Below are 72,089 nucleotides of genomic sequence, written 5' to 3' on the forward strand. Positions count from 1 at the left end.
AGACTTGTGCATCTTTACTTACTTATACGTCAGTACACTGCAAGACAAATATACATTCTACAGGTTGGCCATAAAATAACTTTCCCTCTTTGGAGCATCTGTAGCTAATAATTAAAACCAATAAATGGAATGAGACCAAATTTTACATTGAGACTTTTGAAGGCATGTGGAGATGATTTCCGAGAAAAAAAGATTTAGTAATAAAAGTCGCCGACAGGGGAAATTTTGGCTCTGGTGGAGCCGAAAAATAAGCGGATAATTAAATTAAAGGCAGATAAAATGGAATTTTATCTGCCTTCAATTTCATTTCAACGGTGTAAGCGACAGCAGAGTCACTCTTTCCAGCTGGATATGTGGCGCGTTAGAATGATAATAATAATAATAATAATAATTAAACTAAAACAACAACTTGCGAGAGACGCAGGAATTATTGTAGTGATTAAACTCACAGGAAACAATGTTTTATTCATCAGAAACAGGGTCCCCTGGACCACATACACGATTTTCAATGTGTTAACCTTTCTTGTGTACAACAAATTGCATCCGGTGTGCGACATGCTCTACATCTGAGCGTAAGGAGTTGGATTGAATGTTCATAACAGCCCGTTTTGTGTTCTCTTTCAAGACATGCAAGTTGGGAATGCCGCCAACATACACAACGATTTCCAATACTCCCATAGCCAAAAGTCACATGGAGTGATGATTGGAGATCGAGGCGGCCATGCTTTCGGAAAGAACTTACTGATAACCGTCTCATTACTGAAATTCCACTTTTTAAGTGGAGTTGGTAGCGCTTCTGTCACGCACGCACAGTAAAATTTGCATAATCCTTTTTACCAGCGTTTACTGCAAATATCTGACTGGTTTCGGCTCCGCCAGCGCAAAAATTTCCCCTATCGGCGACTTTTGTTACTAAATCTTTTTTTTCGCGGAAATCATCAAAAAGTCACAATATAAATTTGGTCTCATTCCGTTTATTGGTTTTAGCTACAGATGCCTCCAAAGAAGGAAAGATGTTTTATGGCCACACTGTATTTTTAGCTGTGGACTTTTGTCATCATATGTGAGACTCCCTGCCTATCGGAAGGTTTCCAGTAGCCCAGGAGAAATTACGATATAATTGTATCGCTACAAGCATAGTTAGAGGATTATCCAACCACAGAAGTTTGTAACTAAATGTTGTAAACTTTGTTCTACGTTTACGCACTTAATTTGCTGCTGAAAGATTAACATAAATATTATTAAATGATATACTAAAACCATTTAGGTCAAAATTAGAAAAATTATCCGAATCCTCAGATGAATTCCAAAACAGTTTGCACAGAAAGAAAGTGAAAATTCATTGCATTTTCCACTCGAAACATTATTCTGTAATTTTAATAAGGAAACTTAGCATGTGAGTTGAATATTGTTGTTGTTTTTTTTAGTTTAATTACAAAATTGGGGAGCAATTAAAATAAATGTGTTTTCAGTGCACAAGTAACTTTGTAAATCCTGATGAAGAGAAAATTTCCTGGTGATATAACAAGGACAATGGAATCATACATTTATCAGAGATTTAATTAAAACTACTAAATGTTAAACAAAGGCTTCTTAAAGAAGGAAAAGCAGTGTTATATATCTAGTGCTACTTACTTGAAAAGTCGGAAGAACAAAGAAAAAAATTATTTTCTCAGTTGAGCTTTACGCTTAGAGATGCACATCAAATATGCACTAGCTGTTGCGCGAAGATTAAAGTATTTTATTATTTGATTTCCTTACAGAATAATTTCATCAAAGTAATTTCTTCATAACAGATCTTTTAAAAGAAAACAAGAATAATTTTTTTAAGGTATTGATTCAGTAGCAGATTTATCTTTATAGTTTATATTTTGAGATAGGTTAGCAATATAGAATTAGCTGCAAATGACTGGAAATAATAAATAAATCGAGAGAGATAGACTTAGTTATTGTTATTATATTGTATGATTGCTAAAATATCATTATGGCTCTTTAAGCATTGAGATAATTCATAATTTCCACTCCATCAATGCCGAGAAATATTTACTTCATAGACTTAGATTTTGAAAAGCTTTTCAAGAACATGTAAATATTCTCACGTTACTATAAACATATTCTTGAGACATACTTTCTCTTTTCTGGCGTACGTTCATTGTAAGACAGAGAAAGCGTTTTAATACTCTGTAACATTTATAGTCGAATTATCAAGTTACTATCACGTTAAAATCAATTTAAATGAAGTAAGGTGGTGATTGGTGAGAACGAAAGAGAGAGAGTGAGAGAGACAGAGAGAGAAAGAGAGATCATCAGTCAATCTGATACTTTAATTCAGCATTTGATTAATAGCAGTCACACCGGTACATTTGCATGCAAAATCCATTCACCTGACAGAATTCTTTTCATTTGCTCCCGGTTAAAATTTATGCACACATTCCCTACCATGAATAATCTGGTAGAGCTAATCAACCTCACAATCTTCAGAACGTTGACAATTTGACCCTCCAACATGAGTGCGAAGGCAAAACTTCCAACTGCCTTCCTTACAAACAAGAATATGTTTATGATTGTCAGTTTTTTCATTCATATAGATTTGGAAATCTATTATGGACCAAATCTAAATCTATTTTCTCGTTAAATTGTACTTCATTTTTGTTCACTGGAGAAACAGTATAATCATTTAATGCCTATATTATACATCAGCTGCATAATCACTTTGGATATGCATTCGAATAAAATTCTTTCATCTTGAACTAGTTTATATTCCAGCAGCTGACCTACCGTTTAATCGAAATTATAATATGAACTGCATTCCAAATACGATGCACGATCTATTAGGCGGAGGAATGCAGGAGAGTTGGCATGACTGGAAAGTAACGTGCAATCACGAGTATCTAAATTTGTGGAAGATGGATGGAATGGTGTTGCAATTTACCATGGTGAGATTTATGAATAGAGTTTCAGCAGTTTAAATTAAACTTTGCATTATTATGATTAAGATACACAAAGTAGTTTGAGTAAGAGGGCTAAAATTTAAATTGCCATTCATTTTCCAAATTATTGGTTTGCTATTTATTATCTGGTTTATTTGTGCTTAAACTGAAATCTTCTTTAAATTTTACTTATGTTTTCCGAATTCCATCTTTATAACTACCTAACTTGCCTGCTATTGTATCTTCAGTACAGTACCACGAATGTATCGCTACGAATGTATCACTGTCATCAATAGTGAAAGCCGTTTTCCATCTGCTGTTTCCTTTATCTTTGTATGACCTACTGTACATTATTACAGTCTGTACCTATTAAAGATCTAAAGTCTCTTAGGATAATGAAATGTAATCAAAGATATCCCAATTCGAATATAATTGAAAATAACTGGTCGTGTATTTAAATTCTTTATATTTCTTCCACGAAAGAAAATCGACATTTTATTCGAATTATTCTGTGTTTGTCGATAAGGTATTACGACACTAGTTTCTAATGTAGAAACATAAAAATTCTTAATATTGTTCTTGTTGAAGAAATTCGTTTTTAATTAACAATCACGATGATTCTTTCGAACTGGAAAATTTATTTTTTGTTTTTGACTCTAAATGTTATAACATTTGCTAAACATTTTGTAAAAAAATAAATAACAAATGAAAAGAAATAGGATACACATACAAAGCAATGACAGTTCTTTTTCATTTTAACTTTGCTTTGATTGGATTCGCAGATGTAATCTTTTTCGATTATCTGTGATAGATGTGCTTAGAATTGAAGTGAAGCAATCATTCGAAGCTCGTCTTTTAACTGTAAGCTGATTTGTACTCAAAGCTCTGCTACTCGAAGAGAATAGGAAATCCAAAACAAATACTCATCAGCAGAAATATTTTTTCCATCATATAGAAATAGATATCGAATCCGGAATTTGTGGCCTGCCTAATTCTAAACATAATCTTGGGTGATCATGAATATAAGTTTCAAGCTACAGCAGACAAACTGATAATCGAAATTTATTTGATTCATTTAAAGTATTTCTATCGTAAAAGATGAAAATTTTAAGGAAAATTAAAATTCATGAGAACATAATTTCAGGTGAGGTAACATTCTGTTAGTTTAATAGAACTGAATATTCCTTCAGCTTTTATTATTTAAAAATGAAAATTCTGTTATAGAAAATGTGCATTTCGAGCATAATATTTTCCATGTAATTCTGGTATGTATGTATTTTCTCTTCAGCCTTCTGTCTGGTGGGGCAGTGCATGCTACAAACCAGGGAGGTGATTTTGTGCAAGGTGGTTTCCCATTGCCTTCCTTGTCGTTAGTTTATTTATGACTGTAGCCGTGTGTGTGTTCACGGGAACAGTTTGCCTGTTTTGAGGGATGAAAATCCCTCAAAACAGACAAAGGAAGTGATGGAGGATTTTTTCTCCCAGAAAAAATCCTCCATCACCTCCTCGTATGAGAACAGTTAATCGAACAGTTTCGACTACCTTTAGTCGAAAGAGACTAGATAAAAGTCCATCAAGTTGTGGACGGGAATTGAACCCAGATCTTTCTGACAAAAGTACTTCGTCTATACCGACTGAGCTAAGGAGGCTCCATAATTCTGGTACTAATGGCATATCCTTTTTTTTAAATATTTATTTGGCCAATTCGTTGTTAACTTAGCTAACTTTATGCTGTAACATCGCTGACCTTTGGATGCTCGGATCCGCTTTACGGTAGACCTAAGTTTGCCAAGCATATCAGGTTTATTTTCCATCTATATGCTTTCAAGGCACCTGACATGGAGGAGAACTTACGGAATATCAGTGGACCGTAAACAGGTCGATATTATGATTAGATGGCATATTTAGAAGCGACTACCCCTTCGTTACGCTATCTACACTCTGGCTTCATGACGTAAACGAATGTCTACATCACCCAAAAAATTACTTTTAGAAGACAGTATCAGCTCATGGAAACATAAAAAGCTTTTACGAAATCCATTCGAAGGAGAGAGAGAGAGAGAGAGAGAGAGAGAGAGAGAGAGAGAGAGAGAGAGAGAACTCCCAAACAAATGAGCAAAGAATGCTCAAAACAAATTGTATAGAAACCTCTGAAGTTCAACTTGGGGCTTTCATTCGGCTATCCAAATACAATGCAGACCACGCCGTTAAGAATATCATAATGAATGGTATAACTGGAAGTCCGATATAAAGCAACGAAGAAATCTATGAACTGTTGCTAATGGGCGAGTGTAGGCTTAGGGAATTCACGGGAGAGGACACCTTATGGCTGAGTGTGTATCATCAGCTCAACTGGAAACAGGAACGACAGCTCCACTGGAATGATGAAGACCGACGTTTATATAGCACTACAGGAGAATGAAAAGCAGCTTATACTGAGGAAGTTTAATAGCAGATGATACTGCGACTTTTTGACGAAGATGGTAGAAAATTAGAATGGCACACAACGAGACCTCATCTCATTGTGTGATAAGATATCTCCTAATGAAAAGATATGATTAGTTCCTAATGTGTGATAAGCGCAGGTCCTTATCACACATTTTTATTCAGAATGAAAACATGTGACAAAGCGTGAGCTGATAATGGAAGGGTGTAATAAGATAATCTTCTCCTTAAATTCGTAACTTTTATGAACAATTTTGAGAACTGAGACTATTGGAAATAATTTAGGTAGTTTTATTTACTTACAAATTTAAGAAAATTTATTTTGTGAGTTAAGAAGAATCAAACGCTTTGTAGGTGGAAGAAAACTAACAACTAAGTTTGGTGCCCATTTTTATTTGAGCATTGCATAAATTCAAATGTCTTTAGAGGATAAACTCAACTCGTCCATCATTAAATCACATAACGTCACTCTAGGGATCGAAGTTGTATTGAGTAAGCAAGAAAGACGCTACTTCGATTAATCATTACATTCATCTTTCTTTTGACATAGTTTGGCAGATAATAAATCATAATATTAAGTCCACGCCCCTGTCATACAGCTGTTACTGAAAAGTCAATCCGATATCCTATCACCGAAAAAAATTATCGAGCCTGAAGTTTGAAAACCAACATGTTGTAATTAAACACAGCGAGGGATTAAAGATATTTAAAGCAGAAAGTATCTTGTGCATGCCGTCACTTATTCCACATGTCCTAGAGTTCCTGTCATTGCCGAAAGAAGTTTAGATAAAGATTGCAGTATCTTTAAAAGCACCTAATTGTCGTATAGTGAAAGGAAAGACAAATAAAAAAATATCAAGTTACGTCAAATAAGTAATCTGACACCCGTGTGATGCTGTGTTATTCGGAACATTTAAGCAGAAATTGATTTTTCTGGTGTCATGTGCCATTAGAATTGTGTACTACTATATATGCAATTTATTTACATAATTAGTATTTATATATAAATACTAAAAGCGCATCGACATTGAAATTTTTAGTAATTTTCTTGTGTTATCTTCATATCATCTTATTAAGAATTCACGATGTTTATAACCTTTACATAGTCAAGCATATAAACATCGTGAATTCTTAATAAGAATTCACGTATTTATATGATCTCAGGCGATATAACTTTTAATATAAAAAGGCGATTTATGAAAAAATTAATTAACATTCTTTAGAATATGACATCCATACTAGCAATTATTTTCATATAGGAAGTGTATCTCTAGTTAAGTATTTTGTCTCTTTAGTAAGACATGTATTCAATAAAATGCTGTTAATTAATAACGAAATCTATAATCTATATTTTAAATAAAATTTACTCAAGTGGTATCTCCCCAATAGAATGGAAAAAAGCAAATGTGATTCCTATCTTTAAGAAAGGTAATAGAGATGACCCTAAAATCTATAGAGGTATCAGTATACTAAATTCCTGTTACAAAATATATAGCAGAATCCTAAATAACAAACTAATGAAATATTCCGAAAATTTATTCTAGAGGTACAGAATGGATTTAGAAAAGGACGATCATGTATAGACCCAACCTTTTGCCTCAAATTAATAATAGAGAAAAGAAGAGAATAGAATTTAGAAACACATATTGCATTTATTAACTTTGAAAAGCATTTGACAAAGTTAATAAATGCAATTAACTTTGTCAAATAATTAACATATTAATAATTAATAATTAAATAATTAATATATTATTTAACATATTAAAAGAAAGACAAATACCAAATAATATCCTAAAAGCTATCACAAGTATATATGAAAATAATCATCAAATACAAATAAGATTAAATCACGAGCTATCATATAGGAGAGAGATAAACCAAGGAGTCTGACAGGGATGTCCCCTCTCAGCAACTCTTTTTAATATCTACTTAAATGAAATAATAATAAAATGGAGTAAAAATTTACATCAAGGAATTAAACTTTCACCTACAGTTAACTTAAACACTCTCCTCTTTGCAGACGACCAAATAATAATTACAAATTCTGAAGATAACTTACAAACAGCTATTTTAGATCTAAATGAGATATCCAAAGATTATGGTATGATAATATCAACGGTAAAATCAAAAACTATGGCCTTTAAAGGACAAGATCCAGCAGGAACTAAAATAGTAATAGATAAGATCTTAGAACAGGTGAATTCATTTATCTACCTAGGATGTATGATCACATATGAAAATGAAAAAGATATAAACGTAAACATTGCAAAATATTTAAAAATAACAGGTGTAATTAACTCTATATTTAAACCAAACCTAGTTCAAAAACAAACCGGGCTAAAAGTATACAATACATTAGCCCTACCGGTCTTAATGTATGGAAGCGAAATCTGGACAATAAAACAAAAAGATAAACAAAGAAAAAGATAAACAAAGATTAACAACAGCAGAAATTAAGTTTATGAGAAAAACTGCAAAGTATACCCTATTTGATCACAAAAGAAACGAATTTATTATGAAAGAATTAAACCAAGAACCAGTAATAGAAAAAATTAAAAAATATAAGCATAAATGGATAGATCACGTTCAACGAATGAAAACAGAAAGATTACCAAAACAAGCCTTAAAGTACAAGCCATTAGGAAAAAGAAAACCAGGACATCCTCTTAAACGATTCAACGATGACTTCTAAGGCCGGAACAGGCCATGCTAGACCTAAATCCTTGATACGTATGATGATGATCTATATTCTTGAAAGGTATTTTACATTTGATTTTGTCGAAATCAATGTAAGACTTGATGTGTGTCTGGGTTTTATCATTCGATTATAATCAGCACTTACTGTGTTTATCTTTGATCCATTCTTTGATCCAGGAACGTGATTCCTGTTGGCATTCGAGATTCGAAAAACACAACTTTTCTTGTTGAAGAACTTTTAATGATCCGCGGCCAACGTAAAAATAAAATACACGGAAAAAAGGAAGATTATATCGCCTCCCTCGTTGCACTTCGCTGGTCTTTGAAACTAACGCATAAATCCAATATTGATAGACGGTGTGTTACAGCTTGTTAGGTTCATACGCGGAGAGAGAAGGATTTCGCTTTCATTTTTGCCCTTTCTTTCTGTTAGTACTTTGGATGTTTTCTTCTGTCAATAATAGTTTTGGCAGTTTTCTAAACAAATATCACTGTTACGAAGAATCTTCAATGTTTTGGAAAGATTTGAGGATTTCTATAAGAGGCAAGTAGTGAAACAAACCATTAAAATGATTTCTCGCGAACTGCAATACCAAATGTCAGATATTTATCTATACTGCTAATTAGTTCGGTACGTTTCCTATCCAGATCACGACAAATTAAACTTTCGTGTAAATTTACGGATGTTAATACAAATAAAGTTTTGTAAGATCGTATGAATGCAGGAAAATTCACGTTATTGCTGGTTATCCAAATCGAATAGGAAAATGTTTCAAATCGTAAACTTTGATTTCTTTGTTTATAATAATATTTTTTAAAGAAAATAAAGACATAGACTACATCGTCCACCATCAAAGTTGTGTGGAACAAATGAGCAAATCAAATAAATGCTGTGTAATAATTTATATTAAATAGTTGCCTGTATTTTCTGAATTATTATTTCTCGGAAATACTATAAGTATTCGATAAAACATTTCTTTTACTTATTCTCTTCCTTCATCAAGTTTGGTTGAGTCCCACATAGATAAGAGCCTTGCATCGTTCTCTGTCCAGAGCAATTTCTTTCATATTTCAACAACTTTGAAAGTCTAATACAGATCTAAGAGCTTTATGCCATGTTAATCTTGGTCTTCTTCCTGGTTTTTTTACCCTCCCTAGGGCCCCCTCAAGTACCAGCTGAGGAAGTCTGTCCAGTTCCATTCGCACAATGTGACCAAACAAGGGTAGTTGATACTTTTTAACTCCGTTAAGAATCGTTGATTTAGGGATATTCAAATTTTGAAGCATTGTGCATTATTATTATGTTCTGTCCAATGAGTTCTGTTTATTCTCCTAAAGCATTTCATTTCAAAAGTTAACAGTTTCCTTTCTGCTTCCTTCTGTAAAGTCTAAGTCTCTGCTCCGTAACGAGCTGTTGGTAGCACACTTGTGTCCAAAAACTAAGAACGAACTCCATTTATTGCCTTGCATACTATTACATTATATTACACACAAATATGTTATAAATTTGCAAGATATTATATTGCAATACGTTTTGGCAAAAATTACAAATTTCCTAAAGTCCCAATTAAGGAATTATTGTACAGGAAACATATGCAGAGAGTAGTTTAGTATGGAATATGTCCACCCCGAACTGGGATGTATCCCGCACAAAGTCGTACCATACTTAGTACCAAGTCATTTGGGACTGCTTGAGGCAAACTGGCCCACTCCTCCTCCAAAGCAACGATAAGGATTTGTTTGTTTTCTGGAGGGGAATTTTGAGTAGCAATGCGTCTCCCTATTGCATCCCAAATGTGTTTTATGGGGTTGAGATCTGAGGATGGCGATTCGATTCTTTTAATATCCTTGATCTGCCAAAAGTATCTCCACTGTTTGTGTGTGATGTCGTGTGGCAATGTCATCCATAAAAATGCATTTTCCCCTACAGTACTACGGAACCATCGAACATGACGTTGAAGAACTTCGTTGCAATATCATCCGTCATAATTCCTTTTTCCACCATACGCATCTCAGTGCGTCCAATAAGTATATGCCTGCCCACACCATGACCCCAGCACCGCCGTATCAATCCCTTTCAAGAACATTCTTATGCTGGTAACCATTTTCATATCAGATCAAATGTCGTCTACACTTATAGGAAAGACTAAAACGACTCTCATCTGTAAAGAGCACATTAGACTACTGTAGTCTTGTCAAACTTTTATGTATAAGAGCGCTCCTGAAGCGTGCTCTACGATGTGTTAATAAAGGAAGGCAGACTACAGGAATTTCGGCGTATAGACCTACTTATCGCAAATGTCTTGTCACAGTTTGTCGAGATATCCGCGTATATGTGCGTGAATGAAGCCGAATTGCTGACTGACCTGCCATGCATGTCGATTACATTTTGCAGTTATAACCGAAAATGTGAATTAATGCTCCGCAGAAAAGCGAGGGGTGAACTCTTAGCAAACGTCTTGAACGCATTCCATTGGTTTGAAAAGCTGCCCAGCGCTTGGATACAACGGTGGTCTTCTTCAACTTTCCGAGAATTCTTCACCCACGTGAAACCATCTAGATGATGTCTTTGAGATATTTCAAGACATACAAATTTGCCACTGTATTCCTTCACGAAAAGAGCTCCCTTCGAACACAATTCGCTTAGCGCAGGCTTTTATCCTGTTGAATGTTACCCTTTTGCGCGCGATTCGAAAATTTGAATGTGTATCCTCTTTCTTCTCCAAATACTCTTTTATACAAATTGCCATAAGCTAATTCGTCCGAAATTACAGTTGTAATCTTCAGAAATAGTGTTAGTCCTTAGGTTTTGGATACCACTGATACCACTCTATTATACTTATTGTAATGCAATAATCAGTCAAAAAAGTAGCCATTCAATAGTTACAATATATAATCATCCGTTCTTTTGAAAAATAGAATCTATTTCATTTGATTTAATTGAATATTATTCTGAATTTGTTAAAGTTGAGAATAATTTTAATTTCAGATGAACATACTTGAATCTAATAGATTTACATTTAAAAAAGTAAATATTATTTGTCCTGTGTCAATAACATAATATGGTGTGATGACTCCATATCAGAAGTGAAAAGCCAAGTTGAAGTTTAGTCTCTAACTGTTACTCATATTTCTTATTATCCATTTATTAGCCTTGGTGGTGATTAGGATAGCTTTTGAAATATTGCCAGTACTCTCTCGCTCTGTCTCAGCGTTTTCAAATGTATCTTTAATTAGAGGTATCTGTGGCTGTCAGAACGTGATCTATATAATATTAGGCAGAATCAGTTTGTAGAGGATGTTTGGAATTATTCAAGAAGAATTTAGAACATTAAGGTTTCGCGTTTCATATCTGATAAATCGCATACATTCATAATTTCAGAGATAGGTACGAGATGGATGTTTATTTGTTTGTTTAAAATCTAAAACAAAAAACGACAAGACACTGTAACCAAGTTGTCTATATTGACCAAGGTAGGACTTTTTGATCGTTATATCTTTCTGTATATTTAATTTTAAAGGATTTTCACATTTCCTTTCTTCGCGATGTGAAAATATATATGAAGATACCTTTTAAAACGGTTTAACATATGTACAGGAAATTAGAATTTATTTACAAATTCTGTATATTTCTCTCACACTAACACGAGGATCATTCATGAAGAAAGCAAAAGAATTTGTTTCAACACTCAAACTATTAACAGAAGGATAATCAAAGAACCGTAGTCGTACTTACACATATCAAGGCACAGCTGAGAGTCAACTGTCTCAACCATGACGCATTTAAGTATGACTGATGTTGTTTGACTCTTTCTACTGTTAATATTTTGAACGTCGTAACCAACATTCCTGACTACATAAATGCTGTTCACGTCACGCTCAGCAAAATATACAGAAGTTGTAAAAAAATCTAATTGCTTTTACTTCTGCTAAACTGTTTTTTAAAAGTATCATTAATATGAGTACCTATAAATCGACTAGTAATATAAAATACATCTGATTGAAACTTTCATTCTTTTTTTCATTTTTTTAAAGATCAGTGAATTTACTTTGATAATTTTTGTCTTCACACTTATTTGATGTTGTAAAACTAACTGCTTGCTTTGTAACGAAGCGTCACTCCACTCTGTTTGTTTGAAAATCTTTCTATGTACGAGCAACTTCTTTTATGTTCTGCTTAGTTAGCATGCAAGTAATTCTTTTTTCCTTCATGAATAACTTAAATTCTTCAAAATAAAACGACACTGTCAGCGGTTCTGCACAGAAAATGAACATAAAAAGACTTTTAAGAAGATAAACAGAACAAATGTTACTGACTTGATGGAGTTTTGAGAACTGCAAATTGCAGAATGACGCAGAAGTAATTCTTATACAGAAAGAGAAGTCAAGGTTTAGAGAAGATTAGTTGTGTTTATTCATCAGAAAAAATAGCAAAGAATCTGAAACTAGCAATAAAATGTCTATACAAATGTTCTTAAGTCAGATTTTGTGTAAATACCAACTTGCGAAAACTTATTAAAATTAAAATGTTTTCTATCGACACGTTCAATAGTAATTAAAGAATTTATTCATACGGAGAACAAATCTTGAAATTACATTTAAAAAACTGAAATATAACTATAGCCAAAAAATAATAATAAATAAATAAATAAATACCTCTAAAATATTACACCAGTTTTAAATGAATTCATATGGCTATTGCAGTAATAATTTTGACAAATGCACGCATTGCTAACATATGTCCATGTCGTTTTAGTTATAAATTTCAATATTGATAAAGAAACAATTATGTGTGTGTGTGTGTGTGTGTGTGTGTGTGCGCGCTGAATTTTTTTTTTTTAACATACGCTTTCCATTAGATAAATTTTGATATATTTCTATTCTCTTAGAAGATGATTTTCAGGAATTTTCGGAATAATATCTTTATTTTTATCATATTTTTTAAATATTTCTTTCTATGTCTTTTGGAAAAAAGAAATGCAAAATGTATTGGCAAAAACTCTTTGTATGCTATGTAACTTATTATGTATAAAATAAGGCATAATAATATTCACCTGAATGAGAGTATAATATAATAATATACACAATTATGAGCATAATATTCATAATAATACGAGCATGTATGTGAAAATTACAAGCAAATTGTCCTCAAGTGCTTGGAAGTAATCGCGTTTTTTTTTAAATCTCGTATGGCTCTTGGGATTTGCCAAAGTACTAGAAATTTTGGCTTCTTCTGCTCGATTATGTGGAAATGGAACAAATATATTATCTGCAGGAGGCTTTGCAATCCTTGAATTTTAGAATAAAAGGTGTGAGTTAACAGTCTGTTGTAATGTCCAAAAATCCTGGTAAGGGCCTAAAAAAATGAAAATATTACAACTACATTTTTCTTGATTCGTAAAGTCAATGGAAGGTTTTGTTACCTAATGTATTGCATTTTTTGTTTTAAAAATGTAATTCATTAGCAATTTAATAACTACATTGCTTTCAAAGGATTTCAAGCTGTATAGCTAATGGTGAATAATAATTTCAAGAAGCTTAAATATACATAAAAATATAACGGAAAAAATAACATACATAAAATATACATAAAAATATACATAAAAATACTTAAATATACATAAAAAAAAAAAAAAAAAAAAAAAAAAAAAAAAAAAATTATACCATTAAATAATTTTTCTACGTGAGTTTTTCCGTTATATTTTTATGTATAGTTATGTCTACTCACGGTTTACCTCTTTTAAAACTTAAGAAGCTTAAATATCTAACAGAGACGAAAGGATGTTTGCTTCCGTATATTATGGCGTAAGAGACAAGGTATTGTATAAATGGGAAAAATTTAAATATTATGAGAACTAGACATTTTAAGGTGTTTTAACGGTTAACGGACAGAGGGAAAAATTTAGTAGTCTGAAAAAATAATTTTCTGAATCATCAAAAAAAAATAATAATAATAATCTGTATTATATTAGGTCATATTAAACCAGCTGATTATCGGGGTTACACGAGTTTAAATTATGGTTGTGACAATTTTAAAGTCTTCATGTAAAGTATGAGATTCATTAGCAATTTAATAACTGCATTTCTTACGAAGGATTTCCAGCTGTATAGCTCATGGTGAATAATAATTTAAAGAGGTTTAATTATCTAACAGAGACGAAAATTAAACGAGGATATTTCATTGAAATATTCTTATTTATATTTGGTAGGGAAAAAAGGGGGAAGCCATTGCGAGAAGTTTCGAAGGAATGATAATAATTCATTCTGTGTGTGTGTGTGTGTGTGTGTGTGTGTGTGTGTGTGTGTGTGTGTGTGTGTGTGTGTGTGTGTGTGTGTGTGTAATCATTCCTTGAAGTTTTTTGTGCGTTTCTATTAAAAAGATCAAAACTCTTGTTTAGCTAGTTAAAATACAAGTAGTTGTTATTTTAAAATATTTTGGAAAGTGTTGAAGAACGCACAACACATAACAGAGTGTCTTAAAATAATCGATAATCCAAGCAAACCATGATAAATATACCGTTATTCTTAAAAACAGAGCATCAAAGTAGTAACTGTATTTGTAGGCGTAGCAACTTCTTACTATCACAATTCATTTCTGATAGGTACTTGTCTCTTCATTTTATCAAAACCTAAGTATAATTACTTTCTAATGACAGGGAAAACAATGAAAAACATCCTGAATCTGATTTGAAAAAGTGTGTGAATTTGTTCTGAGCCCTTCTCTTGTCTTTGAAATTTGTATATAGTTTTCTTGTTGTTGTTGTAATTACTATAACTGAGATATAATTATCCGTTCAACGCTCAACAAACATTGTAATCCCTTTAACAATATAGCTTAACTTATTTATCTGCTTGGTTTTGTCATTATTTCATATCTATCTCATATAAGACGGACCATAAAACCTATAACACAACCGTGCTTCAGGTGAATAAAAGTTCTGTCGCGTATCTGTAAAGTTGGAGTAGAAGCATGATTCCGGGTCAGATGTCACTATAATAGAAGTGGCGATTATAGTGGTGTCAGGATTAGAGAGAGGTGAAAATACACGATGTAGAGAAAAATTGTGCCGAACAGTATTTTAAGGAACCAGAAGCTTCGATTGTCATTTTGTGTAAAGCGAGGTCTTCCGCATTGATTTTTATCCATCATCACGCTTGGATTTCTTCACTGCAGCTTTGAAACTGTTGCATTCTTCAATGTAAGCTAGTGATAATGTTTTCAAGAAGAAATTGATAACTTGAAACTCTGCTATCGAGATCACCCATGGGACTATTTCAAGATAATTGGTGCCTTCAAAAATCTGATTGGTAATCTAAAGGGTGGAGAAATGTACAGAGATCAAATTTTCCCATTCATGCAACAAGTAAACTAGGCGGTGATGTGTTACTGTCAGTAAAACATCACCGCCTGTGAAGACAGTCACGTTTCAGTGACAAAGACAATTTGAAACAACTTCATTAACAATGAAGACCAACCATCTACTCAACGGACATCATCACATACCGTATGGTCACTTCTTTCCTTGGTGATGTTTCATACCAGTCCTCTCCCAGTGGTCCTGTCGCATGCCTTTCTGGAATCTTCAACTCTCTAAAGATCAGTCATTCCAGACACACCATCCATCTATTGAACATGTACCTCTTCGTTTTCCACGAACTTTACCTTCTATTAATGTTTTGAGAATTCCTCCTTTCATTTTTTTTTCAATGTGTTAAAAGTATTTCAGATTTCTTCTGTCAGTATCCACCGATCATTTATAGCACCCATCTGTTTGTCCGGCTTTCTTTATATAATATCCTCAACAGCCTTCAGTAACACCATATTTCAAACCGTTCATATCTCTTTAGGCTCCTAGTCTCACATCCATTAGTTGCTGTTGGAAAATCAGCTGGATCCAGAATCCTCAACTTTGTTCCTGTGGAGTTATATCCATCTTTTCAGATTTTAGAGAAGTCTCTGATTGTTGTTTCACTCATTACTAACTTTCTTCTGATTGAACAGAACTTGCTGATTTCCTCAATTCTTTCTTCATTAAAGTACACTTGTTTCTCAATAGCTTCCCTGTTTGTATTTCCTTTGAGAACAATAATGTTTGTCTTGCTAGGATTTAGTTGAAGCTCTCTGTTCTTACTGATCTCATTAATTTTGTCAGAGATTCGTCCTAATTCTTCCTTGTCATTAAAAAGAGTATTCCATCAACGTCACTCAGATTAGTGATAAATCTGACGCCTATCCTAATTCCTGTGTTAAGTACATCCAATTCTTCGCGCATGATGTCCACTCATTAGCAATAAACATGTCAAGAAAAATAGGCATCCTTGTCTAACTCCCTTTCCAACCTGAAGCCAATCCGATAAACCAACACCTGTTCTTAGAGTGACTTCCTGCTCCCTGTACAAGATGGCCATCAGCCTGATAGTGTTTTGAGGAAAACCCATTCATTTCATTACCTTCCACAATTTAATATGTTGAACACATTCAACCGCTTTGGAGGTCTATGAAACACAGTACTATAGAGAGTCTGAATTCTTTATACGTTTCAGTAATCTGTCTAAGGCAATGGATCTGATCTCTGGTAGCCTTTCATTTTAAATAATATTGGCCTTAATCTAATATCAGCTTTTAAATAATTTTGGCCTTAATCTAAATAGGATTAAGGCCAAAGTTGAGGCATCTGTGCCTCAACTTTGGGCTTAATTAATCCTATTTAGAATGATCTTTAATAAAATCTTTCTTGCATGAGAAATGACATTAATTGTTCTATAGTTCTTAAAATCCTTCATATCTCCCTTCCAGCATAGTGGTCTCACATCCCTTGTGTCCTTAATTAACTCAGTTGGGATTCTGTTCTGCATCCGGGACCTTATTGTTGTTAAGGTGTGTAATTTCTCCTTCAACCTCTTGCCTAAGTGCAGGAGGTTCCAAATCGAAATTTTCCTGGTATAGGGATCCTCCATATCTTCTTTATCCACTCTGCTGTACAGTTCCTCACAACACTCTTTCCATCTGTTTTTAATTTCCAGTTCTTCTGTTAGCACTGCTCCAATCCAGTATTTGATAACATTCAATCTGGGCTTCAACTCTTGCTTTAGGTTACAAACTAAATGAAGCATTCTTTTATAATTGGGCATATTATAACTGTGCATATGCAATTCAATATCTTTACGTTTATTAGCATAAAACTTTCCTTGTCGTGTCTTGATTGCTTTTCTGACTTCTCTATTTGAACTTTATATTCTTCAATCCTTGTGTCTCTTTGTTTCTCCAAACAGCTCTTTCATCAGATCCCATGTTGAATCTGGTATCCATGGATCGATTGGTCTTTTAATTGGGTCTGAATACTTGTTTGCATCCTCTATTATAACCTTGACCCGTTCCCACAGTATTTCAGGTTAGTTCCTCTCACCAGTATCAAGAAGATCACCCAGTCGTGTTGACGCTTCTTCTATAAAGCCATTAGGGATTACTCTGACTTCCAGTATTGAGGACGGACCTGACTTGGAAGGTTTTGGAGTCTCTCCGCTTTTCTTTTGCTCTCTCTAGCTGATGCTCAGTACCGACAAATAGAACAGTCTTTCACCATTTTGGTTACATGCATCCAAACCAAACATGCCACACTCAACCTTCACTCTCATACTATTTCCCGCTTTTTCTTTTAAAATCTGGCAAGATGAAAAGTACATCCCTTCTTAGCAGACAGTTCAACACAGTCTGTAGGTTTTCATAAAATTCCTCAATATCTTCATCAGTCCTATCAGTTTGGGATGCATAAGACACTCTGGTAGGATGAGCCTTAAGTCTAATACAAAATATCTTGTCATTAACAGGATTATAACCAAGAAGAGATTTTGCCAGAACTTTCCTCAGCGCCACAGCTGCCCCGCCCATGATGCTTTGAGTCACCTCCTGTATTAAGAACTAGCTTACGATTCTGTCTTTTGAAATGACCTTCTCCATTCCATTTGGTCTCTGTAGTTTTCAAGATGTCAATATTATACCTTTCCATTATTTTACAGACAATATCAAGAGTACCCATCTGTAGACCCCGTACATTCCATGTTTCAAGATAAAGTTCACCTCTGATGTTAACCCCTTACCTTCTGTATTTCTCGTTCACAGAAACACTGATTTGTGTTGTCGACTGCAATATAATTCTCTAACAAGAACCTCTGCCTAAACTCGGCACACTGATCTGATTAATCGGTGCGACATCTAGCAATTTTGTTCCCAGTTCATCAGACGTTGTCCAGTTGAGTTTTCATTTCAGTCTGCTAGTTGAGGGAAATATCTGGGAAGAAAGCAGACTCCCACTGCGTTGACGAAAATCAGTAAAATAGGAAAGATTCACTCCTATCCATCGAATACTCTAATAGCATTGCGGGGAAGGAGCAATGAGTAAAGGTAAGAAAGAAATAAGGGTAGGGAACAGTCTACAGAAAAGATGACAGATATATGTTACATAAAGTAAGGCATGGTACAGCATCAGATATTTCTCCACACCCGTAAGTAGTAATGTAAGCCCTTGAGGGGACAATGAAGACAAAGATAGTTTTTCTTGCACATGCGAAAATATAATTTTCCTGCTGGAATACGATGCCAAACGATTCGGCCAGAGAATTTTATAGAGAATATATATTGCTTCGTCTTTAGAGAAATATACAGCATCGCTTGAGGGATTTACAAAATTACTCAAGCAGCTATTCTGTTGAAAATGGAGGATATCAAGTATCTGCAAACATAGAGCTTTTCAAGATTCTTATAGAGAAAACAGCACATAAACCACAATAATTTAACTGATTAATAATTTTTGATATACCTGATATAAAATATGCTATGCTTTGACCTAAATTTAAAATTTAGTTTGTGAGATACTCATACAACCTTTTCCTTTTATAAGTAATAAAATACTTTATTGGTTAATACAGAAAAGTAGTTGATATTTATTAATTATGGTACGGAAGAAAAGGCGAATATTTGTGGCGATTGAATGTATTATGTTTTAGAATATATTACAGAATATATATTATATATAAATATAATAAAGCAAATGTGGTTTTTCTTTTGAATTATCATAAGGAAAGTTAATGTTTTGTATATGATAATGATTGAAATAGATTTCGAGATTTTTCTTATTAATTGTGAAAGCTGTAACTTTTCGTATAATAATGGGCTATGTTATATTATTTTTAAGAGAGAGTAATGTATAGGAGATGTGTTCGGTCAATAGAAATGGAAAATAATACGGATAAACTCAGAAGAAATATATATTTTATCATTTAATGTCCATAATTAATTCTACTAGGAGTATATTATTATTATTATTATTATTATTATTATTATTATTATTATTATTATTATTATTATTATTATTATTATTATTATTATCTGAAACATCCAGGGAGTCAAAGCCTCATCGAGAGAGGCTATGAATCACCCAAACCAACTGCCACACTTTTCTTAAATTCATTCACATTAGATGCACTCGCTGTCACTAAAGGCAAACTGTTCCACTCACTCACTGCTCTGTGTGAGAGAAAACCGTTAGCTCTACCTCATTCTTTACTGCAAACAAACTTAACTTTCACGGATGAATTCCACTTAAGAATTCACTTAAGTGAATTCTTAAATGGAATGCCGTTTTAAATTTCTAAGTTGTTTAATTAAGATTGATTCCAAAATTCTTCGGTAACTTTTATTCATGACATGGGAACACGGTTACTTTTCTAATTAATCTGCTAAACTTGACTTAATGTTCTCGATACAATTGGCCCGTAGGAAATTTAGAAGATACACACAATCAAACTTCTCCTCCCAATGAACATGGAGTACTAAGCGGATTGTGGTTACATCTGTCACGATACAGGAGATTTATTTCAACATGATTAAACTGAGATGATTCTTAAGATATATTTGTGTCTGAATACTATTCCGGATCTAATTCGAAGCTTAAATAATTAATACAAGAAAAATACAAAACGTCGTATGGCAATAAATAATTCCAAACAACATGAATAATCATGTAATCTACTGATAATATAAGTTTAATTAGTGTTAAGCAAATATTTTACAATAAAGTAAAACTAGCAAGTAATGCATTTTAAATTTACGTAAATGGTTCACCTGAAACGTGGATCTAATTTCAATTAATATCCTCAGAAAGAAGGCAAATCACTTTATTAATATGTAATTGTTATGTTTTATGCAGAAATGCGAATGTAGTCGATCTATAAATAACCTATGATAGGCATAAGTAGGTTTTGTACGGGAAAGTAATATCTCAGAAGCGGAAAGTTGCTAGTGGCGTACTCCAGGAGTCTGTTTTGGAGGTACACGACAACTGGGCGACGGTCAACTGGGAGATAACCAGGAGGGCGACAGAAACTTAAACTTTTTGCACGCTTATCAGGCATACCATTTGGCGTATTATTTTTTTTGTATATATTAGTTAAATATATATAAATATAAATACAGTAAAGACTTATGAGGTATTAGTTATGAGTTATTTCCTGATAATTGAAAAAAAAAAAAAACCTAAAAATAATCCAGACCTAACGACCTAATCAGACCTAAGCTTACCTCTGTGAATTTGCCTAATTTTCGTTAAATTCAAAAATATATTTTTTTTTCCGAAGAATTGATCATTCGAAAACCTTACTTTCCAAAATTCCTTTTCGAGGAATTATATCATATATCAAAATTTATAGGATCATTTTAGAAAGAGATGGTCAAAAAGAGTAGTACGAAAATGATTTAAAAATGAAAAGGTATAATTGCACAATATTAAAATAAAGAAAAAATACAGTTTTTTTTTAATTTATTTATTAATATTATGCTGTGGCAGAAAGCGGCTCGGCGTGGCAACGGGCAGTGAGAAAAAGACACCTTGGTGGAACCAAGAAGTCCATAAAACTGTTCGGGCAAAAACGGAGTCCTACCTAACATGGCTTAGAGTCAAGTCACCTGCGATGCGTTTGCGGTCTGTTGAGTCACGAAAAGCTGTTGCTGAGGCAGTAAAGACAGCAAAGCAGAAGGTTTGGGAATCCTTTGGTGAAAGATTAGACTCATCCTATGCAAATGCAAACAAAGTATTCTGGCAGACCATCCGCCGCCTTCGAGGAGAGGAAATTGCAGAGCAAGGGCAATTATGGCCTCTGATGGTGCACTTTTAACAACTGAGAAGGATATCCTCCGCAGATGGAGGGAATACTTTGAGAGCCTTCTTAACCCGAGTGTCCCAGCAGTTGTGGACATCCAAGAGGTGCAGATCGGGTCAATGACTAGTCTCATAACAGAAGAGGTCCATTTAGCAATAAAATCGCTAAAATCGGGCAAGGCTGCTGGCGATGATGAAACTTGGCCCGAAATGCTAAAAGCCTTAAATCAAGACGGTGTTCTCTGGCTGACTCGAGTGTGTCAGGCTGCTTGGATATCTGCGCGAGCACCAAAGCAATGGCAGACAGGCATAATAATACCAGTCTTTAAGAAGGGAGACCAGAAGGATTGCAGTAACTATCGTGGCATCTCTCTGCTCAGCCTGCCTGGGAAAGTGTATGCTAAGTGCTTGGAAAGATGGCGCAGGGGCATAGTTTAGTCAAAGTTCCAGGAAGAACAATGTGGCTTTCGTCCTGGTAGAAGCACAACTGACTAAATCTTCACTTTATGGCAAGTGTTTGAGATATCTTGGGAATATGCCAAGAATGTCTACACATGTTTTGTGGACTTGGAGAAGGCATATGACCGGGTTCCCAGGGATAAGCTTTGGCAAGTAGTACAGGAGTATGGAGTGGATGGCCAACTATTAGCTGCCATCAAGTCCCTGTATGAATGCCCAGAGTTTTGTGTCAGGGTAAACAGCACAAAGTCTGAACCTTTCACAGTCTCCATTGGCCTCCACCAAGGGTGTGTTCTGTCACCCCTCCTTTCCATAATATTTATGGACTGGATTGATAGGCACAGCCGAGTCAGTGAGTGTGTCAGAATTGGAAGATGTAGCATTGGACGTCTGCTTTTTGCAGATGACCTAGTTCTGCTTAGCTCTTCCACAGATGACCTCCAGCGGGCCCAGGATAGGTTTGTAGCTGCTTGTGCAGACGCCGGAATGAAGATCAGTGTGGCCAAAACTGAAACATTGGTGGTCTCAAGACAACTGTCCCAGTGCACTCTAAATGTAAGTGGAGTCCCAATTAAGCAGGTGCAGAAATTTAAATACCTTGGTTCCATATTCACGAATGATGGAAAATCGGACATAGAGCTAGATACTCGAATTGGCGTAGCAAGCTCAATATTGCGGGAGCTTGGACGTTCGGTAGTATTGAAGCGGGAGTTAAGCCAGAAGGCAAAGTTGGCTGTTTTCAATACAGTCTATATCCCCATCCTCACCTATGGTCATGAGAGTTGGGTGATGACCGAAAGAATGCGGACACGAATCCAAGGGTGTGTTCTGTGTCCAAGGCTGAAATGAGGTTCCTTCGATGGGTTGCGGGGCTGACAAGACTCGACAGAGTCAGATGCTCTGCAATTCTGGAAACCCTCAATACTCAACCGCTACTTCTCCGTGTTGAGAGATCACAGTTACGTTGGTACAGGCACCTGGTCAGAATGCCACAAGAGAGGTTCCCTCAACAGGCCCTCTTTGCAAAGCCAGAGGGTGGGAAGCCACGTGGAAGGCCAAGCTCGCTGGATAGATTATATCCAAAACCTTGGGTTGACACGTTTGGGAATCCCACCAGAACACCTGAGCTTGGTTGCAGAGGATCGTGACCATTGGAAGTTCCTCTTGCAGATGTTGCCCCCACAACAACCCAATTAGGAAAGGTGGGCCTTGAATATGTATGTATGTATGTATTAATATTATTTTGTAATTAACAAACATTTACACATGTTACATATATACATTAAAACAAAAAAGTATATGAAATTCAAAACAAAATTTTTATTTTAAATTTATTAATTCATATTATAGTTATATGCAATACCAAGTAAATATTCTACTATATTTTCCCTATTGTAATTTATAACTTTTTTCAAAATTCTTTGGTGCTTCATCATAACATATAAGTTTTTACTGATGTTGAAAATCTGCTACTGCTCTTTTATAATCAACATCATACATGTTTTGAATTTTTTTGTAATCCATTTATAAAAATCCATAAATTTGGATAACTTGTGCTGCTGCCAAGCTCAATTGCAATTTTCGATGAAAGGCATCCGCAAAATTATTTGTCCTATCGCTTCCATTTATGGTTCTTTGGTACACATACCAAACATTTGAGAGAAAAATCGGTTGAGCGCTGGTTCTATTATTCCTTAGACGATCTATGTGTTCGTTAGCCATCCTAAAATTGATTAAAATTCATTGGATAAATGATTCTCAAGTTTTCAAAATAGCATAAATAATATCTTGTTCTGGAACGAAAGCAGGTGAAGTGATCATTTTTGAAATTAAAGCGAATTGTACATCAGAATTGTATCTTGTTAAAAGTTTGCATGAAGCTAAATCGCTTACAACGATTTTGTACGAGATGAAAAAAACAACCATTTATGTTAGCTTGTGGAAATAATGTACGTAAAGCTTGATGAATGGAAATTTCATAATCAACATTTATATTTTCGGGATCAAGTAATGGCCACATTTAATGTATCGTATAAAATAATTTTGTGTATATTTCAAGAGTCTTATTAAGTAGTAAACAATAGAAAAGGGGGAAAACAGGACCTCCATCCTTTCTACTCAAAATAACAAACCTTTGAGCAAAACGAGGGGAAGAAAGTAATAATGTGCCATCCACAAATAATTCATTCATGCTTTGCTCCACATTGCATGACTTTCACGACCAAAAATTAATATCCTCATTATGATATAAACGAAAATATTTATTAACTAGCTGACTCATTTTTTGCATGGAAGGTGTCAATATAACTTCTATGCAATTTCGTAATTCTTTCAAATTTTACATTTATACCATTATTTTAACTCGTTTCTCAAAAAATATTATTTAAATTTACCGGGTAGTAGATTAGTAGAACAGCATTGTATATTTGATCTATTATTTTGTCGTCCAGATGTCCATCGCCCAGTTGGCCGTGTCCCTGTTTTGGGGCCATTGTTGCTTACTTTGTATGTAAATAGCATAATAAAGGCTTAAATTGTGATAATCAATTGTTTACAGAAGATAGAAATTTGGAGGAGCGTTAAGAGATATATTATTAAGAAATGTTTATTAATTATCATATCTTACGTTCTTATAGGTCACTTTATGCAAAGCTTTACGGAGAGCTAGCTTCAAATTAGCACTCCTATGGAATGCTTCTAATTAAACAATTTTATAGTAATAAAATTGTTATTCTTCTGTATAACAATTCGACAAAACGAATTTAATGTAATGGTGTTTTAATATAATATACACTGTTCTGCGGGTAGTACTGGGAACTTTTGGGGCTATAGTAGTTTATTTAAAAATGGTTTAAATATCGATGCCAATTTTCGAGAAAGTTGATTAATTATATGTCCAGAGTTCACTATTGATAAGTGCTAGCCACACACTTCAGAAGCGACTGGAAGATTACCACGAAAAAAAAAGGTTTTGTGCCCAACAAAATAAGTGACATGGCGTGAACGACACGGTAATACTTATATGCGAATTTTATTTCCCTGTTTAATGTACGATGTCGAAGAAAGCGTTAGCTGAACTTCATGAAATGAATGGTATGTGATCAAAGATGGAATTAAGCAGATGTAGACAGATGCCTCCCTATTTCTTAGCGAAAATCGAGTCATCCTGCCTGTTTATTCTCCTGGGGCAGAGTAAACTTGATAGCTGATGTTAAAAGTTTCTTCATGTATTATTAGATAAGGAGTTTACCTATGAAAATGAAGTGGACAGAAACATGAATTATTTTATAATTTTGATAAGATTTCGCACGCACGCACACACACAGACGTACAATTTTCCCATGTAATTTTATTTAAGTGTAGAATATAAAAAATGTAAATGATTTAAATAAAGTGACTTCTGTCGTATAGTAAAATTATAGAATTAATGAGATTTTCGTAACTTTTTTAGATTTTGTGTTATCCAACTATAACATCAATGGATTAATAACATGATAATAATTTAAAATTTGTATTTTTTTTTTCTTATTTAAGTATGTATTTTTATATTTTTATACATATTGATACCAATCAATGGCTTGATTGGTATCAATATTCTACGGCAGCGCTTCCCAAACTGTGAGCCGCGGCCCCCTTGGGGGCCGTAGGTTTTGTTGAGGGGGGCCGTGATATAATGAAAACAAATTTAAAATGTTTTAAGACTAAGTAGATTTTTTTTATTTTAAAAGAAACGTATTCAACTTTTATTATTTATTATTTCTTTTTTGTTATTTTTTATATTTTAATGGAAAAATTCACACATTGGTGTTGGTTCACAAACTTTGCTTCCTGCGTATTTCGGCGCTTAATGAATATTAGTAAATATTGTTTATTGATATGTTTCATTTCAAGGCAGTGGTTAATTGTATTTACTTCGAATGCTCTCCAGGGAAGCCTCCAAATCTTCCTGTCCCTTTCATCACGCGTTCGTAATCAGGGACTGTTGATATTGACTTTATATACATATCAAAACTCGTTTTATATTATCACTGTCATCCGAGATAGTTTTCTGTTACCAATAAAAGTTTCGCATATACTTCACACATGAAAAAAAGCTTAAACAAGTTCATGTGGAGAGATAGTAACTCGCTTGCATTGGTAAACAACACCCCTCCCTAATAGTCACTATACTGCAGAGGCAATAAAAACAAGTACTTTTATTATGCCAGTGAATAAGGTATGAGGAGTCTGTGTAATATATTTCTCAACAAATAGTGCAATTAGAGACAACTGGGATAAAAACACACTAATTAATAAATCACATGTCCCCTCATACAGAAACTATGCTGTATAGACTGAAACAAAACCATATGTTGCATGGGCAAACACGGTATCTAACTAAAAACTATTGTTATTAATTAGATGTGCGTGAGTTCGATTTCCAAGGCAGCAATAAAATTCAACCGAACGTGTTAAAATTCGTAAAAGTGTTAAAACTAAGTAATATATATATATATATATATATATATATATATATATATATATATATATATATATATATATATATATATATATATATATATATAATGAATGTTATGGCAGTTTCACATATGGAATTCGGTTGAAGAGAGTTAGCATTTCAACTCAATTGTCAGCTATGCTTTTATCTTTCGGTTGCGCGATCTTTTGTTAATACCGCACCAATCATATGCACGTTTTAATAACCTGCCTTTGCTGTCTGTTTCACGTTAGGCTTAATTACCATAAAGGGAGAAAAGTCACAAAAGAGAAAAATGTTCCTGGTCCGGAGATTCCCTTATTCAGGTAATATTCACTAATTTCATGTTATCAGTCTGTGGTGTGCCAGTATCGGTAAGTGGTGATATTATTTGATCTATTCTACGTTAAAAAATTTAACCCTGAGATGGATAAGTGGCTGATAAAAAATAAAAAAAAATCCCACGAACAATCAGAAGACGCAGAAACAGACTAAAAAAAATGACAGTATTTCATATTTTCCAGAACAGCCCGCATCGTCTTCAGAACCAACCGGTAAGAGGCAAAAAATGTAATATATGCATTTGATTTTTGCAATATTCGCTGTGTATGTTTTGTATTGAATATAAATACAATAAATATTATAATAATATATCTCTCTATTACTATTTTGTTTCGAGGGGGGCCGTGAAATATTTTAATTTTTGCAAAGGGGGCCCTGACATCCAGAGGTTTGGGAAGCACTGTTCTAGGGGATAGGCAGTTGCTGGGTAGAACAGTTATGAATATTCGGTTAAATGACTTTGATGACGTCAGAAATCTGTTTACACTCCTAATAGTCAAGAGCTCCGATGTCAGAAGGGCGCCATTGATAGGATCAATTACGAATATGTCAGAATAACAAAAAAAGGCGCGTAGCTATGCATTTCCAAGGATGTTAGAAATCTATTTCCACTCCTGATAGTCGGTCTGCAAGGTAAGCGTCTACTGTTCCTTATCCTAACTAATATTTATTTAAATGTTCGATTATATTCTACGGTCTATTCTATTGAGATGGTAGAATACAAATTTGCCTTCTTTGGGCGATAAAAACCTTTAATTCCTCGAATACCTGTGAAATCGGCTGTGAAAAAGCCTTAGATAAAGCTTGTGTGTTCTATGACTTGAATAAAGCAAACGTATTCGCTTTTCTGCAGATCTAGCACCCACGCAATTCAGAATTTATACACTTTGCCCTCAGCACAGTTATGTTGGCCCGTACCAACATAACTGTGATCTCTCAACACGGAGAAGCAGCGGTTGAGTATTGAGGGTTTCCCGAATTGCAGAGCTTCTGAATCTGTCGAGTTTTGTCAGCCCCGCAACCCATCGAAGGAACCTCATTTCAGCCGCTTGGATTCGTGTCCGCATTCTTTCGGTCATTACCCAACTCTCATGACCATAGGTCAGGATGGGGACATAGACTGTATTGAAGACAGCCAACTTTGCCTTCTGGCTTAACTCCCGCTTCAATACTTCCGAACGGCCAAGCTCCCGCAATATTGAGCTAGCTACGCCAATTCGAGTATCTAGCTCTACGTCCCATTTTCCATCATCCGTGAATATGGACCCAAGGTATTTAAACTTCTCCACCTGTCTCATTGGGACTCCACTTACATATAGAGTGCACTGGGACAGTTGTCTTGAGACCACAAATGTTTCAGTTTTGGCCACACTGATCTTCATTCCGGCGTCTGCACAAACAGCTACAAACCTATCCAGGGTCCGCTGGTGGTCATCTGTGGAAGAGCTAAGCAGAATAGGTCATCTGCAAAAAGCAGACGTCCAATGCTGCATTTTCCAATTTTGACACACTCACTGCCTCGGCTGTGCCTATCAATCCAGTCCATAAATATTATGAAAAGGAGGGTTGACAGAACACACCCTTGGCGGAGGCCAACGGAAACTGTGAAAGGTTCAGACTTTGTGCTGTTTATCCTGACACAAAACTCTGGGCATTCCTACAGGGACTTGATGGCAGCTAATAGTTGGCCATCCACTCCATACTCCTGTACTACTTGCCAAAGCTTATCCCGTTGAACCCGGTCATATACCTTCTTCAAGTCCACAAAACATGTGTAGACATTCTTTGCATATTCCCAAGATTTCTCAAAGACTTGCCTTAAAGTGAAGATTTAGTCAGTTGTGCTTCTACCAGGACGAAAGCCACATTGTTCTTCCTGGAACCTTGACTCAACTAAGCTCCTGCACCGTCTTTCCAAGCACTTAGCATACACTTTCCCAGGCAGGCTGAGCAGAGAGATGCCACGATAGTTACTGCAATCCTTCTGGTCTCCCTTCTCCCTTCTTCTGGTCTTTTTCATATATCAGTTGTAATATATTCCTAAGTAAATGTTACTGACCTTCAGTGATTAAATAAAACTGTCAATGAGAAATAAGAAAAGGTGTTAAAATAAACTCAAGTGTATTATCACAAATATCATATCTGTTTAATAAGAATTACATGTAATGAAAGTTATTATTATAAATGTATATTATAATGGAATCATTAAATAGTGTTACCGGTACTGCTTAAATTAACATATATTTTCCCGCGTTAAGTATTTAGTCATATCAATGAAATTAATCCATTTAGAAATAGTTTTGTAAATAGAAATTTATGTAATGAAATTAATTAATTTTATATATTCATTAAATTAATTATTATTCCCTATTATCATTAAATTCATTGATATAATTAATTATTAAAAATTAAAGTGTTTAAACATTAAAGCGTGTTAAAAATAAAATATTTTGAAAATGAAGTATTTTATGAAAATAAAATTATTAAAGAAAATCGGTTATTAAATTAATTAATGAAATCAAATAATTTGATAATCGATTTTCTTTCTGTATCTTTTTTTTCTTTTCTTAGTTACTTACCGAATACTGCACTGTTTACTATTATTGTATATTAGATACTGTAAATTTCGTGCAACTCCCGTTCTCACATATAAAGTTATATATTACACTCGTCATATAATTTTTTTTTAAAATTTTAACCAGATATTCCTTAGAATATTAACATCAAAGGAGAATATTATGACTAAATCCCAATTTTATTAACTAATGTAATGTCGAATTTTATTTGCGGTGTTCTCTCTTCATTTGGCTATTCTTTACTTTTTATTGAAATTGTAATAATAATTTCTAATCTCTTAATGAGGATTACGAGTTGAAGATGGCAGTTTATTCTTATGCAAATGGAAGAGTTCAAAGTCAACACCGAAAACAACAAAAATTATCGAAGAGAATCCAAAGCTTGTGTTTGAAATACGAGAGAACAGCCATAACAAACGTTCCACTTCAACATGTTGACCGTTTCACTGAGCATCAAAGAGAGTGCTACATAAATAAATCAGGATTACGCTTCTTGCTTCAAATAAAGATCAAAAGGTTCAGCGTAAAAGAAAATACACAATTGAATCCATCTCTGTCCTTTGAATAAAATGAATTGTCTCATGTTAGCTTACGTTAAATATACTGCTGAATTACACTGAAAAAAGATCTCAGCAACATGTACTATGAGGATGCTTACAGTTTTAAAACTAGTATCATTTATGTACCATTGACTTAGCGTAAATTGTTAAATGTTTACGCACAAATCCAAGAGAGCAAACTTCCATTAAACATTAAAATTGAAATTAAAAAATTTGAAAAACAAGGATATAGTACATAGTTCTGTGAACCAGAATAGGGCTTGTTTTTATCATAAGTATCTATTGATTAATTGAAAATGCAACATCATATTGAACGGAGTTATGAAAGTTTAGAAATGCAGTCATTTCAAGTTAGAGAAAGGGATAAATTAACCACATAAGTTGATAATTTTATTTGGGTAACTTGCCTTTTAAATCTTACATATAAATTATTCGATCACACTAAACAAATCCTTCATTTTAAAGTAGAGTCTAGCGTGGTGATTTTTTGTAAGATTTAAAAGGCAAGGCACGCAAATAAAATTATCAACTTATGTGGTTAATTTATCACTTTCTCTAACTTGAAATGACTGCATTTCTAAACTTTATAACACACACACACACACACACACACACACACACACACACACACACACACACACACACACACACACACACACACACACACACACACACACACACACACACACACACACACACACACACACACACACACACACACACACACACACACACACACACACACACACACACACACATTATGCCTGACTTAGAGTTTTCACTACAGTCGAAATGTATCCAGTCTGCATCTCTGGAAAAAAAGAATGGAGAAAGAGAGAAAAGAATCTAAGGTTTGAAAAAAAAAACTTATATGCAAGGTTCTTAAATGACAAGAAATGCTTCGATCCGAGGTTTGTTGTGTCTCGTATAGAAACATTGTAAAATGCTAGTCACTGATTTCTTTTTATATCCTTGAGGACAGTTGGGATTGTTCATCAACATCAGGAATACCATAAAACCTTTCGCTAAGCTTCCAGTTAGTAAAAGGATCGGCTTATTTTAAATAAGGATGCTGAAGTCGAATTCTTACCGTTCATAAGAAAAAACTTGCTGTTATACCTTAAGGAATATTATTCATTTAGCAAAGAATATTTGATATTTTTTATTTTCATTTTATTATCTTTGAATAAAATTTTGACCTCATTCAAGTGCTTTTGTTGCTTTTTTTGTAACAAGATGAGTGTTTCTCATGCACCTTACTGAAATGTACACCTTTCATGCATATGGTCTGGACATTTTCACAAATCTGAAAGACAGAGAAAATAAATTTCTACTAATTTTCCTCAAGAAGTGATTTCTTTTAATAGCCATACGACCACTTCACTTAATACCTTCCTGCATTCTTAGAATAGCACTTGAGCTAATTCTATTTTCTGTTTTTATTCTCTGCATTATCTATTCATTAAAATTGAATGCAGTGGAATCGAGAACTCTCTAGACTCTAGACTTCCATCTTCTAAACATAACTCAAAATTTAATGGGTTTTTTTTTCGCGCAATGGATTCCCTTATATCATATTTGCTGCTTAAACGCTTTTCATATACTCAAGCATAACGCTGATTAGGAATTATACTTGTAAAAAAAAGGCTGACTTCAGCAGCATAAATTAGCAATTAGAATAAACAATATAAAATTAAAATTCATTGCTGAATCTTATGTATACTGTATAATGCTGTAATGACGATGGGATTTATAAATTTCTAACTCTTCTTCTTCTCTGAATGAGTATTTTTATTTGAATAAATATAACTTTTTAGAGAAAGTTTCGATAAATAATTGAAAATATCAGTTGTAAAAATAATGTTTTTGAATATAAAAGCTACTAAAGCTAAGATGACAGTGTATTATTCTATTAACTTTGTATGTCTATTTAGGAATTTGTCTATATTTCTGGGATGACAATTTATTTCGGAGATGAAAAACTTGTCAGACCAGATAATTTACTTTCATTTGAAACTCTTAAAACATTAATCACGGATTGGATGTTTTATCATCGACTATCACGGTCTATCATTTTCGAAGTAACCAGTTCTCTATGTTAGACAATACAGCGTTATAAATTCGAAACAGTTTTGCATCATATTAAAGAAATAATAATCGAGAATTTCTAGGTTGTACTATATCCTCTAAACATATAAATAATTAACAGTGCTTCGTGATATCTTTCTTCTTTAGGCGAATGTTCGAGTGTCAATATCACAGAATCGGAGTGGATAATAATAATAAAAAAGAAAGGGAAAAAATGTATATCACTCTCGGCCCTGTGTGATGCACGAAGCGATATTAACTGCAAACTATTGAAACGTCTATTAACTCAAAATCCAAAATGTTCTGTGTTGGACAGTGGACAGCCCATGCATGCTGGTCCTCTGATGAACTTCTTTTTTACAAATTTTATTGACATAGAGCATGACTATTAGCGTGCCATAGTAGAAACTGAAAGAAATGAATTAGTAAGAGATATAAATAACTTGCCCTGTTCCAGGAAGTGTCCATAATTTTCAAGTGGTTTTTAAAATAACATTCAGGATGTGTGTTTGAAAATATTCCAAGGTAAGTCACAGTGATAGAACTTGATATAAATGGCTAAAGAAAGCCGATATGGACTAAAACACAAAGGTTTTATCAAATTATTAGAATATTTGGTGACTACTTTCATGATTTTATTTTTAGTTCGTTTGCAGACAGTCTCATGTGTCTTCTCTTTTCAGCAAAGTCAATGGCAACATATTTGCCTTTTTTATTGTTGCAATCATCTTGCAACAATAAAAAAGATATATAGCAGCGGGCCTTCAATAATTATTGCAGATATCAACTGTTACTTTGCGTTCCATTCATGAAGTTAATTCAATTTTATAGATAATCGGTATAACTTTTGCTTACCCATTTGCTTCTCTTAAAATGAGAGAAACCATTTATGGTCTTCTTAAAGACGATAAATGGTTGAAGAGTTACAGATATCAAGAAATTTCATTAATCTCTCATATTCTAAGAGAAAGAAATAAAGAGAATGGCGATCAGTGCTGTAAGGAACATTTCTTAAATATCAAGAAACTCTGACTATCCTAAAAATGAACAGGAATTTCTAATTAATCATTCACCTGTCACACCATTTTGAAATTGCTCGGGAAAATTGATTACGGGAATAGCATTATTTCTATGACCCTAACCAGATAATTACTCTTAAATTGTTGGAATATTCTACCAACATTTCAGAAAGAGGCACGTGGACATTTTAATGTCTCTGTATTCTAATGTGAGATAATATCAATTTTCCACAGTGTTCTAGCTACCTCGTTAGTGATAAATATCTGAAATGAATCAGAAACGATATGGTATTTTATTGTTTTCTAGTAATGGATTTCACACAGAAACTCGCTTGCTGCAGAAATCTGAGGTATGTGAGCATTTCATTAACGTTTCGAAATATGGCTACGCAGTTTGTGACCATTTATCATTATCCTCAGACTTTTATGGAGTCAAAAGAATCATTGCAGGTGGTTCCACTAATCATAAACACAGTTATCCCAATACCTGTATACACCAATCATACCGTGCCTTAAATATAACATTTTACTTCTACGCGTCAGTGTCATCCACATCACAGCCTCAATGTGCTACGCTTTGGTTACAACTCCAGCAATGTGTCTCCGAAATTTTAGGTTGTTATCCATAATACTCTAGGATAACTCATATCAACTACGTCTTCCAAGATACTCCTACCAGCTGGATACTCAACATCACATTTTTGCTTTCCCAATTTTAAAATTAACACTTTTCAATATTGGAGCGGGAACCACACTCACTTATCCAATTAGCCATCAAATTGAAATCCTCTTTCAAAAAAGACTTGAATGCCTTAATTTGTGGTTAAAGAAAAGTTAATTGTTACTGAAGTATTGATGTCATAATTGATTGCGATAATTTCAAAAGAAAATATGATTTTTTTCATAATAGATATAAATATAAAATTCTGCGTGTAATCAGTAATTAATATAACAAACACAATTTAATAAAAATGCAGTAATTTAATATGTATATTGTTAATATGGTTTTATTCACTAAGATTAGTAATGCTTTGGCTACGAAAAGAAAGCAGCTTTTCATAATTTAAGTGGATTATACTAATTTTCTCATGAAATACAAGAGCTGGGCAAACAGACAGCAATAACATGATATTTGGAAAAATAAAGGTCAACATGAAGCATATTCAAATATTTATGTTCATAATTGAACAAAGTTATTTACAAGCCATGGGTATTTTTCGCTTCTGAAAACTCTGTAATTACTTGAATGACAAAATAACACATCGAACCAGATGATATTTTTGAAACTTTCTCTGTAAAGGAATTGTAGAAATTTTAAGTTTTATATACATGCGTATTCTTGAAAAAAATGAGCAAGCATGCGATTTCCTTATACATATATCGCTGTCCAAAATTGCTTGAATATACGAAAGTCATTGAACAAGTTTTTGATTCTGCACAACAGCTTCCCTTTTTACTTTAATGTAATTTTACAAAAAAAATAAAAAATAAAAGTGTTCCTAGATATTTCCTGGTATCTGAATTTTTAACTCAATATATACAGACATATCCTACCTAAATAAGGCAATCATTAAATTTCATTATGCTGTAATACATTAATTAACAGATGTAAATTCCACCAACTGTGAGATATTGAGTAGGAACACTTTTCGTCTTCAGTTTTCTGATTCTCAAAATGTGATTTTTATGGCAATCATCTTTAGAGAGAGAGAGAGAGACGAAACCTAAGACGAACAGAATAGTAACATTAAACAGAATAATATTTTTATATATGGCCAACTATTTAAAATGGAATTTGTTCTTCATTATCTCGGAAGGATCTCAGTCGATTTCCGTCAGTGACGGGATGAACTTTTGTTTGGTCTGTTTCGACTAAATGCGAGTTAGCCGGTTTCACACTGAGGTATGGGTGTTCTTTTCATCCGGAAACTCGGTCTTTTCATCCCCAGAATAGGCAAACTGGCCCTTGAATATGCATCTACAGATATAGGACAGTCACCGTGTGGCATAAAGCTATCGACCTTATCCTTGATACGGTAGCGGTTAAGTGAGTAGAAAAATCCTCGACACCTAAAGGTAAAAGAGGAGGGAAGGAATAATAATAATAATATAATATATATTTAATATATTCCGCGCGGTTAGCCGAGTGGCTTTACGCTTCGCAACCATATACCTCGGGAAGGAATTTCGTAGGTTCGATTCCCCTCGACGAAGTAAGCAGCTTAAGCATCTTCCTCGGCCCTAGCCAAGTTAGCCGATATTGGGCGTGGATAGCATATTTTTTTTCTTTCAGTTTATCTGTGGTTTTTCATCCCGCAAACAAGCAAGTTCATGGGTCCCGTGAACATACAAGCTACAGTCATAAAAATATGGCAATGAAGGCAAAGGGAAACCACTTGGTGTCACTATCTCCCTAGTAATCAGCTGCAATTCACTCAAAGAGAGCAAGCCACAGGATCAGATCAGATATATATATATAGGATTCCATTTCAATGTTATTCAACAAAACGATATTTTTTACAGAAATAGAGGCTGTCTTGCGAACGCTGAAATTCAATGAAATAATTATCCTGATTCAAGATATGGTTTCAAGCTAACACCATGCTTTTGATCATCAAACAATGGACATTAGCTTACAAAAAGAGAAATAACTAAAAATTCATAGAAAACTTGCAACTAAAAAAGCATTGTCGTTTTGGAACTGATTACACCAAATCTCCCATCATCGATGAAGTAGCTGATTTGCGATTATGGCGTATCAAACTGTCAATAAAAACGAGTTTTCAGACGAACCAAGGTTAATGACCAATGAAGCTTCAAATATCAGGGTCATTCAAATTATCGTCGCCACTGAGCTACAGAGATCCCACGTACATGTTGTACTTGATCATTTGTCCTGAGTTATTATTCATATTAATAGACGATTAAAATCTATTATTAGTTTTTATTACTAACTTGTTTCTACCTGAAATAAATCTATCAAGGTTCTTTAGGAAAAAACCTGCAAAAGCATAGGATTATCACTAATGTTCCAGGGATATTATTCGATAATTCTTTGTTCTGTACAAAATGAGCCCACGTATTGAACCGATAATAGTTTCAGTAACCGAATAGTTTTAAGGTACTCCGGATATGCAATAGGTGGGAATGAAAATTTTAAGCTATCTACTGATTTTTAGGGAAAATATGATGTTATGACTTACAGAAATACAGTAAACATCTGTCAAAACATCAGTGAGCATTTAGCGCGCGCGCGCGCGCGCGCGCGTGCGTGTGTGTGTGTGCCGCTTATAAAAATTTGAGTTATCAAAATCTGGATTACCAGTTTCTTGATTAGTGATGGTTTATTGTAAATAGCATGCGATTAAAATTAAATTAGAATAAACGACTTGCTTCTCCTTCTGCTCTCAATAAATTAGATTAATTCGATTCAATAGACATTCTAACTAACCAACAATGTGGTTTGAATAGGATCTATAAACTTATTCGAATGAAGATAATTTGACAATAAGAAACATTTTAATAAAGATAATGAGAGAAAGAGAAATAATTACATAGAATGGGGGCACCTGGTACTAAATAATAATTCCAGCTAAAGTTTAAGGGGAAAAAAATTCGATGGAAATGTATATTGAATAAAAGATAAAAGATTCAGAATAAATGAAATAATTGTGATTGAGTTAAATACCTAAAGGAATGTGTAAATTTAAAAAAAAAAAAAAAAAAAAATATATATATATATATATATATATGGAGGCTGCAATCATACTTAGAAAAAAACGAAGGGAGTGCAATTACGGAAGGATAATGAAAGAGCAAGACGCCTTGGTGACGTGGATAGCGTATCCACTCTACAAAGAACTGGCTATGCAAGGCTATACAGGTCGTACATTCGACTATCGCAGCCATAATGAATTTCTGTAAAAATTTGTAAGTGGAAGAAATTTTCATCGCATAGGGCGAAAACATTATTCTTCTTACTGTTGGCCTGAAGGAGAATGAAAAACTTCAATGTGCATTCCTGCAGACCATAGTTTTAAGATTATCTAACGTTTACCAAAGGACGATAGGTTTATAGCCTTTGGGGTTGGGGATGATATAATATATCAATAAAGTTGTACAGAGAGATTCAGTGACTTACTAGAGAGCAGGAGGAGGAGGAAGGTAGGAGAGTGAAATCACCAAATATTGTACATCCTTTATTCCTCTTCTTCTACATTTTTGAATGTGAAATTATAATCTACAGTTTATTTCTAGGAATACTATTTAGTTTTTCAGAAGAGAAGAAATAAACTTAAACAACACAGAATGCAGACGTTGAAGGTATCGAAGTGATATATTCCTGTATGATCAGCTAGACTTGCATCACTTGCAGGCGCAAATTTGACTTGTTTTGTTTGTTTGCTTTCTTGGGAAATGGAGTAAAACCAGGTTTAAAATTTAAAATTGCTTGGTATTTTTAACATTTATTATACCCAAGGTAAAATATTTTCTACATTTATATCTCCTCCTGAGATTTTTATTTAATAAGGTTAAAACACCTTATGGTAACTTGTTCTGGTAAAATACTTATAAGCTCTGTATTATTAAAATCTTGGTATTTCTAGCCTGGCTCCCACTGATGGGGTCTGGCCTTTACAGGCTCTGCTTGGTGATAGGTTTTCTCTTGTCTCTGAGTAGGGCCACCGCTGAGATCATGGCTTTGGCTGGTGGTGGGGTGAGCCTGCCACTGGGTAGAGCCAACGCTGAGAAGTTCTTCTCGGTGACGGAGTGAGTCTGTCACTGAGTGGAACAACGCTGAGTTGGACGGTCTTTCGGCCACTATGGAGTGGTCTAGGGATCGTCCTAATTTTTAGAGAGAGGTCTTTACTTAAATACACCTCAATAAAGGTCGAAACCGGTCTGGGTAGTGGCCCCTTTGCCTTTAATACAAAACATCATACATCCCCTTCTTGGAGATGTTTGGCATTAAGGGTAAATATTAAGATTAGTGATCAGAGCTTATGCCACCTTTACCAATTTATTTTCACATATCTCTTTCCAAACGAGACTAGAAAAGAATGAGCATTAAACTGCCCACTTTTCCAAATGAGTTTTAGGAAATGAAAACCATAATATTTCTTCAGAGGCTAACCATCATGCTTATGTAATGCTATGTTATAATGTAAAATTCAAAACCAGTCTGCTTTCTTCCCTTTTTCTTAGTAAGGTTCATACCCAGACAAGGATGATTATCTGGATCATGAACCCGAAAGATTCCTGAGCGTTGGCTCTAAAATTACGCTTGTTATTTTGAAATTATGCACCTCCCATAAAACGAAGCCATAAACTAGCAACAAAAGTCAGGAAATAAGCAAGTATGGGAGTTTCAGATAAGAAGAGCCTGTTTTAATGGTTGTGCTACGTTCTCGCACGAACCTCATTAATCCAACACACGAACGGAGATTCAGTCGTTTAAGCCCTGTATAAACATTTAATGGAGTGACGTACTAAAGTCTGTCCCCGAAATTATAAACGTGTCCGTAAAATTTGATTTATTATGTGATATTTCAAGGATTAAGGGACACTGGAGAGGTATGCGTGAATGTGTCAGATTTTATCGACTCATCTCAAGTCCTTGCAATTAAGGGGGTTAGTCATTGCTTTCATTAGAGGATGAGAATAGTAGGTTAGTGGACATGAACCTATCTGAAAAATGATCGAGTCTGTGTGAATTCGATTTAAGATACTCTGATAGGTAAATGAAATCCCTTGTTGTAAACCAAATACTTTGCAAATTACATGAACTGCATGATAGAAATTGGCAACTACAGTAGTTATGAGAGTATTCAAAACAGCTATCCAATGAGTTCTGAGACCACACAACATTCCCATTCATAATCAGTTTGAATAACGTCACTTTTCATAATTTAGGGGTACACATCATTCTGTGAGGTCGAATGTTGCTGCTGTCAGTTTTCCAGTTAGAATCATGTAATCAACTCAATCAAAAGCCTTAGTTAAGTCCATGAGATTCGGACACACACACACACACACACACACACACACACACACACACACACACACACACACACACACACACACACACACACACACACACACACACACACACACACACACACACACACACACACACACACACACACACACACACACACACACACACACACACACACACACACACACACACAAACTGTCCATCGACACCTCCTTCAGTACACGGTGAGTTTCAGTACTTTTATTTTTTGCGCCGTACTGTATTTCCAAACTTGCATTGCGGATTTTAGAGTAATTTTTGCCTTAATTTTTAATTCTTAACTATTTATTTAGTTTTTATTTTTAATTTGCAGTTTACAAGTCGCACAAAATCATTCGTATGTTTTCACCACTAGTCGCGATCCTGTATTTTTACTGTTATTGTAAACTTGAGGCATTTAATCCGTTTTTATTAAACATACATGAATAAATATATTAATGGTTTTGTAGCTGCTTAGGAGCTTTAAGAAACACAGTCTTTCGGACGATATTACCCTGTTATGCAGGAAAGTTGAGAATGCCAGAAGAAAAATTATCACTATAAGAGACTGGCTTTCATTGAGCATTGCTCTTTTTGAGTAGGCAGTAAAAATATCATTATGGAAGGATATGTAGGTTTTCTTCTCTTTCGTTCTCTCTATATTAACCTCATGCATTATTATAGAGTATTAACTTCATGCATGTTAAATGAGATCGGAGGATACAAGAACGATGGTCTTTGGTGGAATTTGCCAGACTGTTTGATTGATAGGCTGATCATGCTCCATATAAGTGCAAGTTTTATACAGAAATCCTCCGGATTCTTCTGGAAGATTTTTGTATAATACAAGGGATGGTTATTTCTGACAATATCCTAATCATCCTACCTTTCATTGGAAATTCTAGTTTCTTTCTGCTGACCAAACTTTCTTGTGATTATCTTTAGGTGGGAGATGAAGTCTATCCCAGTAAAACTCTACACTTCACTTATTGGAGAACATCATTGCCTTTACAAACTTCCATTTTATCACTAGAGAAAAGTTTCTGTTATATATAAACTTAATAAAATATAACAACAACAACAATATAAATTGTTGCTGTTGTTGTCGTTGTTGTTGTGATGCAGTTTAGGCTTAACTAACATTTAAAGACTAATGGGAAGCTAGATTCTGCACTTCACAAATCCAAGAATAGCTGGCAGATGATTATCAGTGATTTTGACACTTGGAGAGTACGGCAGACACTGCTGCCAACTCGTAATTCGTAACACTAACACTATGTATTATTTTGTAAATTCTTCATACGCACAAAAATTGTATGAATTCTACGATAAGACGCCAGAGATCAACTAATCAAAGACTGGTCTAAAAAGGATTAGAGATTGTTCCTCTAGTCGGTAAACAGAATCTAACTTGGAATTTTTTTTCTTTAGGTGAAATGAAATAAACATTGACAGGCTTATTTCAGTTCACCATAAATTCAGGCTATTTCATCTGACAAGGAAAATTCTACAAACCGATAGTGGGGTCAGGCATGGATTCTCCAATCTCTCGAAACTGGCCAACTTCTTTGTGGAGACATTTGAAGAAAAACCTTAAACTCTTCCCCACATAAACCTACTCTTTGGCTACGTTGTTTGGCTACCCACTCTGGCTACGTTATGTGGATGATGTGTTCACTATTTAGCTGCATGGCCTGGATAAACTCCATAATTTCGCAACACATTTAAACCGTCAACACCCCAGGATCTAGTTTACCTTCGAAAAGGAAAAAATAACGTCTCCCTTTCCTAGACACTCTGTTTAAAGAAAAGATACACATACAGGTACATACATTCATCAACAGTCACATACCCCCCCCCCCACATTCAACAATATTGGATTATAAAAATATATTACAGGGTAAAACTAACCACATATACTTTGCACTATATTACAGAGCAAAATATAATATAATAATCACATATAATATAATAATATAATATAACAAAATATAATGATCACATATAATATAATAATATAATATAACAAAATATAATAATCACTGATTAGTTTTGCCCTATATTACATGAAAAAAATAATTTACTTAGAGAACAATGCCCTAACTACTGAACTTAACCATATCCTTAACACTTCCTTAGCCAATGGCTACAACCCCCTCAAAAATATATTAAAACCAGTTAACCTCAACCGTCACACTTTTCTCCCGCCCCCTTCATAACAGAGTTTAATCTAAATCTCTCACCATTTCATATCTCTTGGGTACATCCGACAAACTAACAAAGCTCCCAAGAAAATATGACCTCACTAGTTACAAGCCACATAAGAAACTGGCATCCCTTTTCCGCTGTACCAAAGACCAGCCACTTCCCGTAGACCTACTTTGAGTATACCAGGTCCCCTGCAGTTGCAAACTGTCCTATCACGGTCAATCAGGCAGGAGAGCCAATATCACGATATCAGAATACAATGACTACATCCGGTTTCACCAATAGAGCTCCTCAGGACTTGCTGACCATGAATCGGATACTCAGCACAGAATACGCTGGAAGAAGGCACTTTATTACATGCTGCAAATACAAGTACGAAAGATTATTCCTTGAATCAGCGCCATACTTGAAAAACTTTCCAAACCTCAATAAATTTGGGTGCATAAGACTGCCCAAATTTTGGAAGTTTACATTCTAACATCAACAGCCCAAGACAACCCAATTTACCCCACCTTAAAGGGTCTAGGACCAACTTCAGTTACCTTCCTTCAGCCTCATTTGCTTAGTGTGAATGCCTGCGTGCACATTTCATTGTTTTGGGATTCCTGAAAATGGCAATGTAACATTGCTGAAATAGGTAGTTATTAATTATAGTTTTTATAATTAATAATTTAGTTATATATGTTGTAATTATCTCAAAATTAGAAGAATGTCCAACTTAATATAAGCTTATCTACAAAAATTAAGGAATAGAAAGCATAAAGGAAAACATAACAAAACGTGAAATTAATTAACAAAGAAAGAATATTTACAAATACAGAGAATTGGAAGTCAAACCAAAAAATATGAAATGAAAGGTGAAGGAGGAGATTGACGAGAGAATGCAATGAATATTTTAGCTATCGATCTAAGATCCACGGCGAAAGAAAGTGACTACAATAAAGGATAAGAAGATAACGAACAAGATGGAGAAGTTCCACATTTTCTTTGTTTAGTTTACGTGTAGTTTTCACCATATTCTATAATTCGACTCGACTTCAAGTTTTTGAAATTACATTTGTTATCGGGTTTTTTAACCCCAGAACAGGCAAACCGGCCTCGTGAAGACACGCATCTACAAACACAGGACACAGAAGGAGGCATAGGGCTAACTATCTCATCCTCGGGACCTGTACAGTTTAGAAGGGCTTAGGACAGTTCCGTTACAGGCCATTAGGCCTAATACGAAAAAGGAAGAAGAAGAGAAAGAAGATATTTGTTATCCGTAATAAATTATGTTTTTTATTTTCTTCATTCTGTAAGAGTTATGAACATTTTCTAAGTACCCTTCAGTACTTCCTGTGGATAAATGATATCTATTTCCACTCTTAAACTACACGTCAACAAGCGCATAAAATGTTTTGGTCTGATTTATTGCTCAGGTAAATTAATTAGAAAATGTCGACAATGAAAATGCTTCGTTTATTTACGTTTTCTAAATTAAGAAAGTTCCTTCCAGTCACTAACACAGTGAGACACTTATTCATTAGGGCGCATGTCCTCTATTGTAAAACACCTTGATATACAGCAGAACGTTTATATCCAACCAGCTTAGGCAAATTGAAGACAACACTCAGAAGTACACCTAATAAGCAGAACATCGCCTTTATTAAAACGGTTTGCTTGCGGCTGTTCATTATTCATTTGTGACTGTGAACATGTGTGGAGTTCATATGATTGGTACCGTACAGATAAGTGAAGATAATTAACAAGATTTCCTGTTAACTTTAATGAGAGAGTTTCTCTGATTTGACAGATACGAATAACTGCGAAGAAATTAATCTGGAGATGTGGTGAATTAATTTGCGACGGAGATTTTAGCTCGTGTTTGTTCGTGTGGACTTTTCATCTCAATAGGTCTAAAGGTAATATAACTATGCTGCAGCCAAAAAAGTTCTTTTTTTTTAATTATACATTCAAAAAGAGGAACAAAACTTGGAAATTATAAGGAACAACAGCAGCAAGTAGAAGAAAAAAAGAGATCTAAAATTAAATTAATGCGCATTGAAAAGTATTGTTTGATATATTTTTCAGTACCATACAAACAAAAACGAAGTTTATGCATATCAGAGGGGGTTTCACTAATCCAAAGAAATTATATATTGTCTTGAGAACTGCAGCTTGATGTAGATTATTTATTCCGGCTTGAAAATTCTGAATGAGAAATTTCCATCATAGTCGATTTGAATTAAAATAAACATGTGTACTTCAATGAACTTAATTCAATGGAAAAATAGAAACTGTCACATCGGCATACTTTTTTTTTTATCCGCCTCAAGATTATCTTGTGGGAGATATGTGGGAGATATTGAAATGAAATGAAATTTTTAGCCGATGGATCGATATTCTTCAGTTCTAGCAAAGAACAGCAAGTGTGTTAAAAATTAATTATCGCTAGAGTAGGTAGAAAAGATATTCGTGGTGTGTTAAGATTTAATGTAAACGTGGAAGGTTGAATATATTTTGGTTATAAGACTTAAGCAATTACAAACATGTAAAGAAAACGGGGTATGGCGAGTAATGAAATAAAGAGAACTTGTATATCGGACAACAAAATAATAATATTTTTAAATAATCGTGGACAGTTTAGCGATGGGATTGACTCTGGAAGATATGCAAGTGTTGAACTCAATTTAAATGTGATACACACAGATAAAAGGAAGGTTTTTTCACGATTCTCCTGCACATATCTCTTGTGAAAATAAGATTCGATTTGTAGAGAAATCCTTTATCAAGATATTGTATATATTTTTCATAGTTTCTGCGTTCCGGATGGATAATCGGTTTGTCCATCTAGGATCAACTGTATGAGTTATCGCAATGCGGAGATAAGAATAAAAATTATTTAATATATGCCTAATGATGTTTCGTAGTGAAAATGATTTTAGAGTAAATTACAGAAATATTTGAGTAAGATGGGTGGAGAGGGAATTCGTTTAGAAACACGGGGCTGAAGCATTTAATGCTATGGGTCCAGTGTGTCGTCTGAATTCTCATGGCAGTTTATTAAAAATCAGAGTTTATGAGAAAAAAATCACTAGAAGAATTACGGAGCTGAAGCATTTAATGCCATGGGTCCAGTGTGCCGTCTGAATTCTCATGGCAGTTTATTAAAAATCAGAGTTTATGAGAAGAAAATCACTAGCGTTTTCGTGTAACGCAGGCATAAAGACGCTCTACCAAGACAAACATCAAAACTTCAGGAATTAACTAACAACATAAGTATCAAAACAATATATTGACAAGTATAACAATATACGGTAAGTATAAGGGAGCCAATTTTAAACTAATTAAGAAGATATCACTGAAACCGTGTCGATTAGAAACTGCTTATCAGAAGCAGAAAAATTCAGAAAGCACACACCACTGCTTTATACCTTGTTTACTTGACAGCATCTCAAAAGGAGGAGCATACTACGGCATTCTATTCAGTTATAATGAAAGGGTAGTTTCAAGATATAAATTTAACGAAAGACAAATTCTATTTTTTTTTATTTCTTTTTTTTATTTTCGTGAACACGAAAATAAAATAAACAAATTTTTATAGAGGCTGATTTTTAAAATGACAATTGGATATATTAAAATAGTCAAGCAGATACAGAGACGTTGAAGTATACCCACGGATGCAAATCAATTGATTACCGAAAGCAGACACAACGAAGTTCATAAAGTGCACAAAGGTGCCATTGGAAAATGGGAAATCGGAACATTTATTAAGAGGACTCATATTAACTGTTTACGTTTGTTTAGTAAAACGTTACTGCACTGTTTTATTAGATTTAGTTCAGATAACGAGTGCAAACATTACTACCAATAATATGCTGTATAGATCTTTGCTATGCAGAGATCCATTATTCGATGAAACTATGAATGAGACAATAAAGGCTTCACAGATCACAGTCAAAATTCCAACTACAGTATTAATTTCCTTGCACGTTTTATTAACAAAATAAGAATTCCATATATATATATATATAAAACAAAGAATTGAATGACTAGAACCGAGATTTAAGTAAAAAGGTTTTAATATGAAAACACTACTACTAGTTTCGGCTTGTAACAGACTTCATCAGGTGACATTATAAAAGAAAGAAAAAAGAAAAAACACTAACACACTGAAGCTTAAATAGACTAAGAACATCATAGAGTGTCTCGATTTATAATTAACATTAAAATGTTGTGGTTGTATTTAAAGCTGTTCTTTCGTTTGTGGTATTGTTGGGAAAGTACGTGCTAGTAGCATCTCGTGAACGCCACTACATGATTACAGCTGAATGACTATCTGGGAGGTTGTAGCTTAAGTTATTATTTAGATGAACAGGATTGAAGATGATTTCCCTAGATTCTACGATTTTTTTCTCTAGTTCATCATTGCAACGGAATGATAAACTAGATAAACGGATGTTAGTAGATTTTTGCCAGCAGACTTTGTGACTTGGGTTTTCATCATTAGGATTACCGAGAAAAGGATATGACTTGATAATGCACTGGCTCGCTGTCTCTTGTAAGTAATGTCCCTCATGTGTTCTTCCATACGCAATTCGACAGATTTGTCTGTCTACCCAAAATAAGGAATATCACAATCACACAATATTTTATATACACAGGGTATTTTAGAAGATGATGACAAGATTGTGGGTGGCTTATTAAGACACGGATTTTTGGAAATGGAGTGAACAAGGTTCAGATGTTGTATTTTCTTAGAATGTTTGCTAATTTATGTGAAACTGTACTTATGTCAGTTCCATCACTTCCCTCCTCATAAGCTTCGAATAATTTCCACCTTGGGACATAGAGCCCGTTCTCTTCTGGATGACCCAAATGAACTTCTTACAGAAATAAACCATCTCAAAACTTCTTTCAAAGTTAATGGATATTCCAAGACAATCATTGCAAAATTCCTTCTTAATCCTCCTAGACATTACTCAGAAGAAACAAATAGATTCAAAGGCAATATTTCTATTCCTTACATAAGTACAGTTTCACATAAATTAGCAAATGTTCTAAGAAACAATATCAGAACCTTGTTCACTCCACTTCCAAAAGTCCATTTCTTAATAAGCCACCCAAAACCTTGTCATCATCATCTAAAATGCCCTGTGTATATAAAATATTGTGTGATTGTGATATTCCTTATTTTGGGCAGACAGACAAATCTGTCGAATTGCGTATGGAAGGACACATGAGGGACATTATTTACAAGAGACAGCGAGCCAGTGCATTATCAAGCCATATCCTTTTCTCGGCTAATCCTAATGATGAAAGCGAAAGTCACAAAGTCTGCTGAGAAAAATCTACTAACATCCGTTTATCTAGTTTATCATTCCTTTGCAATTATGAACTAGAAAGAAAAATCGTAGAATCTAGGGAAATCATCTTCAATCCTGTTCACCTAAATAATAACTTGAGCTACAACTTCCCAGATAGTCATTCAGCTGTAATAATATACTGGCGTTCACGAGATGCTACTAGCACGTACTTTCCCAACAATACCACAAACGAAAGAACAGCTTTAAATACAACCACAACGTTTTAATGTTAATTATGTATAGAGACTCTCAATGACGTTCATAGTTGATTTAGGCTTCAGTGTTTTAGTGTTTTTTTTTTATTTTTTTATTTCTTTTATAATGTCACCTGATGAAGGCTGTTACAATCCGAAACTAGTAGTGTTTTAATATTAAAACTTTTTTTATTTAAATCACGGTTCTAGTCATTTAGTTCTTTTAAAAAATATGTATGTTAACCGAGTTAATGATCATTCATATATATATATATATATTTTTTTTTTATTTTTTATTTATTTATTTTTTTTTTTCAGAATTCATTTTTATTCGGTTGGAATATTACGAAAAAGCTTTAATGACTGATACCGAGAGATAAAAAGATGACATGATATATTTGAAAAGATACTACTAGTTTACTAGTTTCGTTGAATTGATCAACATCTTCAGGTATCACAATCAAAGAAGTATATAAATAATTACAGAGACTTAAAATTGTAATAACAGAACAAGTACAAAAAGACAGTAGCGTGTTTGAAAACAAAATGCGAGCTTGAGTTCAAAACAATCGTACTACACGCTGTCGCGAGTGCGCCAGTATTGAACAGAGGCAACGTGTGCGTCAGAGAGATTAAAACTCAGGCTGTTGTTGATATGAGAGGAATCTAGAAAAATTTCCCTAGATTCGACAATCTTTCTCTCGAGTTCATCATAGCACACATGGATGTTAGAAGTTTGAGTCCAGTTCACAATGTGTTGGCGGCCTTCGTCTGATTTAGCTGAAAAGAGAACGTGGCTAGAGAGAGCGCTAGCTCTAGTCCTGTTATAGGAGATGTCTCGACGATGTTCTTTCAAACGTAGAAGGATGGATTTAGCTGTCTGGCCATATTAGTTATTTTCATTACACAGTTAACGACGCATACTCTTTCAACAACCTCTGGTTATTCATCTTACTGATGTGTTGGCTCTAAACCAAAATTCCGTGCATTTCACAGAAGAGCTCGTGATGAAAACAAAGAGAGGAGAATCCAGGATATTTCCTAAACATAAAAATAAATTAAGTATTTCTTCGAAATCTGCGGTGGAAGTAATTTTTCTATGAGAATTCTCCTATCGATCATTTGTTACATGAATATATCTAGAAAGGATGACAATTAGGCAATTTTCAATTTAGAATACAGATATAATATCGAATGTAAATTTTTTTAAAACAAATCTGGAATTCTTATTGGCTATTTTCAGAGCTGAATTGTTTCGGTAATGGACTGTTTACTAGTTATTAAAACTTTATTGTTTTCATACTATTTTCACCTATGAAATAAAAAGAAAAATAGAACGCCTGAAACAAGTAATTTGTGAAAAGTTATCATTTAATTTTTGCTTGTTAAACTTTTCATGAAACACAACTTAACTATGCAAAGACATATTACAGATTAAAAAGCAAGAAATATTTTTAACAAAAAAATCATCCGGTATGCGATCCCCACCCCCGAATGCATTACAAGTATTCTGCAGCTAAACCTCAGCAATTACCATAAGCTTCAAGATTTTCTTATGATCAAAAGAGAAACAACACTGACAATAACAAGAGTGCAAAAAATCCTAAAGTGGATTTTTTTATAAGTGAACTAGCGGTCAGTGTATAATTGTAAAACCAGAATACAAAGTATAATAGATTTGGAATAAATGGATAACGGATACCGAAGATGTCATAGATCCATCATTATTTTATATTCAAATAATATGAAACAAAAAATCCAACGTTTACCATAACGAAAAAAACTTTGAGAACCAAGATAGCAAACCATAGTAGTTACGAATAATACTAGAATAAACATTTTGTTTCTAACAGGCATAACAATGACGACTCCAGTTCCTTGAGTACACTCTCCAATTTAAATCTACAATAGACTAAAAAAAAGAGCACCAATAAAAAGTGTATTAGTGAAATGTTAAAAGTAAGAGATTGAAATATTGAATTTTGGCGAACATGTTAGTATTATGGGAGTCATGAAATAATCCAATCTCTTAATAAACAGGATTGCATAAATGAATTCCTTAAATATATTAATTCCACTTTGTTATTTTTTTAAATCAATTTCTAGAAATGGACTAATGTATTTGAGGCACTCTCCATTTGCGAATTTGTTTCCCATCGGTATGTGTAGTTCAATTAAATTATCATGTATCATAAAAGAACAATGAAAACAATACAGAATACTATAATTAACTTTCCGCTTGTAGATTCAATAATTACCACTTTTCCTTCTTAAGAGCGAACATATCATTACTTATTAAAAAAACGTTCGAATTCCTTAGCATTTTCCAAGAGGAGTAATTGGGCCGATATATTTAGTAATCTGATGCCTGTGTATTAAAAAAAAATTACAGCTCAGTAGAGATTTAAAAGCCGTCAAGTATTGCTTAACTCCCCAGTTAAAAGTATGCATTAGCGATGGCGAAAGTTTGTTTACTAACAGTTGGAGCACGTCAAACTAATAAAAAACAAATCATTACCAAACACAGTTCATCTCTGAAGGAACAGACGTCGAAATAAACAAACAGCTGATTAGCAAGCCGATCGGCTAATTTGACAATAAAAATTCCTATCGAGCTGCTTTCCTTTGAGAAGGATGACTGTTAAGTGGACTAAAATGCTTAATTTTATGCAGAAACAAGTGCGAGGGAAAAAAATAAATAAATAAAAATCTGATCATTAGTCTTTTTCACAAATTCTTGTCTATGCATTCCTAAGTATATCTGTTGATAAAGAAAATTGTTAGATTAGTTAAATAAAGTTGATAAATTAATGAAAGGGTTTAAATTAATGGGAATAAATATATTTATTTAATCTCATATCAGTGCAATCCGAAGGTATTCTACTTCTTAGTGACTCTGGTGGCATATTTCTTATTATTTTTATGTATATATATTTATTAGTATTATTGATGAGACGATTATTATTATCTTTATGAGCTGTTATGTTTATATAATGCATAAGAAGTTCAACTTTAAATACCTCCTAGACAAACAACATATTTAGAATCCACTCTGCCAAGGAAAGATTGGTTGAAATTCTTAACAATCAACAGTTAACAAATCTTTATTTGATTTTGAGACATCAAATGAAGAAGGCATATTTGCCTTCCTTTTTGCTAACCAAAGTATTGCATTTTATCCCTTTCATATTTCACATATCCCGATGGTATCATCTGAATATCACCGAAAAATAAAGCGGACCTTATGGAACCATTCTTCTAAATAACAAAGTAGCTACTAATGATAGTAGAAATGAAATAGCAAAAAAGGAAAAAAAAAGTGCAGGGAGTATTTTATCAACGGTTATAAACCTGTTGATAGGTATTGTCATCACATTTTTACGCTACGACAAATTTCAGGGACAATAAATGAGAATCTCATCGGCCTGTCTATACGTTATTTAGTTCAGAGCATCAGGTTAACAGCTGATGGAGAAGGTCATCGGTTCCCAACTGGTGGTACGCATATTCCCGTGGGTACGTGCTGGGCCGTTCAGGGGTACACGAAAAATAATCAGTCATAGCCATAACAAAATGTACAAGAAAGGTTCCAAAATATATAAATATATCATCCTTTCGATTTACATAAAAATGTAACCATATCGGACAAAGGAATTATACCGTCACTGAACTCATTAATATCTTTAACAATATTATGTGATATGAAATGCCATGTATATATTCTACGATTATATAAGACATTATCCCAATTACAGAGGACTGCAAATTTCGAGTCATGAAAAGTTGTCTGGAAACTATTAACTGTTTCTGATTTATTTTTGACCTCTGATTTCAAATATCTATACTATTTTTCTCTATCACGTAAGGGATTTTCAAAAAATGACTCAATATTACAGTAAAATAGATTTAAAACCCATTATATTAAGTAAAATAATAGTATTTAAATTTTCCATTCCACAAACATTTTTGGAATGAAAGTATAGGAAATGTTTTTTAATTAAAGTAATTAAAGATTAATCTTTAGAACATACTTTATATTTCGTTGTAGTGTCTTTTTCTTTTTCCTTCAAAGCTTCTTTTTGAACTTTTTCTGTGAAAACCTTTTCCCGGGTCGTCTCTGTGCAACATCCAGCAATAGTCCACCATCATGTTGACATTCCACCTGCCCTGATAACTTCTTTCCATCGCCTTGATGTGTTGGGAGAAACGCTCTCCTTGCTCGTCGCTGACAGCTCCCAGATTCTCAGGAAAGCAGTCTAAATGAGAGTTGAGAATGTGCACTTTTAAGTTCATGGAGAATCCCAAAACTTGGATTCCTGTAGCATATCTTCCACAATCATTTTATAGTTGGGGTCATTGTGATTTCCTAACAATTTGGTCATCAACTCTTTCAGAGCTCTCCACGCTTCCTTTTCAACAGTTGCCATTTTTTCTTCAAACAGTTTATCCTTCATAAGTTTCCTCATGTCCGGATCGATAAAAATACTTTCTTTCAATTTTGCTGTAGGTAATCCAGGAATTTTGCACACATGTATTTAAAACACTCTCCTTCTTTCGACAAAGCCTTGACAAATTGCTTCATCGATCCCATCTTTATGCGAAGTGGGGCTAAAAGGATTTTTTCCTGAGCAACCAAAGTTTCGTGTAACACATTTTTACTTCCAGGTTCTAAAGCGACTCCTTCTAGCCATTCCTTCTTAATCCAGTGTTGCTCTCGATCTCGGATGGCTGTCCCACTCGCACAAAAAAAAGCGCCGGTATCTTCTGTATCCTCTTTGTCAGGTGCATTTTTGCAACCTCATGAAGTCATTACAAACACCACTTAAAACGCAGTTAAACGAATTTTAACAAATGACATCAACACTAGTATACGACACTACGTAAAAACATTAAAAAACCGCAAACATATTAAATTAAATCTTCACATAACTTAGAAAATATGCCACCTTTCAGAAATATGATAACTTGAGTAGTCAACGACTAAAGTTCAACTAAAGAATTACACAGAAAATGTAGGCGTCTGTGACAACAGGAAAGTCATCCGTTATCTCGGCAATCAGATTCAAAGTAGCCGCCTGCACTTTTATCTGCATTCCTCCCTCGCTCTCCTATCTTAAGAATGAGAAGTTTTGTGGGAATTTCTTTATTTTTCATAAAAAGGGCTTATACAAATAATTAGTTGTAAATAAAGGAGAATGAAAACAAATACCAATGCGCTGAATTTAAATCCAAATACTACTAATAAAAACAATAAAATTAGAAATCTAACTAGGAGTGAATAATCTCAGAAATGAAAGGAACAAAACGCACATATCCACCTACTAAATTAAACTTATAATGTTAATTATTTTTTGTCGTTCTTCAAATATAAAAGATTTAAAAAAATCTAGAATTCTCGGATATTAGTAACATGAGTAATAACAATACGAAAGGAGCGTGTGTTTTCTGAATATAGGGGAAATCTTTTTTTCGCATTTTATTATATACTCGTAGTTGATTCACACACACAGCCTCTCAAAAACCTAAATGACAGAGATACAGTTAACATATAATTTGGAAAAAAAAATTAATAATCGCACAACCGCATTTTTTCTTTTCTTTAAATCGTAAGGAACGAAATTATTATTATTACAACTATTATAATAGAAAATATAGCTATATGTTATGATTAGGAGTGGAATGACGCAATTAAAATTTTCAAAGTATTAAGAAGACAATAATAAGAAAATTCATATCTAAACTATTAATATCACAATTATTTTTTTCTTTATATAACACATACATTAATTAACGACTGAGAATAATTCTTGAAAGAAAAAACCTTGATCAAACTAAAAATATCATTTAACCATGTGGAGTCAACATATATAGATATTCTTGTACTTAAAAACACATGCCATTGTTCGTTATCGTATTTGTCCAAATTATCTGAATTTTTTCCCCTTCCTTATTAGCTTAAATGTTTTGTGGTAGTGAAATATCAGAGGTAATTTCAGCTATAAAATTTTTATAAACTCAAAGCACACGCAATCTTGTTCAGCGCAAGATTTTACAAATAATCTCGCCTACAGTGGAATTTTTATGGAGTAACAGAGAAATTAATAGAAAAATTATAAGTGCGAAAAAACTTCAAACCGACTGGTCAAATCAACCATGGATCCTATTCCTAACAGGTGTATGGATATAACGATATATGAACTTCCTTGCGCTGCCTTGAAAGTAGCCTCAGACAGTATCGATAAACCTTGTTTATTCCATTGAATCTCAACAGTTGTTAACAACACCCAGGCATGAAAAAAAAAATCTTTACAATTAAGTATCTTATCTGGAAAAGAGCATAGTTAGACAACTCCGACCTAATACCCAAAACAGTGTTTGTGTGTTTTTGAAATGCACGTGACAACTAGATTACGTAACTATGCCACGATAGGTACCTAACCAAGCAGAGTTACAGCTCTGTGAGAATGTTGAAATGACTCCATCCATTACGAAGTGATATCAACATGTATGTTGACATGACCATTTTTTTTATTAAAGAATTGAAGGATTCAAACCAGAAATTTCAAAGATTTTTCCCGAAATTTCTCTTTTATAAATTCATACTTCGGGACAGCTACCTTAATTAGCATCAATATCGATCTTTTAATTAAATGACCAAATTACTTCCTATTGCTTTGAATGATATATGGAGCGGCACTTGGTATCAGAAACAGGATGCAATTTGAATAACTGCTAACATCAGTTAATGATTTTTGCGTGTTATATGTCCCATCATACTCTCGTTAATTAGCTGCACTTCATTTAACCCTACCCTATACCGTATAATGCAGCACAGCAATGATCGAACATGTGTCCCAATCACGAGCTAGATCAACCGAACGAACTTTAAATCGCGAAATAGACTATCAATCATTTATTGCAATTCATGTTATTACAAAAGTGTTGCCAATATTCTGCTGCAAGTATAATTAAACTGTAGATAAATTTATGGTGTTTCACATTCAACGACCATCTAAACACTAAAATATAATTAATTCTTCTTCCAATTAATAGATTCAAGAATCCCCCCCTTCCAGTAATTCTTAAATTAGTTATTAGTTGACATAATTAGAATATAAATAACTTTCTGGATATAACCAAGAACATATTAAACACTTTTCAAATTCCGTCAGTAAAATAAATCGAGTTATATTACTGGCAGATTTAAACTGGTTTCCCAAGTCTTAAATAGAAACTTTTACAGTCATCAAAGTATGAACTCAAAACATATTGTTTCTTAAAGCACAGGAGATATATGCAAAATATATGTATAATGTCAATTATGCCTTGAGAGTGCGTATTTGCATAATCTTAAAAATAAATGGCTGAGTCATTTCCTTTTCACAGCGACGATATACTGCTTAACTAACTATGTTTGTGATGATGATGACGTTCTACCATCTCATAACCTAATGATAAACCAGTGTCGCAAAGTACTGGTAATCTATGGATGCGAGTCTACTGGGAAATCTCAGGTTGCAATTGGAAGAACGACGGTATATTGCCCCCTTCGATTGGAAAAGGCCTCAGTTCGATTCTCGTCGCGACGAGAGGAATTTTTCGATTGTGGACTTTTTCAATCGAAGGTTAATTAGCCGATTTCATACGGAGGTAGCAGCGTTTTTCTCCTGGAAACTCGGTTTTTTTTTATCCCGCATACAGACAAATCGGCCCTTCAGAATACACGCAATTTACAGACAAAAAATGCTAGTTGTGGTGGCGGTGGTGTACAGTAGATGGCGTTGATGGAGATGATTGGTAGAGTTTAGGTGTACTAGTTGAAACAGTTGTATAGTAGGTGTCCTCCTGCGATGAGTCTTAGGACTCCTTGGAGGTGTCACGAATAATAATAATATTAATAATAATAATAATAATAATATCAAAACACTACTTTCTTGAAAACGAATGGATAATAAACTGTTATCATTACCGTTATTTTTAAAATTGAAACCTGATTCTTTTGCTGTGAACAATAGTTAATTCAAAATTGTTCTTATAAAAAGCAGCACATTTTTAGTAAACACTTGAGACATTATTCAAGATGTATTCGAAATACTTGTTACGGAAAACTTTAATTAAGAGTAACAATTATGTTCTTCAGTTCTTTCATGGAGAATTTTTATTGTGTATTTTGTCTTTTCATTGATGCTATTTAAATTATAATTCAATACATAATGGAAATGTAGTTTTTGTATCTGTTGTTAAAAAGATAAAAATTGTTAATTAGTTCTTGTTTAGAATTATAGAAACATATTGCGATTCTTTAAAAATGTCTCGATCAGTTACATTGCAATTTATTACCTCATTAACGAAGCATCGAACAACACTTTTGGTACTTGAGTTTTTCAGATAAAATATATTTAAAGTTCATATTTTCAACTACATATTTAAAGTGTTGCTAGTCTGCGAAGAAGGTATTTTTAAGATTAGAAGCTTTCAATATTTTCAAGATTTAATTGGTAATAAAGTTAGCTATTATAATCTTAAAAACAAAGGAAAGAGTAGGTTCATATACAGTAAAATAAAACTACCATTCCAGAGCTGTACAAATGGAAGATATCTTTGAAGAAAGAAGACAGCACAAAGGAAATATAAATAAATTTCAACATAAAAAAAAATAATGATAAGGTCGAACGACTTACTTCTTCCCAGTTGCAGGCTGCAATATACCAGACTTGTATTATAACCAATATTTCGAAAGAACGAAAGGCTATTTCGGAAATGGAAGCATCTTTCTTCTATTGCGAGAAGGAAGAATTTTAAAAAACCTGACCAGGAAGAAGGATGTTGAGCCACTTTGCTATGAAAAGTGAATGCCTTGAATGTAATAAGTACTTCCTTCAGTAAAAAAGACGAGGGTGTATACTCTGATGTTACGCACTCTTCAAAGAAACTGTTGCCATTTGGAAATTTAAATGTCTGCCTTTAAAAAAATATCTATTGGAGTACAATACTTACGTGTTTTTGCTTTAGCAAAATTTATAAAATTAATAATTTTGCAACCATTAAAAGGATCACAATAACAACACAGAACCAAAGGTAAGATTGTCAATCTTAAAAATAAAAACAAAGTATATACGTTGCATACGAAGCCAATAAGTAAAATGTGCTTTACATTTAATTCTAAGCCCTTGCCTTTCGAGTTCTTATAGAACAAGCTACCAGTATTGAATAACTTAGACAATGAAAACTGAGAACAAGAAAAATGAAAATTATGTCCAGAAAGAAGTGACGGATATATCGGTATATGATTTAATCTTCGGCATCAGAAAAATAAGCTACTTGATGTAGTTTTTTACAAAGGATGTTTTATAGAACTTTATAATATACACTGCGCTGTTATATGTATATTAATATTGTAAGTGTTAAGACATATAATGTTGCTATTATGATATCTAAGTATATTTTAAAAGCTACACGTCATAACAAGTGGAGCTGACATACTGTTTTTCATGAAGCAACATGAATGCTATCCATAGATGAGCCTGTGGAGTCCTAGAGTTGTTATGTAATTAAAATAATATCAATAATATTAACGTTTTCTACTTTACGTAGTTCGATATGCAAAGAGTTCACAAATCCATGTTATGATATAATGGTTCATTTTGAATTAATTAAACGAAGAAGAAGACTATGAAATTGGCGACAGTTTAGCTAGTGTATGTTTATTTGATAGAAATAAAGCAAGAACTTATCTGTATGAGTAACTTAAGACCTCAATATGTTTATCACTGTTTTTCGGTACGCAGTCACATCATACGCATTCTGCGCAGACTACAAACTTAACAAATGATACACTTAATATACCCCCCCCCGTCTATTAGGTAATTAAACTGAAGTAACGAGAACAACATATCAGATAACAATACCACAATCAACATAACGAATAAGTACAATAATCACTACGGAAAAGTCACCCGAAGATTTTAAAATCCTGACATGATAAACAAACTGCCATTCGACGGCAGAAACCTAGGGATATAGAGTGCTGAAACAGGCGCAATATAGATATTATAGCGCGACTGAAAATTAGAGAGAAATTACACACGCTAGCGCACGCACGCACGCACACACGCACACACATGCACACACCCACACACACAAACACACACAAACAAACCTATAACGAATTCCTTCAGCCATACAAGAACACAAACACCATATCCAAACCCAAATCCTCTTTCAAAAAAGATTAAATCGTGCTCATGCGGTGATAGTCCATCAGCGCGTGTACTTACCTCTGCTCGTGAATGGTATTGAAAGAAAACCACGAAACCAACACCACCACCTTTTATCTTCTTCTGATAAGCTCTGCAGAAGCATCGAGGAAGAAAGCAGAAATGCCACCTAAACAAACAAGGATATCAAAAAGAATGTACTCACTAACTTGTATACTGAATTTTTGTTGAGAAGTAAAATATCTGTATTAAATACAGAATCTATAAAAAATATATTGAAAGAAAACACAAAAGACAAAATCTAGAAAAATTATGTATATTAATATAAAATCTTTCCGTTATTATTATTATTATTACTATTTAACTGTGTGTTACTACATTGTACATGCACATTCGATCCACTCCATATGTAAATACGATGTATTAATAAATAGGTTGTTTAAAGAAATGTATCTTTATATTTATATTTATAAATAATTAAATGTTCTGCATTTTGTATTGAATCTTTGTCTGTACCAAAAATGTCTCATTGTATGTGCATGATAATAAACCTTGCCATTATTATTATTATTATTATTATTATTATTATTATTATTATTATTAGACAGGACTGCAAAATTCGTGTCATTAAAAGTTATCTGGAAACCATTAACTGTTTCTGATTTTTTACCGCCGATTTCAAATATCTCAACCATTGTTCTTTATCATGTAAGGAATTTTCGCACAATGTATCTCAATATTACAGTAAAATAGCTTTAAAACGCATTATATTAAGTAAAATAACAGTATTTAAAATTTTCGGTAAACATTTTTGTAATGAAAGTATTGCAAAAAAAAATTAATTAAAGTAATTAAAGATTAATCTTTAGTACATACTTTATATTTCGTTGTGGCGTCTTTTTCTTTTTCCTTCAAAGCTTCTTTTTGAACTTTTTATGTGAAATTCTTTTCCCGGGTCGTCTCTGTCCTGATACCTTCTTTCCATCACCTTTCTCTTCACTGACAGTTCCCAGATTCTCAGAAAAATAGTCTAAATGGGAGTTGAGAAAGTGCACTTTTAAGCTCATGGAGCATCCCAAATCCTTGATTCCTGTAGCATGTCTTCCATAATCATTTCATAGGTGGGGTCCTTGTGATTTCGTAAAAGTTTGGGCACCACCTCTTTCAAAGCTTTCCACACTTCTTTTTCAACAATTGCCATTTTTTCTTCAAACAGTTTATCCTTCATAAGTTTCCTGATGTCCGGATTGATAAAAATACTTTCTTTCAATTTTGCTGTAGATAATCCGAGAATTTTGCAAGATGTATTTAAAACACTCCCCTTCTTTCGACAAATCCTTGAAAATTTGCTTCATCAATCCCATTTTTATGTGAAGCGGGGATAAAATGATTTTTTCCCGAGCAACCAAAGTTTCGTGTAACACATTTTTACTTCCAGGTTCTAAAGCGACTCTTTCTAGCCATTCCTTCTTGATCCAATGTTGCTCTAGATCTCAGCTGTTCAACTCGCACAAAATTACACGGGCATTTGGTGTATGCTGTTAGATAATTTCTGCAACCTCTTGAAGCTATTACAAACAGCACTTAAAACTCAGTTAAACGAATTTTATCTGCATTCCTCCAATCCCTCTCCTATCTTAAGAATGAGAAGTTTCGTGAAAATAGCTTTATTTACCATAAAAAGGCACTTCAAAAAAGCACTTGTACCACTAATTAGCTGTAAATAAAGGAGAATGAAAATAAATACCAATGCGCTGAATTAATACTACTAATAAAAACGTTAATATTAGAAATTGGCTAAATTTAGTGGATGACGGAATTTGTTTACTATTTTTTGTGAATTCAGCACCTAAAAATCTATAAGAATCCATTATTACTTCTCAGACAACGTTTCCATCGCAGGCCTGTGTAATTATTCCATAATATATTTTCTGTTCATAATCTTTGAATTTAAAATTTACTTAATTCTTTGAAAATTTCTTCTTAGTTAATTTGTTATTTAATAAAACTCTTGCTTTTTTATTTATTTAACTTCTCGTTAACATTTTAATCCCTTTGTATCTCATAAACAATGAAGTGATTGTTATTATTGTTTTTCCTTCAGCCAAGTGGTTAGTGAAGTAGCAACGTTTCTAACGTCTCATTATTACAGAACCGTGCTCTTTCCTGTTGTCTTACTTGTCCATAAAATTCTACGCTTCTTTATTTACAGGTCCGGTTTGCACATTTTGAAGGGAAAAAAAAACCCGAGTTTCCAGGAGAAAACCTTGCTGCCGTTATCACCACCGCCACATAAGAATGGCTAACTTAACTTTGATTTTAAATTCCTAATAAAGGTTTTTCGCGTTCTACAAGGGAGTCAAACCCAGGTCTTTTCAACCAAGGGCTCCTTCGATATCAACTGAACTATGGAGACTCTGAATAAGAGATGTGAAAGGATCAATCAGTACTATATTTTATATCGGCTTGATGCTCCTTTTACGAACTCTGCCAGGGACTTATCCACTGCAGAGTATTACGAAAATACTAATGGGAAATTCCGCCTTCCCTGCGAAAACATTGGTGCTTAACAAAGTTCCCATTTTCAGGTCATGCAGCTCATGGGTATGAGCTCAATTTGCTGACATTATTTTTATTTATTTATTTATTTGTTTATTGTAGCTAATAGCTATGTTTAGCTTGTTCTGGAGAGAGCTTTACTATTTTTGAACACGTTTAGGATTTCAATGTCCCACTTATTCATCAGTATATATTTAAATTTATTTCATTAATAACATTCTTTGCCTTTCAAAAATCTTTCTAAATTTCTAATTAAAACATTTTTAGAAAGGTGGAGTTAGCCAAAACCGATAATGCACAAATTAGTCTAGTAAATGTAACAAAAATAAACCAAACGTTATGGCTTCTGCCAATTAAATGAATTATTGTTTAACAGTAAACAATATTAAAATATATCTGTTATGGATTCCGTTATGTTTCAGGAATAACAGCAGAATCACTAGAGCAATCCTCACCCCCCCCCCCTTAGTTTCGCTTTTAAGGACGTCGATAACATGTAAACATTCCAAATGTCAGTCACAGAAAACATGGGAATTTCATTCTACAAACTATTCAAACTGGCAGAATAAGATATTTGTATAAATGATAATGTACAATCATCAAAATATAATATTATCATTACGCTGATTGCATCAGCAATATTTGAAAACCAAAACCAAATCAACTTTCCCTGTCGGCAAACACACACACTCACTCTTATTATTATCTTAGAATCAGTGAAATGCCATAAATTTCCTTTTGTTTTGTTTCTAAATCACATTTATTACATGTAAGTGCTGCAGTCACAGTGCTCAAAAAAAGAGACATTTTCCATTAGGCCCAACACAAAACTATTAACCCAAATTCAATAGCAAGCAATATATTTCCTGCTGTACAAATTGGACTCACAGACCTCCTAACACATATCAAACAACTAAATCATGTACCGGGAAATACTTTGATGTTCAAATTCGAATCGAAGCATGCAAATGTTCATCAGTCAGTCGAGAAGAAATTTACTTTTTCTAAAACTCATGGTAGAAAATGGTTGTTCGCAAATGTGTGTGCATCCAAATGCGACCATCATCTTTTTTTTGCAAAACTGATTAATCCTTCAAATTTTTTGCTAAGCATCGATAAAATATTTCAACATTTTCTAATGCGTCTTCAATGTTTCATTCTGTTCCAAAACTTCCATCTGTAGTTGGTTTGGTTACGTCATCAGTGTTGACATTAAAAGGGTTCAAAAATAATCGCATTTCGATGCTATTTTTATGAAAATTCACAAATCGTGTTGAAAATTCCGTTTGTAAATCTTCAATAATACCAACAAAAGTTTCCTTTTGTGTTTGCCTTCTTAATTGTAGTTGCAGATTTGCGACATACTCGTATATAATGATGTAGAGTTTCTTCCATCATATGTTTCTTCAACAAACGTAGTTTGCCCTTCAAAAGATTTTATAACGTCCTTACACTCTGATTCTATTTCTGTCAAGAATTCTTGAAATTGGCGGTGTTTCAGACCGTTGCGTCGGATGTAATTGACAGTAGTATCACGATGTCCATAACATATTGATAGAAATAGAATACCCCCATTTTCAATAAAGAGGTACTTGCTGTTCCATTCATCATTAAAACATTTTCCTACATCTGCAATTTTACGTTTTCCTGAACCCATTTTTAAAATTATTTTTAACAAATATTCAATATCCTCTTAAAATACTAGTTGATGTTATTGAATTATATTAAAAGACAGACCAGGAACTCGAACTGCAAAAGTGCGCCAAAATCTCGGTTGTCGTGGGAATAACAAAGGCGACTTCATGAGAAGTCGCCTTTGTTATTTCCACTCATGATGACTCACACAGTTAACTCGTGCCAAGTTGCACGGTAATATCACGAAATATAGGTATAAAATTATATTTAATGTATTATTCATAATATAAAATGTATTAATTAAATAATTCAATATAGAGCCATATGCCATGTAAGTATGGTCAACCTATTATGGGCGGCCAAAAATGCACGTTTGGGCTGCATGCGGTGCGCATGTCGCCGGTTGCCGACCCCTGATCTAGTTCATAAACGTAAAATTAACCAATCAAATATCAGTGTCTTGATATTGATTTGAAAATTCAGATATACCTTATTTTTGTTAATTACTTTCAACTTATTAATTCACATTTACTTTTCATCAGATAGAAAATCAGTAATTTTGCTTTTATATTTTTAGATACAATTACAACAGAAGTAACGAATATGTCACGTATGAAATTTCTCTCTCTCTTTTTTTTTCCGTAGTGGACACATTTTATCTAATTAGTGATAGAATATTTTATGCATTTTTGTAACCAAGCGGCTTATTCGATAATCTGAAACGTTTTATCAAGCGCATTCCAAACCATGTAGTTATCTCGGAAACATTTCTTGAAAACTGTTCTTTAGTTTTGAAGCAAAATGTTTTTATACTTTATTATAAAGTGTATTGTTTTATAGGAAGATTCCATTAGCAAGAGTTGTTAACATGCTTTTTTTTGTTGACATGAAAATCTAATTTCACACCAGCCAAGTGGTGGTAGTAGTAGTATCTAAATTATCCTTTTCGTTTAAAATGAATGAACTCTGCATTTTTGCTTTAAAATTCTGTCAGATCATGGATCGTCCTCAACAGAATAACGTTCGCAATCTGGTTTTGTTAAACAATAAAATCAACTGCTACGCTCTATTTGTCAATCGTGAATTTTTCTGGAATATTTCTAAACAACGCCAGTCGTATCCACAAACACATCTTTTCCACTTTTATTCACACAGCGCACATTACAACACATGGTTTTTTCCACCAAAGACCTCGTACCTCAAGAGACAAAACTGTTTTGAAGTTCAATATCACCTCTTTCTTAAAACATTGACAGAACGATGTAGCGTGTGTGAAAAGTGAAGGCAGTTACTGAAGGTTACTGCCAAAACTGATTTAAGTTGTTTTGTTTTCCTCCAAAATAAAGGTGTGCATAAATTTTGCGATTGCAAGATTGCAGCTCCACAGAAATTTTTTTGAATGACGCTGAATAATTATATTTGACTGACATGCACGTATTTAATATAGTCATCCATTACATTCAATACATTTCATGAAATTTGCAGTTTGTTATTATATTTTCAAATTATGAAGACAGTAGAAGCCATTTATATTTTAACAGAATATTTCGTACGCTAGATTTCCATTGCATTTTATATTATTTTTTTCTATTAAATCTATGATATCGTAGACACCTGACTATTAATGTATCAAATTAAGTACATGGATAATTCTATAAGATTTTAAGAACTAAATTTTAAAAGTAAATGGAATTATAGTCTTTGAAGTAATTTAGAAATTCATTTGGTTAGAAAATAATTTTATTAAATGCTTGATTAATTATTTTTCAGGAATATATTTATTTCTTTTTTCTTACAGCTTACGTTGTAGCAGTTAAGATCTGTATAATATGTTTTTCCCACAATCCAATGTTGGTGAGCTATTACTGGGGATTAATTATAGAATGATGTGGTTTTTGGTTTACCTTCCTTCTCTAATGGTATCTATGTCTGTGTATATGTGTTCAAGAGACCGGTTTTTCTGTATTGAGGGACGATAAACCTGAGTCTCTGAAATAAACTCACAACCTCCCTATGAGATCGGCTAACTCATCAATTGCAGGTCTTTAGCAGGCGTTTTTTTCCAATAAAAGTCTTGCTAAAGGTTCCTCACATCATAAATATGATTCGAACCTCGGTCTTTTAAACCAACGGGCTTCGTCAAAACTACCTGAGCTACGAAAGCTCTTGTTAAGATATAAATTTAAAATCGCATCTCATTTTGGTTAAAATGTTCTTCTTTTTTTTTTTTTGGTGGTGATATTTCGCGTGTACTGTTTTCTATCCTTGGATCAGGCTCACCTTACGAATTATTTTTTTTTCCTCGCAAGATCTTTACAAGACGTGACAAAATTAACTGCTTTGCATTTCGTTCAAAATGTGTATATCCCTAAGAGACAGTCCACAACCACGTAACAAACCAATTTTTTAATGTTTTTAATGGATTAATATAGTCGCAAGAAATGTCACTTTCACTTAAGAGAAATGCGTCAAAAAAAAGAAAAAGAAAAGATAAACACCGTGCTAATTTCGAAAGTAAACAGGACTACTTATCTCAATAATATATCTTAATATCTCAAAAAGCAAAATTAATTTTTTGCCATTTTTATGCATCATTTATAAACTTTTTTCCTCTTACAATTGAATGTATGCAACTTCCAACTTCCGCTTTAAAAATTTAGCTAAAAAAGCAGCATAATACCGGAGTTAATTACAACATTATTCTTGGAAATGGCAGAATAATGGCCTCATTGGCCGAATCGTTAACGTATTCACTCTTTAACCAACAGGCTGAGGTTTCAAATCCCATTTGCGCATGCACGATTGTGATTTTTGTCAGGTGTGAGGTACGCCCTTTGAGAGATTACCATCCCTAGCGTGAAGTGGCTTGAAAAGTTACATGTTTGGATTCTAGAGCAGAATTTCTGGACTATGTAAATATATATATATATATATATATATATATATATATATATATATATATATAATTATAATGTTTATCACGCCTGCAGTATGCACTGTTGTAGGTTTACAAAAAAACCTTTCGTAGGTGGGAGCCACATAAAAAAAAAACGGATATTGTTATACCTCATTATTATTTTTATAAAAATAATTCAACCTTGTAAACTGCAGCATATATCAATTCCACAGAATACTGCAATGTCCGACTAACAATGGGAGCAATTCACTCAATATCATTATTTTTTGAGCAAACGATTATTCTAATATCTAAGTGGGTTTATTATTATTTCGTCTAGGCAATCCTGAGACAGTGCTTCATGACTTATTCAGTTTTGGTTGTATGCTGAAACAGAAGTAAATGTTAGTCCAAATTCGTTAGTCATAAAATAATGACATATAGTGAATTGCTCTCTTCCTTTTGAAAGGATTTCTCCCACCCACCAGATCTAGGTTAGTAATTTTTGTTCTATTCACTTTCCCCTCTTAGTTTATCGCTATTGATGAGAGTTGAAGAAAACTAGAGGGTTTTGTTGAGGTGTCTTTTACTTTACACTGTTTATTTAGTTTTAATTAATCTAATTTAAATTAGCCGTTTTTGACTAATATAATTTAGATTTATTTATTGTAATTTGTAAATTTTTACTTTGGATAATTTCGAAGTCTTTTGTCTAATCTTGTTTAGTTAAATTAGCAGCATTTGAACTAAAATTGAAATTACTTGATTTCACTTCACACAGATCCAAAATATTAGTTTTCTACAAGTGAAGTGCAGAATTGTAAAGTTTTTCAGGCATGCACACAAAAAGATAAAATTGATCAATATTTCAATCCTCCTCAAAATAATAAGCACTTCTTTTATAGAAATTCACTATTTGCGAGGGCTTATGGATACGTATCGAGGCTTCACAATGTCTTTTAGTCGAAAAATTTTATTGGTAGAATGGTCAATATTGAAACCTGAATAATAAGTCTTTCAAGTATAAATGGAATTTAATGAAATATGATCCTTGGAATCTGAATTAAAAATTATGGAGTCATCGTGTTTTGATTTCAATTAGATATTTTTTAATAATATTAAAATCATTAATAATATAAAATTTCCTCTTATATTTCAATGCAAGAATTAAAGTGCATTTTCTGTTTCTGACTATTCGTCCTTGGCACTGGATTTTTTTTTTTAATTATGTTAATTGTTTTTATTTCCGACTCGATCGGAATGTGTATTTACAAATATGAGAAACTGAAGTACTCAGTAAAATGGTGCCATTCGTTTTAAAACGTAGCATATTTTCTGCTTTCAGTTATATACGGTCAGTCTAACACTACACAAAGGTAAAAATGGAAAGCTCAGGGAAGCTCATCTAAGACTAAATTACATAGACCACTATAAGTGCGTAATCACTCTGAACTATAGCTGTTGGCAGTGATTCTCGAAAGAACTATCTCCGCAACCATTCTTTTTCTTTGGTTTTAAACTACTGAGGAAGTTTTAATATTGTAGGCTGATTGAGTTCACTTGGACGCCCTTCAGAAATCCTTAATAGACTACAATTATGTTAATTAGCAACAGTAGCTGACCGCTTAATTAAATTGATGAATGACTACTTACTGCTATGATTAATACACTGAGCTCTTCACTTAACACTAAAAATAGGGTGATGTGAATAATTGGTGCTAACAATGTTTAATGATTTTTTGTATATGTGCTGTCATCGTAACTTATCAATAACGTGCACCTCATTGAACAGTATCTTATATAATACAGCTCAGCAATAATCGAGCATTTGTCCTATTAACAAGTTTCCTCAATTGAAGAAACTTTAAATTGTGAAACATTTCATCAATCATTTAATGTAAATCGTGTTATTCCAGAATCGATGCGAATATTTCGTTGCAGGTAAACAGATGGATTTATGATTATTTCACCTTCGCTGACCATTTTGAACAGGCTAGCGTAATTAATTTTCCTCTCAATTAATTGATCCAACGAAATGTTTAAGTTTAAATTAGTTAGCATAATATGGACACAAATGATACATTATAGAGTCGTTAATTACAAAGTACCAGAAAATAAGCATTTGTGCATTGCAGAAATTGAAAGTGTTGTATTTGTACTTTTTTGTTCATTATTTAAATTATCTAAGAATCTATTAATAAAGACTTTTCAAATTCCTTCATCTATATGAAATAAATGATAAATATGAAATATATTTTTACTGCGAATAATTATCTTATGTATATCTAAGAGTGTTTAATTTTATGATCTTGGAAATGAATAAGTGGATTATTCCTTTCCCACAGCGAATTTGCTAGTATAGACTAAGAATCTTAATGATAACGTCATTTTACTGTCTCCAAACGTAATGAAAAAGCCAATGAGTGTATTGAAATACCGGAGTAGTAGACTTCTAAACGAGCCTCTTATTTTTGAGATTTAAGGCCTGAAATATTCTTAACATTTTGGTTGGCTATTTTAAGCAATGTAGCCGGAGCTTTTGCCTTGCGCAGTAATAGTTTAGTTTCTTAAAAACGAGTACATTTTAATAACGAAATTGAGCAAAATTCGCTAAACCTGTGATTGGTAAATCAAGAAGAGTTCCCGAAGTATTAAATATTCTCACAATGGAATACTATTATCAAGAAGAATAAATATATTGTTCTTTGCGCTGTGATAAAATGATGTGCAATGCATTTAGTTTTGTATTGATATTCTTTAAATTATAATTCAATACAATAAAATGTAGTTTTATCGAGCTTCCAGACAAGTTAAGTATTGCTGATTAGCAATTATTTCGCTTTAGTGAAACATGTAAAGATTTTTTTTATAATTCTCTGCGCTTATTTTCACGTTTCCAGATGCATATTGATCAGTTAGGTCGCAATTTATTACCTCATTAACGAATCGTTAATGAGGTCATTAACTTGAGGTTTCCAGAGGTTAACTTGTGGTTTCCAAATAATATATTTCTGAAATTCATATTTTCAATGACATGTTTAAAGTACTCTATCAATAAACTCTTTTTTAAGGTTAACCCAACTTTGAATATTTTAGGGATTGCCAACAATTACTATCGTAATTGTTTAATTAGCGTTTTTGAATTGTTTTCATTTTGAAAGACAATAATTACAAATTTATAACTAAGAAAAAATAAATTTCAACATAAAAAATCAGCTAAGGTTTCGAAGTGTTTCTTGACAATAGCAACTACAAGGTTCTAGACGTATATTATAATACCTTTCCAAAAAAACAAATGGCTATTTTTATCATTATTCTGTTGTAGAAAGGAATATTTTAAAAACATACAGCCATGAAAAAGGTTACTGAGCCACCTGTGAAAATGATGAATATTTTGAATAAAATAAGTGGTTTCAACCGGTAAAAAAAGGGATCACATGGTTTACTCTAATCTTGAGCAGGCTGTAAAGAAGGCAGTTGAAGTTATGAAATTTAAATATCCAACTTTCCTATAGTTGAGTTTTTGTGAAGTTACGAAATATTTAAGAAGATTAATCTTGTAATGACTGCATTAGAATTGGAAATACGGCTGTTAATCTTAAGAATGAAAACAGCGTGTAAGTTCAGTCGAAGGTAACAGTTAAATAAGTGCTTTATTTATAAATCCTGAAGTTTCCTTTTCCTACTTTCTTCTGGTCTACAGCTGAATATTTTAAACAATGAAAACTCTAGGCCCGAATAATAAAAATGGCAGAAGTGATAGATATACTGGCGTCTGATGTAATTCTATTTGAAAAATTAGTTTCATTTTATGATTTCCAGCAATAAGAGAAAGAATTTTATATACACCCTCATACTATATAACATATTGTTTTCAATAAAAAAAAGGTTTGAATAAAAACTGAACACTAAATAAAATAAAATTCCATACACCAACTTGAGTTACTGTATCAAATTTAATTATTATTATGTTATAAATATGAACTACGGAGGCGGCGGCACTGCCATCTTCATTAAAAATTGTATCAGGCACCATTCTGTGAACAAACCAACAACCACTAACCTTGAGATCACAGGCGTGGAAATATTCGCTGGCAGATTGAAAATCTACTCAGCTTACAACCCACCCTTAAAAAACCCCACTGCATCAGATCTAAATGTCATTTTAGGAGTCAGGGAATCTATCATTATTGCCAGGGATTTAAACTCCAAGCACCCTGCCTGGAATTGTAGAACAACCAACAAGAATGGCTGCATCCTTTCCAACTATATAGGATCAAACTATGCTGTTGTGGCAGGACCTACCGAACCAACTCATCTCAGTACATCTGGCACTGCTGACATTCTGGATATAGCTATCCTGCAAGATATTAAACTTCAGTAAAGCCTAAAATCATTGAACGAGCTGTCATCAGATCGTAACCCAATTCTACTGTAACTGGGAGAACAAGAATACCTGTTTCCTCCCTCTCACTCATGCATATCTTGGGATAGACTGTCAAAAGTACTTAGGGATCACATCGGACCTGTTCCTCACATATCTAGAGAAGAAATCGTGTATTCTGCAGTTACAAGCCTCACCCAACAAATTAAGTCCGCTATAACGGTAGCCACCTCCTACAAATCTGTTCCCAAGCCTGAAGATATTATGGACCTAATGAGAGAAAAAATTATATAAAATCCACAGACAGGTCAGACACTCATTAAAACTCCCTGATACCAATGCTGACCTTATTGCACCCACATCGCCTGCTGAAATATACAATATTATTAAAAAATTAAAGAACAAAAAAGCTCCTGGGCCAGACGGTATCTCAAATAGGGTGATCAAACTGCTGCCCCGTAGAGCTGTAGTGTACCTGACTATAATAATTAATCTCATCTTAAGGTTTCACTATTTTCCTTCCATCTGGAAAGAGGCTGATGTGATTCCAATTCACAAACTAGGCAAGGACCCACACCTGCCTCAACAGTATGGTCCAATCAGGCTCATCTGCAACCGAGGTAAGGTTGCAGAGAAGGTCAACCTCTCACGACTTCAAGCTTCCGTAAATGATCTGAACATCCTTCCCAAAGAGCAGTTTGGCTTTTGGCAACACCATAGCACTACCCTGTAAATCCACAAAATTGTGGAATACATTACCAAGAGCTATAACTGGCGCCAGTGCACAAGAGCTGTCTTTCTAGATCTATCAAAAGCATTTGACAAAATATGGCACTTCGGACTTCTACACAAACTTATCTCTGCCAGTATCTGATTAGATGTACTAAAAATGGTACATCTAATCAGATCATATCTACAGAAGATCCATTCAAGTCAAAATCGATGGTTCTACCTCATCCCAGCGCCATATCTTGGCTGGAGTACCGCAGGGATCCCTACTACTCCACTTCTATTCTCTACATTCATGTCAGATATCCTGCACAATCCAATGTCATCCATCATGGCCCTATATGCAGACGATACAGAAATATCAACCAGATCTCTTCGTCCACACCTCATTACCAGAAATCTTCAAGAAAATCTTCTAAAGTTGGAGGGATTTACTCCCAAATGGAGATTGGAAGTAAATCCCCAAAAACGTTCAGCCATCCTCTTCACGAAAAGACCAATATCTCCTGCAGGAGACTTATTACTATTCAATAGTATAATTCCCTGGCAGACAGAAATAAAATACCTGGGTGTGATGTTAGACAAAAAACTAACTTTTAACCAACACATCAAGTCCATGTGCGCAAAGGCATCTAAAGCCATTGCTCACATCTATCCTCCAATTAATAGAACAGCCAGCTAAGCAACAGAATCAAATTACAGTTATACCAGATGACGATTCGTCCTATAATCACCTATGCCTCTCCAGCCTGGAGCCACACTTCTAACACTAACATTCTCAAAATAAACTAGTACAGAACAAGTGCTTGAGAATGATTTTGAACGCCCCATGGTATGTTAGAAACAATCAACTTCATGGAGATATAAGGATAGAAATATCCTTATATCTTTTCTTTCCTACAATTTTTCGCAATTAAGTTCTTCCTAAAAACGTCCGTTTACCTCCAATGATCTACTTCGTCAAGCTGTAGCATACGAGTCAACAGATATATTTAAATATAGAAGACCAAAATCCATTTTAACTTCCTGTAGCGATGCATAATCTCCATGCATCCAGGGCGAGCAAGCTGCTCATAAATTCTACCCTCACTGTAGCCGCAACAGATAGCGGGGAATATGAAAAGCATCTTGCTTCACCCCTAAAGACATTAAAGTCAATTGTCACATGAAATTGGATTAGATGTAGGTTAACTAACAAATTAGTCAATCCAATAAGATTAGATATAATAGTAAGATATTAGTTGAAATTATAACAAATTTACATGATAAGAGTTTCCTGGTTTATTATAAATATGGCAGGAAAGTTGATTATTCTTTTGCTAGAGAATATGTGATGCAATTCTTTAAATTATAAATTTTAAATATATGCAGATAAAGAGGAATAAAAAATAAAACATGACTGGCTTTCTGAGTGTATACAGTAATGTTTTTCGGATCTCCAGTAAAAAAGATTGCGAGTTTAGATATTTTCAAATAATAGCATATATGTTTAACCATTAAATATACATTAATATTATATTTATGATATACATAACAATATTTTAAATAGTATTATGATATTTTAGAATTTTATATAATTATATTTATAATTATATAATTATAAGCTACGCAATAAAACAAGCGAAGCTAATTTCCCTGACATCGTTTTCTATCACGTTATATGGGATATGTCTTCAGCAATTAACTTTGTATGTATGCCGAAGTTTCAACAGAAAGACTGGCATGAGCGATTCAGAAACAACAGTATGTTTTGCTTTACGTAGTTCTGTATGTAAAGATTTATTACTTCTGACAATCATCTGGATTCGAATTAAAATTATACCAAGGCTATTTCAATTCAAAATTGAATAACCGAAGAAGAAATTGATATTTCATCTCGTCAATGGCTAGTTATATGATAAAAATTATAATACTATTTTCTCTACGAGTAACTAAAAATTGAATTTATTTTGGTCCTAACTGATTAGTTTAATTATCCATTATTTGTATATTGCTTGTTATAAATCAAAGCATAGTTTTGAATTTTATTAATTAATCAGTATGGATAATGCTTGCTAAAACACGTAAAAATATTATCCCAGACGATCCCAGTTCGCATTTGGTCGTTTCAAACACTCATTATCTATAGTGTAGTTAGAATGTTGTCGAAGATGTCAGGGTCGTTATTAAATCCATGCAGCAGTTCTGGTAAAGCTCCAGTAAGAGAGGATGGTGTACACGTGTGCGCATAGAGAGAGAGAGAGAGAGAGAGAGAGAGAGAGAATTTGTTATCCTAATGTTGCCTGACGACTTCTGTGTTAACGAACAAATAATGCCGTTGAGCACAGTAATGGATAATGGAAATATAAAAGACGACTTTTTAGAGTTATTAGCAAACAAATTTCAGTTCCATTCTCTAAGTCGTTTAGAATATTAGGTGAGAGACTATTTTGTAAACGCCGAGCAAAATTACTACTTTTCAAGTAGTCCTGTGCTCGACGTTTATATTGAAATGAATGCGAATTTCCGTGAACAGAAGACCTCTCAAACTGAAAATTTAAATTCGATTATAAGATTGTATTATTTCAAATATTTAAAATTTCCGAATATGAATGCCTCCTAGAGAAATTAGAACAGCAATTCGAGTCATACTATCTTTTTTTTTATTTATTTATTTCCAGTATGGTTCGTTTTGTGTTAGCATACTGTACTGCATAAGTGCTTGGTGTTGCACAAGAAAAATGAAACGTTCTAGATATATTTGGAAAACGGCTAGTGTTGGATCTGTGAAAGATTTTGTCAACATAGACATTTTACTTATCTCTGAAAGAGACGTTTAAGTTCTTTAAATAACCGATAGGAATCTTTTAGCAGCCTTAGATACTGTTTGCTTCTCTCCGTATAACGTAATTTTACCTAAAGTGTATGCCCTGAATTGACAGTTCGAAAACACTCAAAAGATTTTCAAAAAGAAATTGCTGCCACTCCGAATACATTAAATGGTCAAGCAAATTTAAATGCACATCTCCTTTATAGTGAGAAAGGAATGTACCATATTCCTCTTTAAAGCAGTTTTACCTATGGATGTACTCTAGAGTTAATGGCAAGCTTCTCATTCTTCATACGTAGATGTGTGCCTTCGGTTGGATCGGTTAGGGTTCGAATCTAATAGGAACG

The 72,089-nt window shown here is 33.6% G+C and overlaps 1 long non-coding RNA gene across 1 annotated transcript; it reads right to left on the bottom strand.

The window, feature by feature from the left end:
- Positions 1-47,159: 47,159 nt before the first annotated feature.
- Positions 47,160-58,228, bottom strand: LOC150103971 (uncharacterized). Its single transcript, XR_016548711.1, has 3 exons — positions 57,607-58,228; positions 56,791-56,899; positions 47,160-47,554 (listed from the first exon to the last, which is right to left on the bottom strand). It is a non-coding gene; the product is annotated as an uncharacterized LOC150103971 (long non-coding RNA).
- Positions 58,229-72,089: the final 13,861 nt, after the last annotated feature.

The sequence above is a fragment of the Typopeltis vanoorti genome, chromosome 8, assembly GCF_054136105.1.
Source record: "Typopeltis vanoorti isolate ZY-2024b chromosome 8, IOZ_Tvanoo_1.0, whole genome shotgun sequence".
Lineage (NCBI taxonomy): Eukaryota > Metazoa > Arthropoda > Arachnida > Uropygi > Thelyphonidae > Typopeltis > Typopeltis vanoorti.